The following is a 72089-nucleotide window of genomic DNA, read 5'->3' on the forward strand; positions in this document are numbered from 1 at the left end:
ATTCTTTATTCCCCAGTTTCCAGTGAAAGGCAGGAAGCCGGAAAGCTAACAGAGGACAGAAAGCTGAGGAATTATCTTTCAAAAGTGCAAGGATCTCACACACACATTGAGTGTTTCCACGCCTTCTGCAGATACCCAGTTATTGAACATGCTCGTGCTTCGACCTGACCTGGTGTGAAGATTTACAGTTACCAGGGGATTTAAACCTCCCTTACTGTGCTGCTCAGTGTATATTGGTATTGATGTTTTCACTTGCGCTTTGAGCGGGAGGAAAATTCTGCATTTTGTCACAAGGTCCCTCGGAGCAGTTTACATCGTCCTGAAGAGCATTAAACACACAAGTGCGCGCGCACATACACAAAGAAACACACCCGCACACAAGCACACCAGAGAGGAAACTCCTCACACCTCACTTGGTCTGTGAATTTGACCAGAATCCATGTAAGATATGGCAAGGCACCAGAGAGGGAAACAAGTAAAGCACACAGGAGCATGCAGTCATAAGAGAAGAGTAAGAGTAAGGGTTATTACCGACTATTTCCTACATCGCTACCCATTTGCTCCTAATCTCTCTCAAGGTGTGAAGCTGCACACCTTTTTGATTCCGAGGCGAGAGTGCTACCGGCCTAGCCAAATTATTAGCCCAAATTAGTCTAACATCACAAGAGGCAGCAGAGGTGAATGGAAGCAGAATGAGCGAGCGGTGGTGCTGGTGACCCAGTTAACACCCTGTGCAGACTCGCGGCTTGATGGATGCGCTGTTGAACCGTCGAGAGCTGCACTGGTGGTGATAAGAGGTGACACTCGTGCTCTCTTGCTGTGAACTGGCTATCCATCAGCCGTAATGTGATTTGTAATGGAAGAGCTATCAGTCTTGTACGGGCCTGAGGTGATTCACATCAAGACCCATCGCGATGCATTCTGTGACTCCGCTTTCACCTTTCAGAGAAACCTTACTGATTAAAAAAAGTTCTGTAAGTGTGTGTGTTTGGGGGAGGGTGTGTGTGGGAGGTTGGAATTTCCTATTGCTCTTTGACTCCTATTGCTATTGCACTCACCTTGTCAAGCCTCTGATTAGAGGTGGGCTCTTGGCTGTGCCTGGGTGCAGCATGTCAGCTATCAGATACGATTAGATCAAAATGGTCTGAATGACCTAACTCCATTGACCCAGATGCGTGTCACTGCGCCGTGGGTAATCAAATGGATTGCCATCATCTCCAACCCCGACCCCCTGCGCAGATTGTATATGGAATACTTAATGAGGCGATGAAGTGGCAGATTGTTCAAATGACCTTTACTCATCTCGAAGCCACAAAGCCCTCTCAGAATGTGATTCTTTGCTAATGTCTTGCTCTTGCTCCCAGCGCTCCAGGATGGCTTTCGGAGTATTTATTACATTTATTATTCTATTTATCGCCAACCGCAGCCTGGATGTGAACCAAGCTTGAAACCAAACATGTTCGTTGAGGGGGTTGAAGCTTTCTTTGTCCGTTTCCACTCGATCTTCCACCTGCTCCCCCACACCCAACACGTTTGTTCCTGGATAATATTTCCGAGCTTATTTGTACACATTTGCCTCGTGTTTTATATGTAAATCTGACATTTATCTAGCACCGTTTGTTTAACCTTGACTGACGTGCCTTGTGTGTACGTGCCCGGACTGCTAATTCACTATTTTGACAGAAAGGCAGCTGACGTGCTCCAAACCCGGGGCAGTTCGTTGAAACCGTTCCATGTGACGCGACGGTGCAGCAAATAGCATTTATTTAACGCCCTTCACGCAGGGTAGCATCTCAACAACAACAGCAAATGACATTTGTATAGGGCCTCTCATGTTGGGAGGACATCCCAAGGCACTGGGCTGTCAGGGATTTCGACCTGAGCGCTGGGGGTTGGGATCAGGAGGGGTGGAGGGCAGGGGGGTAAGGGGAGGAGGATGATCGAAGGCGCGGTCGAAGAGGAGGGTCTTGAAACTCTTTATGGCAACACCCAGGAAGCAACTCAGGGTAGTGAGTGACTCTTGGTGCAACATTGTGGTTTGTCGGTGATAGTGAAAATTTCAATGGAGCTCAATAATAAAATAATAATCCCGCATTGGACATAGCACCATATCACATCATCAAGACACCTCAAAGTTCCCAACAGAATTTTACTGTAACATGCTTCGGGACTCCACACGTTAAAAAAAAAACACAAAGTGTTTCATTCCACAGCCCTTGATGTCCGTCAAACTTGGCGAGCGCAGAATTTGTCGAAAAACAAATATATATATATAGAATACATAGATATAAATAGGTATGAAACAAAAATGTTAGACTTCCAGCCAATGCGTGTCCCTAGTTTAAGAAACAACACCAAGGGGGACAGGTTGCGAAGCAGACTCCGGGCCAATTCTGTCAACCCGAGAGCGCGTCCTCCGAGACAGATAGGCTGGGATTTGTCACACGTCTGGCTCACTGATGGAGCAAATGCTGTGATGGGCAAAACCTGTGTCGTTCCAGCCTTCCAGCAGCAGCGACCTTTGCGAATTCATCCTCCGTATTAATTTTTAATAAATAGTCAATTTCTACCCCGTGCACTTTGGAGCTCAATCTCAAGCTGAGTTAAACCAGGTCAGGGGAAAATTTTCGGACTTGAAACCGCGGAATTGTTTTCAACAAAAGTGCCGAGATGTTGTCTCCCCACCCCACACGTCCCCAGGTGGCGGGGAAATCAGGGGAGGGGGGCAAAGATTTGTAAGATAATGAGTGTCTTTGCTCGCCCCACCATCGGCGATCAGGCCTTCAGCCTCTCTGCCCCCACCCTTTGGAACCCCATCCCACAGTCCCTTCACCTCGTCCCTCCCTTGACTTCTTCAAGGCCCGTCTCAAGAACTTTCTCTTCGGTCAACCTCCTACCCCCACCCTCCCTGCTCACCTAATTAACACAAGAAGACAATGTGCCGCTTTGAAGCAATGAAGTGAATGAACAATGTTATCAGGCGGATGGTTGGGACCTTGGCTTTAACGTCTCAATCAAAGGCTGTGCACCTCCAACGGCGCAGTGCACCTCAAGCACTGCATTGGTGCGACAGATTATGCCTACGAGCTCAAAGTGCTGACACGGGGCTTGAGCTCACAACCTTCAGGCTCAGAATGCTAACCGACTGAGCCGCCTTTCCTTTATTAGTTATCCTGCACCCTGTTTGCTAATAGACAATTCAGCGTCAAACTTCGGATTTTGTGGTTCGCAATTCAGGAGGAATGAAAAGCACAAATGCTGGGAATTTCTGATAAAACAGAAAAGTCAGTCAGTACAACAATAACTTGCATTTATAACGCACCCCTCACACAGGGTAGAGCGCCACAGTGCTTGACAGTGGCAGAGCACGAAACTGAACGGGGAGGAGGTGACCGTAGGCACGGTCGAAGAGAAAGGTCCTTCAGGTAATACCTGAAAATGGGGAAGGAAGGGGGCAAGGTGGAGGGATAGAGGAGGAGAAATCCAGAGTTTCGGGGCGTAGTTGCTGAAACTGCGGTGATCAATGGTGGAACGGAGGGCACGAGGGACAAACAGGAGGCTGGAGCCAGTTGAGTAGAGGCAGCAGGTAGTGGGTTGGGGAGCGAGCAGGTCAGAGAGGTAGGGAGGGATTGAAAACAAGTGTGAGGATCTTAATAAGTAGGAACCCGATTGTTAAGTCGATTGGCGGATCGCGTTTCCGGGGATAATAATTCCTTAAAAAAAATGTGTTCACTGAATCCACGACTGTTTGTGGGACGCTGCTGTGTACAATTGGCTGCCGCATTTCGCCCACAAATATACGGTCAATTCACTTTACAGTATATTCTGTGAAGCGCTTTGAGGCGTCTGGAAGGCCTGAAAAGGCGCTATATCAAATGCAAGGATTATTATTATTATACATGAGCCATACAGCCACCCAAGAGAATAGACCGAGTCATAGAGAATCATTTCCACCATTGAAGCTCAAGGGATCACAGTGCAGCGCACAAAACACAAGACCCACCACCAAGAGACAGGGCACTTTGCAACGATGCGTGAAAGATTATTATGCATTTCCAGGGAAGCAATTTTTTTCTTAGAAAGGGAAAACGGACGGGTAGTATTGATTGTGAAATATTGATCTGGAGCTTCTACATTCATAGCCTTTTAAGATGTGGAGTCCATAACAATTAAGCGAGACAGACAAATGGGGATCAGGTGCAGATAACGTGGAAACATCAAGGCAAATTACATTGGAGAAAGAAATGAACTATTGGGCCGTGTTACAGACCACGGGGTCAGGAAGAGGGATTAAACCTCGCCAATCCTTTTATGGTCCACTTTTAACCATTCCCCTAATTCCTGACTCCCCATAGAACACATAGTCACTACACTTTACAGTATACCCAATGAAGCGCTTTGAAATATTTTCCAATTTGAAAGATGCTGTATTAAATGCACAGATTATTACTATTATTACTGTTACAGATATTTTTGATTTAGACTAAATTGATTTAAAATTCAAGAATTATGTAGAGTCCTGTGGTGTAGTGGTTAGCGTGTTCGCCTCGCAAGTGAGAAGACACGGGTTCGATTCCCGGGCAGGGCGAAACCTTAGGTGTTTCCTTACTCCACACGCCTCTGTGTACCCAGCACTAAGTAGGAACCCGGGTGTTAGTTGATTGGCAGATTGCTTTCGGTAATAATCCCTGCAACAAAAAATATTTGGTCACTTAATCCATGACTGTTTTGTGGGACAATTCACTTTCCAATATATTTCTGTGAAGTGCTTTGAGATGTCTCAATGACGTGATAAGTCAATGTCAAATGTCAAATGCAAGAATTATTATTATTAATATCAAGATTGCGCAACCTAAAATTTTAAGACCAGAGAGTCTCAAAGGCTAGAACTAAGCGGAATTCGGGATCTCTGGTAACACCTTCCTGAAGCCAATGAACCCAAGCATCAGAGCTTGCCCATCAGTCTTGACAAACATCTGCCTGAGGGATTGCTAAAGGCAGGGATTAAATGTACCTTTCATTCAAGATTACCTGCATCAAAATCCCCCTCAGGCCTCCGTATTATAGCAGCAATGTTAATTTCCTACACTGAGATTTGCAGAATGGCTGCGTAGGACTAAATTGTATGCCGTTCACTTTGTCCCAAGGCCTTTATTTCCCTGAGATCTGATCAGCCCGTGACTATCTAACACAAGCAGCGAGCTCAGATCGTAATTTACTATTAATTCCTCACTGGGATCCGACCAGGCTTCTTAACGCCAAAGCCAATCTTCTCGAACATCCATCATCGTCTCACACAGCTTCTCGCTCACTGGAGATGAATTCCCACTCACACCTCAAGCCCTCGCGCTTTTTATGAGTTAACGCTTTTGTTGGTGTAGGGGATTGATCCGGATTCAATTCGGTATTCGAACCACGACATACCAAAACATTTCACTTGGGGGGTGTTTTCGGTTTAACTTCAAATCCGACCTGAGCTTCCTGCTGTGGTGATAATAATAATAATAATAATTCTTGCATTTGATATAGCGCCTTATCACATCGTTGCGACGTCTCAACACACTTCACAGAATATGTGTAAAGTGATTTGACTGTATATTTTATAATTATGTATTTATTTATCTGCTTTCTTCTTTATTTTCTTGCTTGCTTATTTATTTTTTGCAGGGATTAAGACCCTGCTCGGGAATCAAACCCGAGTCCTCTCGATTGCGAGGCAAACATTCTAGACGATACGCCTCAGGAATCCGTGCGTCTCACCTACGCATGCCAGCGGACATTGGAGTGCTGGGTAGTTAAACAATTATCGATGAGTTTTGACCACCAAATAATTGGCAGAAGTGAAGATTTGTGCTTCGTGGAAGGAGTGGGGATTCGAAGCATAAATTGACCTTTTTTCTTTCCAAATATTCAACAACAACAACAACAACAACTTGCCTTTATATAGCGTCTCTCGCGCAGGGTAGGGTCCCAGAGCATGTTGGACGAGTTTTTAGCACGTGTTTTTGGGAAGGATTATTATTATTATTATTGATTGACAGTCTTCTAGGTTTATGCATTAACAAGAGGACAGTGAGATGGGCTCGTTCTGAAGAAATAAATCTTTTCCCTTTTGAAAAAAAATGAAAATTAGAACGATATTGATGGCTTTGTTTGTTAGACGAATTGAGAACCATGGGGAGAAATTCCACATGGGGCTGGATATAGTATATTTAACGACGTCCCACCAGAGGATCACGTTCAAGATCCTCGAACTTGCCTTTAGAGCCCTCCACGGTCTACCTCTGCAACCTCTTAAACTTTTACCAACCTGTCCGCTGCCTCAGCTTAGCGAGGACCTGGCCTGCTCCACTTCTCCTATCCTGCCCATTCCACCATTTGCGGTCGAGCCTTCAGCATTTTGCCCCTGCCCTCTGGAACCCCATCCTGGAGCCCCCTCCATCTCGCACCCTCCCTTGCTTCCTTCAAGGCCCGTCTCAAGACCTTCCTCTTCGCTCGTGCCTTCAGTCATTCTTCCACCCCCACCCCTCTTGCCCTCCCACCCCTCTTGATTCCAACCCCTAGCTCGGGTGTAAGCACTTCACTGTCCAGCACCTTGGGACGTCCTCCCGATATGAAAGACGCGTTATAAAAGCAATTTTTGTTGTTGTTTTAGCATTTTAGAGCCTGCGCAATTTGGTCAAATCTTCAACTTAACTTGGAATCCGATTTCTTTAAAGAATTTACAGAAAAAACAGGTTCGGAGTTTAGACTGAATTCAACAAACAATTCAAAACTGATGAGGAAATCTTAAACCTGGGTAGAATTTCTCTGCATTTCTTTTCAATGAGTCCCAGTCGCTGCTGTTTTAGTTTGCAATCAGGATAATGACTCTAAATTTGTCTCGTTTGATAATGCGTTCAATGTGATAATTGCATTCTGAAGCTCCGCACAATTCATCCATTATGTATAAGGTTCAATTTCCCGTTTCTGCGCCCTATGCTTTGCTGGTGAATCTCTGTGGTTTGAGTAACGATTTAGCACAAAAGATAGATACACTGTGAATTCAGCACCAAGCTGATAGTTTCAGGAACAGCGGGATTTGAATGCACTCAGTATAATAACGAAATAACAGCACTTGCCTTTAATTGAGCCCCTCATCACGTCGCAACATCTAAAAGTGCATCGCAGAGTTTATGTGAAGTTGCAAAGTACAGTGACTGTGTATTTCCAGGCGAACGTAGCTGTCAAGTTGCACATAGTAATGTCCCACAAACAGCCATGAGGTGAAATGACCTCAAATTTTTGGCCGGGAGGATTGTTGGCCGGGATACTGAGAGAAACTACCCTCTCAATTCCAAATAGTGCCATGGGCCCTCAACCTTCTGATGCAAGAGTGCTGCCACCTGAGCCAGGCTGACACCACTATAACTAATAATAATATTATTAACAATCCTTGCATTTGATATGTGCCTCGTCACATCTTCCGAGACGTCTCAAGGCGCTTCGCAGGATATACCGTCAAGTGTAGTGGCTGTGTAATTGTGTGGGAGAAACGCGGCAGCCAATTGCGCACGGCACTGCCCCACAAGCGGTTGTGGATTGTGTGACCACATTTTTTTTTAAGGGATTATTACCCCCAGAAAGCGATCCGCCAATTGACTAACAAATAGAGTTGCTGCTTACCGCAATAACAATAACGACTTAGCGCCCTTCACATGGGGTAGCGTTCTGGAGCGCTTGAAGACTGCTAGGTAAACAGAGGCGTGTGGAGTGAGGAAATTTGTCTAAATTATGTAAATGCACATTATGACTGGACTAAGAGGGTTTTATTTACCAGTTATTTACAAGTCTGGCTTTGGCTGCTCCATTTACACTTAAATCCAATCTTGTGTTGTATAGTATTAATCCAATATTAATTTTTCTATCTTAATCCACTCTTTGTTTTTATGTCCCTTTCCGTCTTCACTTTCACTCCTCCATTATCTCTCTTTTTTCTTTCTTACTCCGCCCTGTGTTTTTTCATCTGCACGTTGTAAACATTACAAACCTTGGGCAAATTTCCTTACGCCACACGCCTCTGTTTACCTAGCAGTGAGTAGGAACCCAGTTGTCAGTCGATTGGAAGATCGCTTTTCCCGGGTGTAATAATCCCTCCCAAAAAAAAATGTGGTCACTCAATCCACGACTGTTTGTGGGTCACCGCTGTGAGCAATTGGCTGCCGTGTTTCTCCCACAAAATATACAGTCAATAAACACGTTATAGTATAGTCTGTGAAGCGCTTCGAGATGGTTCAATGATGCGATAAGATGCTATATCAAGTGCAAGGATTATTATTATTATTTCCCCTCCACTGAGACGCCAACCCACGCCTGCTCCTCGGGAACTGGGTAGATATCTTGTGGGGAACCCTCATTGTTGCCCTCTGGAGATTTGCGGTAGATCACGATCTCGGCGTTGGAGAAGCAGAAGGCAGAGACTTGGCGGGACATCTGCAACCGGAGGTCTCTCTCTTGTTGTCGCTTTTCTTCCTGCTTCTGTTTCGTGTTACTTCAGAGCGCAGACCGGGGCAAACCACCTTCACAGTACAGGGCTTCAAGTCAATGAGCATTTGCAGTTAACCCCAATCTGTAAGATCCCATTCCACAATCTGAAAGGAGAAAGGAGTTCCTCCTGGTGTCCTGGCCAACAGCCCTTCGTGTAAACTGATCCTTCGCTTCACGGCTGATCGAGGAACCTTTGGTGTTTGCAAAATGGCAGCTGTGTTTGCCTACAAGCACACAGTTACTACACTTAGCAGTATATCCCTGTGGAGCGCTTTAACGCATTTTGAAGCTACATCTACTACATCGGTTTCAAGAATAATGTTCCCAGCAGATGGGAGGCAGATAGCATCCATCAAAGGAGCTTTAGTGGGTAATAGTATTTTTATAAATAGTGCAAATTATGTTTTTGGTGCTAAAGTGCTGCAATTTATAGCCGTTGGTTGCAATGCAAATGATTTCTCGTTACATTAAGCAGAAGCTCAATTTCCTCTGAGTTTGTGCATCTGTGGGCAAAGTCATTCAATGTACAAGAAGCAGAAGGATTCAGTAATGTGCTTGAATAGGCTGGTTCTCCTAAGTGGTCGCGGGAGGGCTGCCAATTCTGCCAATGCATATTAACAGAGAAATGTAAATTACATTATAATGGTATTAATGATATTCTAATGAATGTGCATGTAACAATATATCTCTCCCCTTCACCCTCCCCGCCCATCCGCCTAACTTCCCACACACACAAAGGTGAGGAAAGACAGGCTGGCAAGAAGCACAATGATTGGCAGCTGTCAATCAGACCATCTGGGTCGCTTTGAGGTATCACAGCTGTTTGGGAGGTATAATGGGGGACAAAGGCTTTGGGTGTAATGTCTCCTTTACGTTGAGCCAAATGGTTGACCAAGTTTACTAGCGGTTGGTTGATCAAGCCTCCAGGAACAATCACAAATGCACAGCTACTGTTTCAGTGGAGCGTAATAAAGCTGGAAGTTTTCCCAATGTTTCTGCCTCACGTTGTCACCCTGGCTCACATTTCTGAGTCAGGTGTGGGTTTAAGCCAGAACAATGTACTCCTCTCTCTCCTCTCTCTCTCGAGGCTAACACTTCAGTGTGGTGTTGGGGCTACACTGCACTATCGGTGGTGACGTACTTCTAATGAGCCAATCCCACAAATAAAACTAGGCATCCACTTTGTGACTATTTGCGGGACCTTGCAGTGTGAAAATTGGCTGCTGCCTTCGCCTACAAAATACACAGTCACTGCACTTAGCAGGTTTAAAAAACTGTGAAGTTCCTTGATACATCCTCCTGACATGAAATGACATCAAGTGCAGGGATAAAATGAACACGTTAAAAAGAGTCTTGTAGCAAATTGGTTAGAGAGCTCATCTCGCAAGCGAGAGGACCCAGGTTCGATTCCCAGGTGGGGTGAAACCTTAGGCAAGTTTCCTTACTCCACATGCCTCGGTTTACGCAGCAGCAAGTTGGAACCCAATTGTTAGTCGATTGGCAGATTGCTTTCCGGGGTAATAATCCCTAAGAAAAAATAATAATGATTTAGTCACTCAATCCACAACTGTTTGTGGGACACTGCTGGTTTGCCTGAAAAATATACAGTCAATTCACTTGACAGTATATTCTATGAAGCACTTTCAAACGTCTTGAAGACGTGATAAGGTGCTATATCAAATGCAAGGATTATTATTATTAGGACTCACTTGGCTGCAATGTATCACTATCATAAATGTTTCCTGAATTGAGACAGGTATACTGTTATCCTGTGTTTTGTTATAACACGATGTAGATCCATTGCTATTCAGCATCGTAACCAAACACCCCACTGGTGCCTGCTGTTTGTATGTGCTGGTTTATGTTTATTCCTACCAATTTTAGCTGGGTCTAGGAAGTTAGACACACAACTATAGAGCTGTTATTAGTGGATAGCATTAAAAAAATTGCACTATTCATTATGGACAGTATATAGCGACATAATTATGAAAAAAATACACCTCAAGGCATGTGTACAGACATGAATATGTAAATTGAGATTAACATAAACGAATAAGATGAATGCAAATTAAGTTTCCTTAACACGAAAAGGAGAACGAACTGAACAAATAAAGTGTATGTCAGTGTTTCGGAAACCCATGTGTAAGGCCAAGACGCTCAGTGTCACAACAGCAGCGCTAACAACTCAGATTTCAAATGCTCTGATATCTCCTTTCACATTGGAGATTGTCTCAAAATGCTGCCCAAGTGTCTCACCAGAGCGAGTGCATGGCTGTGGAGGAAGGGGAAAGAAAAGTGAGATCGATCATGTGAAAATCATGAAGCACCATCAAGATTGTGGAGTCCTGTGGTGTATAATAATACTATTCCTTGCATTTGATAAGAGTGCCTTATCACATCATTGAGATGTTTGTGGAGTCCTTTAGCTCAGCGGTTAGAGCACTCGAGCGAGAGGATTTGGGTTTGTATCCCGGGCAGGGTGAAACACTGGGCAAGTTTCCTTACTCCACACGCCTCTGTTTACCCAGCAATAAGTAGGAACCCGGTTGTTAGACAATTGAGGGATCGCTTTTCCTACAGTAACAATCCCTTCAAAAAGAAAAAAAAATTTGGTCATTTCAATCCACGACTGTTTGTGGGACACCATTGCGTATAATTGGCTGCCACGTTTCGCCCACAAAATATACAGTCAAGTCACTTTACTGTACATTCTGTATAATAGTTATAATAATAATCCTTACATTTGATATAATGCCTTATCACGTCTTCAAGACATCTCGAAGTGCTTCACAGTGTGAATTGACTGTGTATTTTATGGATGAAACACATATGCTACGAGCATAAGCCTTACACAGTCTACTCTGGCCGGCAAATACAATGCTAAAGCCCAATTTTTGGCAGATGCAAAACTTGTTGACGTGTTTTTTTTCCTGTACCGCATGTGCGCTGACTCAACCAAACAGAACAGACCAGAGTTGTCTACAACACCATCAGCAAAGTCTTCTGAACATCTTGATTGACAGATTCACAGTTCACCCTGAAGTGTTAGTCCCCTGTAAATCTATCTATAAATTTTAAATGCCTTTTACGGTTCTTGTCCAACAATTGAAGCGGACAACTAACTGGTTTTAAAGCTGAACGAGGACATGATTTACTCCGAGTACTGCCGTCTTTCGTTTGGCTCAGAGCTGTTTCAAACAAATGCAATATCAGACTCAAATGCTTCCTAGTCTTTCATTCAAACGATATTCCAAGTCAGAAAGGATTCCTTATCAGCCGAGGTTTGCAGTTTTCTTTTCGCCACATGTGCTGGAGGCGACAGGAGACTTTTGTGGGCAGGTGGCTGCATTCTATTAGACCATCGAAAGTAAATTTAAAGTGTGTGGTTTGTTGCGTGAATTGGATACGCAGCCCATACACAATAGGATTCGCCCATCAGTCATCCAACACTGCCAACAGTGAACATAATAAGAATATAATAATAAGAAGAATCCTTGCGTTTGATATGGTGACTTATCACGCCGTTGGGATGTCTCAAAGCGCTTCACAGAATGCACTGTAAAGTGAATTGACTGTCTATTTTGTGAGATCCGGATGATTTGCTTTGCATATCACAACCTGATGAACGTTTTGTGGTCCACGGTTCCGTGGTTTGTCGGCAGTTACGGATGGGTCAGTATTTTTCCCTGGCATCTCTTCCTTTGCCTTCATATTGATTCGGGTATTTGGAGGGAATATTACCCCCAGAAAGTGATCCGCCGAGCAGGTTCCTATTTACTGCTAAGGTAAACAAAGGCGTGTGGAGTAAAAAAAACATGCCTGAGGTTTTGCCCGGGAATCGAACTCCGCTCCTCTCGCTTTCAAGGCAAGCAGGTTAACCACTACACTATGGGACTCAGGGAATGGGGGAAATTAACATTAACAAGGGTACTAAAACAACAGGCAATATTTATGTAGCACCACACAGAGAAAGGACATGAAACCGAGCGCTTCACGGAGAACAGAATTAATTAGAAAAGAGGTGAACGTTGTCACGGTGGCGAAACCGGCAGCTAATTTCAAACTGAGCATGGGACGTAAACAATTGTACGTGGCTAAAATCTTCTAAAATAACCTACAAAATACCCGTGTCCGCCTCCTGTGCCAACCTTTGCTGAGTGTCGTCACATTGCTGGAACCACACGAGTCAACTGCTTTGTGGTTCCTTTCCAGCGAGAACCGGACCTTTGCAAATTGGATTCAGACAAGGGTGGATTAATGTTGTTTTAAACAACACTGCGCTTGACTTAAATCAAACTGTCCGATTTGTTTAACTCCCCACACCGTCAGCAGTGCCGCTGTGTAAAAAGCCATGCCCGAGTTACAAGCTACTCGTGCGCAACGTTCCACGATCGGGGTTGCGCTGCCTCCGAACGCAGGTCCTCTCGCTGGCGAGGCGAGTGCTCTAACCTCTGAGCCGCGGGACTCCACTATATCGAGTGCAAGGATTGCTATCATCATTATCATGACAGCCTACGTTCTTCCATTCTTCCTTAAACGCCGCGATCAAGAAAAGATACCTCAGCTCTCGATCTGCCGCCTCCATTTCTGTTCCGCGGATTGAGTCGGACTACAGTGAGCGAGGAAAATTCTGGTCAAGTGGGTGACCTGACCTTTGTACCAGTTGGTAGCACTTACGGGCTGTCCGAGTGACTGCTTCTCGAATGCTGACGCCCAGATTCCCAGTGGTTGGGGCAAAATGGAAATTGTGGCGACTGAATTTCCTTCCGGCTTCCTGCTCTGGAGCTGTCAGTCATTGAATAGCTCAATGATGTGCTATTATCGCACATTGCCCCTTGCAATCCTGCCCCCGCCCTTTGGAACTGCATCCCACACTCCCATCGCCTCGCTCCCTCCCTCGCTCACCTCCTTCAAGGCAAGTCTCAAGACCCTCCTCTTCGACCTTGCCTTCGGCCACCCTCTAACTATTCCTGCCCTCCACCCTCCCTGATCTCAACCCCCATCTGGGGTCCAAATCCCTGACTGCTCAGCGGCTTGGGACATGCTCCCGACCTGAAAGGCGCTGTAACACACGTAATTTTGCATTGTATTGTGAAAAGGCTTGTGGTATTTATTCAGATCTCACTTTGGATCACAGTAAGCGCACAGTCAAAGTGTATTAAAGAGGCTATCCCATTCCTGGTATTATAATTCAGACATCACGCCATGCTATGACTTCAGGTGATCTCAACCTTGTGTTCAAACGCATGTATCAAAGGTGCACTGTGGAATTCAGATTACTTGTGGCTCTTAACCCTTTACTCTCAGCACAGGAGCTTGCAGGGTCACAGCCCGCCCCACCCCCCTCCCCCATTTGAATTTGCAAACTCTTAACTAACCGTAGAAATTACAGTGTACAAGGAAGCCATTCATCCCATGAAGCCCACAAAATATACAGTCAATTCACTTTACGGTATATTCTACGAAGCACTTTGTGAAGCACTTTTGACTACAGGACTCCACAAACATCTCAATGAATTGATAAGGCCCTATATCAAATGCAAGGATTATTATTATTATTATTAATTATTATTATATTATTGTGCTGGTGACAACTTCACCCTGGAGCTAACTGGAGCTAAGAGAAGGGAGTTTCTCTCTGCCGGTGTCCTGGCCAACAATCTCCCAAATAAAAAAACTGGCCATTTGTTTCATCCCCATTTGTGGGATATTGTTGTGAGCACATCAGCTGATGCAGTCGCTTACAGAACACACAGTCACTTTACATCTGTGATAGGCCTGAAGCTGTAAGGATGAGTATTGTTAATCCCAATTCTTTGCTCTTTCCCGATATTCTTTGGGAGGCATTACTGCTGGGAATTGAATACTTCCCATTGGAAACATGCCCAGTAAGTACATTGTGTTTAATAAAAATTGCACTTAGTTTGTTTTAATTATTTTTACATGTAGCCGTATTTTATTTCATTTTATTGCAGCTGTAAAATAAATCAATTCCCCCAATGCACCGCTTCACTCGTGCTTGCTGAGGGAGTTACACCGAGCTAATCATTGGATATTTAATCCTAGCAATAATAAACCGAACGACAGTGAACATTAATTAATTTGCTTTCTTAATGATTTAATGCTTCCTGATGAATTGTGTTTGACAGGCTGCTGTTCGCTGTTTATAATTTTCAGAAAAACGTAGCGTTCGAAAAGGGTTAATTCTCCCGAAGCACAGACAGTAATTAAGGCGCGGGGACATTGCTTTAGCGGGCGGCGTTGTCACGTCTTCAGAAGAACTTCACGAACTCACATCAAAGTGAAATAAATTCTCTCATTACAGCCTAATTAATCTCTAACCACTGCCGCTCTCTGCAGAAAGCACGAGTAAGTGTTCGCAACTGTACTCGGGCTGCAAATTGACTCTCAGTTTGGAGAGCGCTGCAGAACTGTGCTGTCAAGCTATGACCATCTATTACCCCCCACCACCCCCCACCCCCCCCACATCCTCCCCAGGCTCCACTGGCTCCCCATCACCCAGAGGGTATAGTTCAAAATCTTCGTCCTCGCTTCCAAACCCTCCACAGCTTTGCTCTTCCCTACCTCTTTGACCTGCTAACTCCAGGTTAACCTGTCCGCTCCCTCCGCTCAGCGGGCTCCAGCCTGCTTCATGTCCCACCACCCCCCCCCCCGCCACCCGCTCAGAATGTCAAGTGGGTAAACATGCCGAGAAACAACAACAGCAACTTGCAATTATATACGTGACGTCCTGTAATGTAGTGCTTAGAGCACTCGCCTCGCAAGCGAGAGGACCCGGGTTGGATTCCTGGGCGGGGCAAAAGGTTGGGCAAGTTCCCTTACTCCACGCGCACGACTCTGTTTACAACCCGGTTGTTTGTCGAATGGTGGATCGCTTTCCCCGGATCGGGGGGGGTAATAAACCCTTCGAAAAAAATAATAATAATTGGGTCGCTCGATCCACCGCTGTTTGCGGGACCTCCACAGTGATTGAGAATGTGGCTGCAATGATCCTTTACAGTGTTGCACATTCCTATTTCGGGCATCATCGCACGGTATAATAAACACACATTGGGCCCCAACTCTTAAATATTGCATAAAGCGAAGCACAAACAGCCAAAACCCATTGCACTCGGCTGCAGAATGAACGGACGGAGACTGTGGTTTCCGTGGCAACAAGTCCTCGCGGAAAAAAAAAATAATAATTCTTGTGAGGGGAGGGGGTGGGGGGGGGGGGGAAGGAGGAGGAAAAAAAAAAAACTCCTGAGAAGGAGGCTTAATGGAAAATTTCCAAAGTAATTTAGTCACTTACTGCTGAGCAGGCTTGAAGAAACAAAACATTAAGAATCTTTCTAGCCTGTTCTATTGGTACTGTATCACCAAGACAACAGATTACTCCTTCGCTATCATCTCCCTTCTGTCTGTCATTCTATTAAATCCACTGGAACCATTGCGGTTAAGACAAGACATGAAGGGCTCTTTTTGCGTTCACATTTCAAGAAGCAACACCGATCGGCGGGAGCTTCGGGTATTTTTATTTTCGGTCGCTGAGCTGCATTTCTAACCGAAGGATAAATCATCCCACGGAACACAAAGACCCAAAGGTTACAATAAGAATAAAAATAATAAGAAGAATCCTTGCACGTGATGTAGGGCCGAGGAGTCCTGTAGCTCAGTGGTTGGAGCACTGGCCTCGCAAGCGAGAGATCTGGGTTGTATCCCAGCAGGGCACGAAACCTTGGGCAAGTTTCCTTATTCCACACGCCTGATAATAATCCCTCACCAAAAAAATCGGTCACTTCAATCCATGACTGTCCGTGGGACGCTGCTGTCCGCAATTGGCTGCCGCGTTTCGCCCACAAATATACGGTCAATTCACTTTACAGTATATTCTGTGAAGCGCTTTGAGACGTCGCGAAGACATGATAAGGCGCTATATCAAATGCAATGATTATTATTATTATTATTACATTGTTGAGACATCTTCACTGAATATTCTGTAAAGTGGATCGACTGTATTTGTGGGCGGATTATTACCCCAATTGTGTTATATTACTAATATTATTATTACAATGTCAGATTCACAGATTGTTTGAATTCCAGAAAACTAAATCTGATTTATAGTCATTTATTTCTTATATTATCTCCAAACAAAGCAAACTGAATTATCATTAGGGGCGAATTTATGCGCGTGTGTGTGTGTGTGTTCGTGCGTGCATGCATGTATGTATATATGTATGTATTTATTTCTTTATTGTGAATGACAGCTCGTGGTTATGAGCAATAAACATCCATCATCCGGGTCGTGAGTGAGGCATAAACATCAAGGTTCTGTGTTTATTCACGTTGTTTACTTCCCTGTAAAACGCTCGGACGTTAAAGAATTCTTGGGTATTTTACTGCCTAAAGATTTACAGGCAAGAAAATGACTATTAAGCATAGAAATGTATCAACATGGCATGTGAGGAATGTGGGGAAAGCACAATTTGCAGCAAAAAGTGACGTCAGTTATGAAGCGAGAGATAAAAACTGCCACAGTGGGAGAAACAGGAGTAAATAGATGACAATGAGTTTGATTCGCTGTAACGATGCTCTGTTAAGACTGGATCCCAAACAAGACCAACGCTTTGAGTGTTGGTGGCATACAATTCTGTACGCTGACTGACGGTGAGTGGAAGAGAGGAGGAACAATTGTGGATGTGAGCACTACTCCGCTCAGCTCCCGGCCTGAGTCCTCCCAAACAGGCCTATTGGAGCTGCAGGGTCTCACAGTACAGAGGAGACAAAATCATAGACACATAGAGACTCACAGCGCAGCAGGAGACCTTCGGCCATTCATCGAGACTGCACCGGCTCTCGCATCAAGCTGTTCATTCATTCCAACGCGGTAAAAAAAATTGGTCCCTCAATCCACGACTGTTTGTAGGACGCTGCTGTGCACTTTTGGCCGCTGCGTTTCGCCCACAAAATATACAGATATACAGTCAATACAGTTTACAGTATATTCTGTGAAGCGCTTTGAGACTTTATAAGGTGCAATATCGCATGCAAGATTATTATTATTGCTACAGCAGTGGATTTACAGCAGTTCTGTAGAAAATCGCATTCACTGCAATATTTTTCTGGTTGCAGATCAGTAAGGTCCTGGACAGAGTTCAACAAGGGAGGGAGAGGCGGTGGAAACACAGGTTTTAAAACAAATCAAAATCAGGTACAGTCGAATCCTGAAACCTCAGTGGCTTGCTTATGTTGGCATATCAAGGTCTAATTTCAAACAAGCCTGACATGCAAAGCATTTGCCTGCAGCAATTACAGATAATATTTACCAGCTGAAGGCACTTTTATTTGCCATAATTCATAATTTTTTTCCGTATAATAGAACGTTTATCTTGACAGAAATTTGCAGAACCCTTCCTGCCTCTGGTATTAATATTGAACCACCTGACCTCTCTCTTTTATTATGCCCCATGGAGATGAGTTGCCGCACTGCTAATTCATCTTGCAAGTCCAACACCGATGTTAAACAAGGAGCCTATCCTGGGAAGAAGTGGCCAATTCATCCGTAAACCGACAAAACCTTTGTAACTGGCATTAGCGTACATTTTTCCTTTCAAGAAATGTAGATTAATGTACTGCTGCCACTAACGTTGTTGTAATTTACTGCCTTTTTTGTTCATCACTGGAGTGTTGCAACTGCTACTTAACTGAAGCCTGTTTTATAGGCAATTCTCATCTAAATGCCTTAGCCTCGGAACTATAATGAGCTCCTCTGAACGCTGTTAAATCAAAGATTTTTAATATCGTTTTGCTCCTTTAAAGTCATTTCTGTGAGCGCTGCTGTAAACTTGCGGCTGCCATAAAGAGATTAGAGCTTCCAAACAATTATACAGTTTACGATTCAAAAACAATGCAAATTCTCGGAGAAAATCAAGGACTCTCAAATGCAAATCGAGTCGAGATTAAAGCTGTCTTTCTTCTGTGACTGCTTTGCGAAATGCGTCTTGAAAAAAAAACCTGAAACGGCCTATTGAAATCATTTCCTATGTTACTGTCCATCACCAAAACAGGCTGCTTTGCCAACTAATCTGCACTGCTGTTTGTACATCACATAAGCCTCCATCCCTCCTCATCCCTTCTCTCTATTCCCGCGTATGAGAGAGGGGTAAACCCTATCACTGTTTGTTATGTTACAACCTGTGTGTAAAGGGACGTATTGTTTCTTGTGTGTGACTTGGTAATGAGGTGCCACAAGCAAAGGAGCTAACAAGAACGACAACAACTTGCATTTATACAGCGCCCTCACACAGCGTAGAGTCCCAGAGCGCTTGACAGTGGTGGAGCACGAGACACCAAGCCTGGAGGAAGGGGAGGTGATCGCAGGCACAGTTGAAGAGGAAGGTCTTCAGACGCGGACTGAAGACGGGGAAGGAAGGGGCATAGCGGAGGGATAGAGAAAGAGTGTTCCAGGGTTTCAGGGCGTAGTGGCTGAGAGTGTGGCCACCAATGGTGGAACGGAGGGCACAAGGGATATGCAGAAAGCCAGAGTCAGTCAGGCTTGTCTGGAGTTCCAGCCCTAAGTGAGAATTGGGCACCAGTCACAGGCTGATGAACACCAGTGTAAAACTGGGAGCTAGAGAGAAGCAAGGGGGGGCAGTACGCCAGGCAGCAAGGCCAACGACCACAGGTTTAGGTTTGTGAAGCACAATTCTAGGTCAGGGAGATGGTAATTACCAGCCCCAACAGGTTACTAGGAAGGGTAGAGGAGGCCAGGACGCTGGATTCATTCAAGAAATGGCTTGATGCCACAACGGGAAGCTGGTAAGGTGTGTATTCTGGAAGGATGAAATCGAAAGGGCCTTCTGCATCCACACCTCTCTTGTGATCTCTCTTGTTAGTTGTGATGGTCTCCAGACTTCTCCTCCGTTACCTAGTGAGTTTAGTCCCAGGATCTAAAGCGGAGCTAAACTTTGTGCTTAGAGCAGAGGTGCTCTTTATGGCCGCCTGAGAAGTGCTCCACGGCTTTTTTTGGCCCATCAATGAAAGGTTGGTAAGGTATTTGAAAACAGCATGACTGAAATTCCCCTCGCTGTGTGGCCTAAGAGTATGTAACCAAAAGAAGCCAAGAATAAAACATTTCCACCTTGTTTCACTAGACGTTGCATTCCAAGACCCTAAAATAATCCCAAATTCCTTCCTGAACATGTTTCCTGTTTTTTTTTCCATTCAACAACCCGCTCATTTGAGGAGATGTCATTTCTAACACCAAATAGGCCTTCCAGTAAATACCAGGAAATCTGGCCAAGACTAAATAAGCTCCTATAATAAGAGGTTAATAATGTTTTACTTAGATTAGGGAAGTTCCCTGTATATGGTAAAATATGTTACGAAATGAACACACTGGGTGGGAGGTCTGGGAACACATGACAGCAAATGCACTCGTTGCCCGTTTACATCTCTCAAGCATGAAGGGACATTCCATCGCCGGTAACCGTTCTCCTATTCAGTCAGCCTTATTTTAACCTGGTTAGTATATATTTTGCGGGGAAGATTCCCAATAATAACAATAGTAATAATCCTTGCATTTGATAACACGCCTTCGAGATGTCTCAAGGCCCTTCACAGAATATACTGCAAAGTGAATTGACTGTATATTTTGTGGGCGAAACGCAGCAGACAACTGCATACAGCAGCGTCCCACACGCAGTCGTGGATTGAGTGACTAATTTATTATTTTTTTTAAGGAATCATTACCCCCGGAAAAGCAATCAACCAAACTACCAACTACCGGATTCCTACTTACTATATAAAGTAAATAAAATAGGAGACAGACCCCAATCCCACAATTAATTCTATGTTAGTCCAAAGCAAAACCTATGTCTGAAATTGAACATTGATTTCCAAAGTCTGGATTAGCTGGAAGTTTTGCCATTTACTTTCAAGGCCACGGCATCATTTCCTACTTCCCGAGGAGGTTCAATAAATAGGAAGTTACTAGAGGAAGGAGTCATTGACATCAGGGCAAAACTCTTCGTACTGATGTCCCCTTTATATCTTAGACCCAGGTTGAATTTCTAACCAATAGGTAGTGTAAACCATGTCTTACACCTTTTACAAGCCAGAAGAATATTGATTTCTTCGTAACATAGGAATTTCTAGACGGAAAAAGACCACGGTCCATCGAGACCTCCTTCTACCATCCTGGTAGTCCCATACTACACTAATGGGGATGTTGATAGCAATTAATTCTGTATGGATTAATCTACCATCACAGTGGAACGCTTTGGGAAACTTAGATCCAACGTTGCCTAGCTCTTTCAAGCCATACCACACTTGTCATGTCTCAAACTACTCGTACTCCAAAATATTATTTTCGAAAAGAAATCGACCTAATTTGCATTTGAATGAATTGACACAATCAGCTTCCACCTGCTTTGCTCGTGGTGTCTGACCTATTTTCACCAGACCCCACGTGTGATGCTCCTCACTGGCGCCTGAAACAAATCCTGAATGTTGGGCAGCTCCACTCTCGGAAGAATTGAATCATTGGTGTCTCGCTGCCCAAGGTGTCTTACAAGGTACAATTGTAGCAGCGCGTTTCAAAGGCTCTGATTCTTTTCTCATTCCCAATCTTCAAGGCTGCTCCTCGCTGAGGAACTGGATTATACTAGCTGGTGCTGAGTAAGTCTGGTATGCAGCATTGGACTTGGACTTCGAGAACATTAAGGTGGTTGGCATGTCACACGCTGTCCTGTAAAGGTCCTCCCACTACACTGAAGGCAGATGTCCATCAAATAGCCGATGAGGAAACTCTGAGGCTTGAGGTGACAGCCGCTGGTAGGTGTTACCTGGAGTCCGAGTTCGTGAACACACGTTCGTACATTCAGCATCTGGAATCCACCTTGATTAAACTCTGCACCTCCAACTGGTGGAACCATCGCTCAATGGGAAGGGATGTGTGCCTGAGCTGTGGACAGGAAGATGGTGGCAATTCTCTAACACGTTTCATGCTGAGCTGTGTTGCTGTTACGTACCTAGCGAGGGCTCAAACCCACACTTGTCGGATGTCAAACAATAAACTAATGACTATCCTCCTTAAATGCAAGACACAACACTCCTTCAAGTAAACCCAAGCTCCTTCAATTCCTGAATATAACTCTGCCTTTACCAATGTCCTCTGGGAGAGTGCACGTTACCCTTATTCACATGTACTCAGTGACACCAGTTTATTTGCCAGGTTAGATTGAATCCAGTTGGACAAATCAGAAAAAAATATATTCAGCCCCAGTTTATTTACTTTAATCTAGGCATATTGACCAACTCTGACATTTCCCAACGTGCAATGTTTAAGACGTAGCCACAAAGCATATTGGATAACATAAGGAGAAAATATTTGACAACAGAATCTGTTGATTTCTTTAGTCATTATTTCCCATGAATTCCCAATACCCCAGCAGAGATGTTTTAACTCTTAGACTGCGGGTAGATATCCAGAGACTCCGGTCTCTGTGGGTCAAACCGCTGCCTGAGTGCACTGTCATGTTTTCCCAGCAGTGTGTGGTATTCCGTAGCGTATGTTTAGCTTGACCAGCTCTTTAATAATGACATGAACCGACTCACTTTAATGACCGCTTTGTTTAGAGCAATATAAACTGGCCAGTAGGAGCTTGCCATTACAACAACTGCAAATTATATTTGTACAGTGGCTTTCACGTCAGGAGGATGTCTCAAGGCGCTGAGTAATCTTAATTTAACGTCAGGATTTTCTTTAAAGACTTTTTTGACCCGAATCGGATTTACCGGTTGAACAATGCATTCCAGTGTTGTTGCAAAATGTCGCAAGAAATAAAAGGGTGATTGCGCAATTCCACATGCTTCTCCATAGTTGGTTCCTGGAAGGAATGAGGCATTAAATTTAACAACCAAATACTTTCCTCTTAGTCATTGTGTGAAAATTCTGGGAAATTTTGAAGAGAGTAAACAAAAGCTGTCTTATTATATATACAGCGACAGGATTAAAGACAAGGCACCCACACTGTCACAAATCCAATGCTGAACTTATTCCGTGCAAAAATTCTTGAATCGACTGAATAATTTAAATTCTTCTGAAGTTGAAATTGCTTACAATAATACTAAAATAATAAATAATGATAATTTTTTTGCATTTGATGCAGCGCCTTATCACATCGTTGAGACGTCTCAAAGCGCTTCACAGAATGTACTGTAAAATGGATTAACTGTGTATTTTGTGGGCAAAACGCGGTAGACAATTGCGCACAGCAGTGTCCCACAAACAGCCGTGGATGGATTGAGTGATAGTTGATAGTTGGTAAGGGTTTAAAGCAATAATAATAATCCTTGCACTTCATATAGCGCTTTTCACTTCAAAGCGCTTCACGGAATATACTGTACAAGTGAATTGCCAGTATGTTTGTGGGCGAAACGTGGCAACCAATTGAGCACAGCATTGCCCCACAAACAGTCGTGGATTGAGTGACCAAGTTATTATTTTCTTTTAAGGGTTATTACCCCGGAAGAGCGACCCGCCAATCGACTAACAGCCGGGTTCCTACTTACTGCTGGATAAAGCGTGCGGAGTAAGGAAAGTTGCCCTGCCGGGAATCGAACCCAGGTCTTTTGCTCCGAAGTGCTCTAACCACTGAGCTACGGGATGAGGTGGGAAAGCCTTTATTCTTACCACCGGTTTTGCTTATGAAGAAAACGCAGATGGAATAACGCTAACACCGCGCTGCCAGTTTGAAACATCGTTTAACCACTCTTCTCAGACCCCACTTGGAAGCCGATTTTCCTTGCAGTCCTCGAAAAGCCGGATTTAAAAACCTTCCAGAATTCTGCGCGACCGTATACGCATTAAGACGCAGACCAAGGCGAGGTGGAACTGCGGATTCCTCATTGAGGCCTGTCAGAGTGGCATCTGCTGTTGCTAAGCCTTTGAAATAATCTTCCGTTCGAAATGTGCTGATCTCACAGCTCGTCTGTCTGTCAATTTAATGCTGAGGCACCACTGCCCTCAGCAGGAATTTTCCTTACTTCAATCATGTTTCCACCCCTCCACTATTCCCCAACACAGACCCACACCACACACATATACCACACACACACACACACACAACCAGGATATATTACATATAGAAAACTATATTTTTTTGCGAGATGCCATCTCCGTATCTAATTACAAGGGTTATTTTTTTTCCCATCATGAATCAAACTATATTTTTCTTTCACAAGTAGCAGGAGGTAGTTTTAAATAATCGTTTCCAGGCATCCGAAAAAAAACATTGCATCCTCTTCCTCAAAGGCTGTTTGAGTGCCTTAGTGGTGCCTATTTGGAAGAATCTTCTATTAAAAAGGAACCTGATAGTTAAACACAAATTGCGAGTATTATTAACACTATTATTATTAACATTATTATTGTAAATATCTAATAACACAAACTGCAAATGCAAGTTACCCCGCATGAAGGGTGGTATATAAAAGCAACTTCTTGTTGTTTATTTGCACGTTACAACGCATCAATTTTTTAGTTTAAAAAAATCCTCAGACTTTTTACATATTTCATAGGACAGTTTTAATGCAATTATATTCACTTCACGTTGTGCGTGGTATTTGAGCACTGAATGATGCTATATAAAGCATAGTTTTAAGTGCAGCAGAAATCTCAAAGGTATACACATCTTATCAATATTTAATAGTCTAGATATTTGCTTTTGATCCTAACATAAATATATTGTGCTTATCATTATTTCATTCAAGGAGCAATGAAAAAACACATGAATATACACCTATAAATATATAAATATATACTCGGATTTATGTGTAAAATTGCACAGAAAAAAACAGGTTTGCTTTCAATAAATGTGATGGAATGGAATGTGAGCTGCAGAAAAGTACTGTATAAGATTGCAATCTCAACACATATACTAAAAAATAAATTGGATATGTTGTGTCCGATCGTACTTTTATCATTGTCCGCCTATAAATACTCAGACGCTACACTTTGGAGTAAAGTGATGTGAAGTGCTTTTCGATGTTTTCCCGACAGGATAAGATGCTATATTAAATGCAGAAATTATTCTTATTATTTTTAGTTTAAGCAAACCAGAGGAAATAGATCAACAAGTGCATTTTCATTGCTTCCACCCTAAAGTCAGCATATATCAATGGTAATAGCCCTCGCAGTATCCAAGTCATTATTCCTGGTTGTTATACATCAGCAACAGATAAAATACAGCAAGAGACAGATAAGTCATGGTTCACTGCATTATTGTGAATCCCCAAAGATTTCACATGGAATAATGACTTGTTGACTATAAATTAAAGACACGAGTGTTGTTCTGGGATGATTTCAGCACAGTATGCGTTGATAGAGTTAGTGAATTATACATCAAAGAATCTAAACCAACTAAGCACACACGTTCCTGGCTGGAATTCCAACTTCGATCTTCCCAATTTTTATAACTTATTACGAGTTCTGTTTCTCCCAGCTTCTCTCTCCTCGCAGAACGGTTAGGATCACATAAAATATACAAAATATACTTTACAGTATATTCTGTGAAGCCCTTTGCGATGTCCGAATGAGGTAATAAGGCGCTATATCAAATGCAAGGATTATTATTATTATTATTATTATCACATAAGGTTGAGTTGTGTTTATGGGTCAAAAAACTAAGTAATGAAGAACTTTGATGTCAGAGGTGCAACATCCAAATCTAATGTAGGAAGGAAAAAGTCTGAAGGATGTTACTGTGCAGAATATCTAATCTAGTTTTCTTAATGGTTTTCTAGGATGGTGTGATACGGACAGGCATCCCATGTTCAAAATCCTTGTTCAAAACCCTTGTTCAAAACAACAGTGTGCCTCCGTGACCCAGGGAGAGGAGGGGGAAAGATAAGATCGGCCAAGGTTCCCATTCTATCAGTATCCAGTTACCCTCGCTGCAAAATTGAGTACGTGGGGAAAATAGATGAAAATAGGATCAAGCTCAGTCATTGGGCTCTTCTGATATCAGACAGCACTCACTGAATTTGCTCCCGTTCGAAAAAAACACTGGATGCTATACTACGCACAACTTTCAAGTGACATATTTGTAAGATATTAATGCCGAAATACCAGATATACTGCATAAAACCTGATCTTGCCATGCATGCCAAGCACGGATCATAGAGGAGCTGGACAGAATTTCTACGCCGTCTGCTGAAGCGATGCAAGTTTGATTATACAGCGGTTTTACTCCTCTCCAGGAAGCTGGGCAAACAAATGCATAATTGTCAATTATCTACACAACTCGGCTTGTTTTCAAAGGCCGGCTCCTCTGCTAATCTAGGAAATTTGCAGTTTATCCTACGCCGTAGCGATACAGCAGTTGACGTAGAAATACTGCAGACACAAATTATGTCGGGAGTGAATGGGAGTGAAACAGTCAGCATTTCCGCAGTGTACTATTTCACTCGTCGATTCAGAGCTTATAAAGACAATGACTTTGCTTTGACAATAATCACTTCCGAAGTTGCCTGATGTGGGACAAGGCGTTGAAAAAATACCAAGTACCATTCCGTGTAGGAAACACTGCTGCGTTATTTTGTAGCACATGCTGCCACCTGGTGTAAAACCTTTGCGAAGCGACAGGCTTGTGGTAATCTCCGTTCCATTCATACAATAATAATAATCCTTGCACTTGATATAGCGCTTTTCACGTCGGGAGGACGTCCCAAAGCGCTTCACAGAACACACAGTAAAGTGAATTGACTGTATATTTGTCGGCGAACGCGGCAGCCAATTGCGCACAGCAATGTCCCACAAACAGTCGTAGATTGAAAATGATCAATTTATTATTGTTTTGGGGTTTTGGAGGGATTATTATTAGGCTCTGTGTGGAGTAAGGAAACTTGCCCAGGTTTCGCCCTCTGCCTGGAATTGAACTCAGGTCTCTCGCTCGCAAAGCGAGTGCTCTAACCACTGAGCTACAGGACTCCAACTTTTCCATTAAGAAAAAAAACATGATTCACTGGGAGGGGAGTCAGTGAGTCTGTGAGTTGGATACCCAGGCAAGAATGAGCACACCAACAACAACAACTTGCACTTATACAGAGGGAGAGATTTCCGGAGTTTCTGGGCGTAGTAGCTGAAGCCACTGCCAATTGAATTGAATTGAATTGCGCAGCATTTGAATGAAAGACCACAATACCTTGGAGACAGGTCGAGAAGACGTTCAAAGACTGAGTGGAAAATTAATCACGGACTCATCAGACAAAAGCAAAACATAAAACAATGGGAACAGGTAGGAGATCAATAGAAAAAGGCAGAAGCTTTAAGCAATCACAATAACCCCTGCATTTAATATAGAGTCTGATCCATGTTGTCAAAACATCTCAAAACTCTTCACTGAATTTTACTGTAAAGGGTATTAATCACGTGCATTTAGAAAGCTTAGGTTTTTGCTAATATTGATTGCATAACACAACACTGAGAACACTAAGTGTCACCCATTCAGTATGTATGAGCGGGGAGGAAAATGTTGCAGTGAATCCTGTCAAGCGATTAAAGACAACTCGATGATATGGAAAGGCACTATTTGAAATGCAAAGCTTATTATTATTATTAGGGTGATATTGACCATGCACTTAAATCATGATTTTACTCATTAGTTAAAGTCAACCTTAAAATAAAAAATGTGTATGTGAGGTGAGACGTGGTAAAAACCCACAAAATAAACAGTTAATCCACTTTACAATATAATCTCTGAAGCGCTTTGAGGTGTCTCAAACGCACACTAAATAGGAGCTTGTATCTGGAAACTGCATTAAATAATAAACCTTATAATAGTAAGCCTTGCAATCTTTATCACATCTTTGAGACGCCTCAAAGCGCTTCACAGAATATACTGCAAAGTGAATTGACTGTATATTTTGTGGACGAAACACGGCAGTCAGGCTCCACCACTGTTAAGCGCTCTGAAATTCTACCCTGCAAGTTGTTGGTGGTGGTGTTGCTCTTGTATGCACATCGTAAGTTATCCCAGTTATGCATCTCCATCTCCAAAGCAACAGAGGATAAATGTATAAGATCTGGAACCAATCTTTTTTTTAATGTAAAAAATGTTCGCATAAATATCTTTAAAAAAATCATTCAAAGATGGTTAGGCTACACTTGATAACTTTTACAAAATAGTAAGCTGGTTGGAAAATATTAGAAATTAATTTGTGTCTTCAGTCACAATGGTTTGCTCATTAATGCAGAACAAGAGGCCTCGCTGGTCTTCAAGGTGAATTTAAACCGTTATTGAATGGACGGAAACTGCTAAAATATGCAGTAGCCCTAAAAGGAGCACTGTGGTTTGATCTATACTGCCCGGGCAGGTCAGACAGCTACATAAAGTATTCAGAAGATTCCGGTATCTAAAGTAGGTTTGTTTCTGGATAATGAATGAATGTGGACAGTTATGGGAAGTGTCACAGACTTCGAACTGACTCCACATGAGACCAAAGTGTCTATTCCAGCTTAAAACAGCCACTCAAAAGGTAGAAATGCCTGGAATCCATCCAATCTCCACCACGGGTATATGATCCTGGCAGTACTTCTTAATGTCTTCTGACCAAGTCTGTAAAAATATTATGACAGCCCCCAAATCTCTGCAACGTGAGTTCAGTTGCTCAACTCCCAGCTAATCGCTGCACGTCTTAAAGCTCAAGGTGAAGACAAATACTTGCTGAGGGGTATAGTTCTGTATGCCACATCTAGTTTTGTTTTCAAAGTGTTTTGCTGGTTCGATCAATGTTTCTAATGTTACTATTGTTTCTTCGAAGCACTGAGGGATTTGATGGACATTTTCTTTGTTTTGGTTTTGGTTTCCAACACCCGTGCTATGTAGGCATCTTGCTGCTTCTGGATTTCAAACTCATTCGTTTGTTTCCTGCAATACAGAGCGAGAAATCAGTACCTTTACAGCGGAAGAATGATTTCCAAGCGCAGTAAATTAGAATCCACCTGCACACACTCACCTCAAAGCTTCTTTCTGTTTCGAAAGTAGGTGACAAAGGTCTTTAATCTGATTATCTTTGGTAGTCAATATATCCTCTTGTTTTTCCATCTGATTTTCGATTGCTAAAAGGAAAATATATACTGTATAGTTGGTTTGAAATAAAAAATCTGTTTAAGAAGCTAACTTCAACAGGGAGTTTCCCTGAAGTCATTCGCTTTGTGGCTGTTTGTGGGACAATGCTGTGATCAGATTGGTTGCCGCGTTTACCTACAAATACAGTCACTACACATTACAATAAAAACGCCAGACGTAAGTCACTATATAAAATAAGTGGGTTTTTTTTTAAAAACTTCGCAGAAACTGGAATGGAGGATTCCAGTTTTACCAAAGAATGGCTCTAATCATAACAAAAATGCATCCAACAATGAAAATCACAAAATCATGTTAAACTAATTCATAAAGTGAAACGTTAACATGGCAGCCCTCGGCTGATCATTGACAACTGGAATGCTAATGGATATATTTTTAAAATCCAATTCAATTTGCAGAAGATGAAACTTTTTAAACCTACAGTAAGTACTGTACTGTTGTATTGTACTGAAACACAAGTTTCGGTGTGACTCACCACTGCATTTAGTTATTAACTTGTCGTTTTTCGTGGACTCCTTCAATGCCTTGTTTTTAATGCTTTCCAAGCTTTGTAAGGAAAAAAAGAAAACCGCAGATATGTTTACAATGGGATACGATAAAGAAAACAGCTCTGAAACAAGGCCTTATTCACTAAATTAGGCTAAAGCTCGTCAGTGCTTGTAGGATATTAAATTATGTCAAGTAAAGGCCATGTTACGTTCCTCCCAAAGTGCCTTGAAAGCTGAGTAAAATAATGAATTGCAATGGATCAGAAACTAGAACCCTGCAATCCAGAAATGTATTTACATGGAAGGAAAAAAATCAAGCAAGTGTCAAAGATAACATTTGTTAAATAACATGATTCAATTGTTTTCAGTGACCCTGAAACATAGTTAATGGGGGTGGGGGGGGCAAGGCGGAAGAGGAGAAATGAGCATCTTTTGCAGTTCTCATCTCTATTCAGGTTGCTACTGGAGAATATACCTGTGCGGTCATTAAATGAAGACACGGTAAGACCAGGTACAGCGCATTAAGTTAAAATCCTACACAAATTCTATAAATTCCAAATGGTAAACCAAACGTTCAAGGAGCACAAATAAAAACGTACGCTTGTTCGAACGCCTTCTTTTCCCTTTCCAGTTGCTTCATTAGAACCTCTATTTCGCCGAGTGCAAATTGCAGCTTTTCAGACTCCTTTGAGAGTGAAGCTTTAGTTTTAGAATGCTCAAGTTTTTCATCCTGTAAAGGAATTTCAGAGTTAAAGGAGTGGGGAACAAAACTACACTCTGTTGAATGTTGTTCGAAGTTTGCAATACAAATGAGGAAACTAATCCTTTGCGCATTGTACTAATCTGACAATATGAATTTCTAATAGATACTGGAAATTCTGATGTTAAGTAGTGACATACTCGCTCCTCTGGAAAAGGATAACTAGCTTAATGTAGGATTTGTGTTGCGCAATTCATTCCAGTAACCAGAGATGTGTCACCCAACCGCTGGGAATGCCACTCTTGACGCAATCAATTTCAAAGCAGAGAGTCCGCAGGCCAACAGCAATTCAGACAAAATTCCTCAGTGACAAATGCCTTATTAACAACGAAAACAACAACAACTTGCATTCATATAGCACCCCTCAGGCAGGGCAGTGTCCCAAAGCCCTTGAGATTCCCAGGAATCTCATTGAGAAATACCCCAATATTCTTTAAATTAAACAAAAACGAAGCATTTCAGGAAAAATACTTACCACCTGCAAACGAGAAAATTCTCAACCCTGGTGCAAGACATATAAGAAGAAGGTACCGTTTTCCTAACCAATTTCTACAGCAGCTGTAAGGTCCTCACCTCTAACTCTTTCACAAGATCTTCAAATTCCATTCTGCCGACTGAGTCCTTTTCATGCTGTCTTATCTAAAAGTACAATGCACGGGAATTAATTCGAAATCCCCAAAGAGCTCTTTATTGACATTAGCAATTTTGTCGAACGATGAGCAGAGTTGGAACCGCGCTGACGAAACCACGAACGCGGGCAAAATCATAAAGGCATTTCACGGCACCTCACAGAGAAGGAAAGGAGCGCAGAGACGCCTCAAGTCTTCACCAAACACAACTCGCACCACGTCGTGGTTTTTGCAAACTATGCCGATTCGGGACGACGGTTTACGCGGCATGTTTCGGGTCAGGGAGCGTGCCTCAGAGCGCTTTCGCGCAACGGATTAAGAAGTCCCCTCGGATGGGGGAAAACGGTTGAAAGCTCGGTGGAAGAGACGGGTCTTAAAGAGATTGGTTTGCGGGTGGAACAGGACCATTCCAAAACAAGGAGACCGGACCCCTGGAGAACAACAACAACAACAACAAGATTCCATTTATAAAGCGCCTTTCACGTCAGGAGGACGTCCCAAGGCGCTGCACAGTTGGGTCATGACCCGAGCAGGGGGGAAATGGTCAGGGTGAGGGAGGGGAGGGAGGAGCGAGGAGGGGGGAAATGGTCAGGGTGAGGGGAGGGGAGGGAGGGAGCGAGGAGGGGGGAAATGGTCAGGGTGAGGGGAGGGAGGGAGCGAGAAGGGGGAAGAGAGTTGAGAGGGGAGCTGAAGGCTGAAGGTCAAAGAGAAAGGTCTTGAGACCGGCCTTGAAGGAGGAAAGGGAGGAGGCGGCGAAGGCACTGGGGGATGGAGTTCCAGAGCCTCGGGGCTGAGAGGCTGAAGGCCCGACCACCGATGGTAGGGCGGTTGGGGCGGGGGATGTGGAGCAGACCAGAGCCAGAGGAACGGAGGGTACGGGCAGGTAGGTAGGGGGATAGTAGGTTGGAGAGGTAGGAGGGAGCGAGGCCGGGAATGGCCTTGTAGGTGAGGATGAGGATCTTGAAATCAATCCTCTGGGGGATGGGGAGCCAGTGGAGGCGAGCGAGGGTGGGAGTGATGTGGTCCCGAAGCCTGGTGCGGGACAGTACACGAGCTGCAGAGTTCTGAATGAATGAGAACATATATAGATATATATATATACATAATATATACGCACACGTCACCCAATGTCGCTTGCCCAGCAACACAGAGACTGTACTTGATTTACAGCAAAGCACTAAAAATACATATAGTGCACAAAACAATATAGGAACAGGAGGAGGCCGTTCAGCCCTTCGAGCCTGTTCCGCCATTTAATTGGGACGTGGGCTGATTGATCTGTCCCTCAACTAGTCCTTTCAATTCCAATTACCCTTGGATTTGACGTGGCGCCTTGTCACGTCTTCAAGACGTCTCAAAGCGCTTTATCAATCAATCGATCGAATCGATCGATCAATCGATCGATCCATCAATCGAATCGATCGATCGATCAATCGATCGCAACGGGGGCTGCGGTGAGGGAGGGGGACTCGGGCTCGGCGGCGGGAGGGAAGCCGCCCTCCGGCTCTCACCCCCCCCCCCCCATCCCCCGTCTCTCGTCACCTGGATCTCCAGCTTGTGGACCATCCGCTGCTGCGCCAACACGATGTCCCGCAGCTGCCCGTGAACCACCAGGTGAGTCTCCGCTTCTCCGCCCTCCATCGTCCGGCCTCCCGGGTCAGCTTTACCCCCACCGCGACCCCCCCGCCCCGCGACCCCCCGCCCCGCGACCCTCGCCCCAGCCCAGAGAAACTCAACCCCCCCCCCCACCCCCCACCAAACACTACACAAAGTAGCCCCAATCGTTACGCGTCACCTCCTGTGGGGTAACGACAGCGGCACTTTAGTAAAAGTTTAGTGTTTATTCTTATTAATCCTTTTGAAACTGTGTAAGAAATGGTCTCCAAAGGATGAGGGGGTCTCCAAAGGATGAGGGGAGTGGAGGGGGGGGGGGAGAGAGGGGGAGAGTGAGGGGGAGAGTTTGCGGAGTTTTTATAAAGAAGGCTTTTTGGGGCCGTTTTTAAATTAATTTTTTTCGGGTTTTATTTTCCCCCAAAAAAATATATATATATAAATAAATATATGTATATTTTTTGATTTGAGAAAAAAGTTCAGCAAAAGCCTGTAATTAATATTGGGAGTCAGGACCGTCCCCTCCCTCCCTCCCTCCCTCCCTGCCCTGGGCCCTGACCCTCCTCTTCCTCCTCTTCCTCCTCCTCGACGTAAGGCAACGCAGGCTTTGTTTTGCTGGGAGCAACGCTAGGCCGCGTTGCCAGGCGCCGGCTCTGGGCGGGGCTAAGGCGCGTTGCTAAGCGCTGAGGCGGGAATGGGCGGGTCGCTCGGCAGCGCGAGGGGGCGGGGCGAGCCCCGTTGCTAGGCGCTGGGCGGGACCGTTGCCACAGAGACCGTTGCCATGGCTGGAGGATGGGACGGGACGGGACGGGGAGGAGGAGGAGGAGGCGGCGGCGCGCGGCGACGGCTGTGAGAAGGAAGGCCTGGCGCGCGCTGGTTTGCCCCCGCCGGGCCCGAGACGCGGTGACGCGATGCGACGCGCGGCGTGGCGTCGCGCGGACGGAGTGACGTCGATCGGTCTGGCGACGAGGAACGCGGGAGAGGGGCCGTGGAGGAGCTGTGGCGCCGGCGACAGAGTGAGTGAGGGAGTGAGAGGGAGGGAGTGGGGGGGGAGGGACGCTGGGAGAGGGAGGGAGGGAAGGGGGGAAGAGACACGTCAGCGGGATCATATTATTACAGGGCTTTATGTATACCCTCCCCCCCCGGCTCCAAGCAGAGCCTCGGCCTGTCAGTCCCGGCGGAGCCTCGGCCTCTTGTTGACAAACAGTCCCCCCCCCATCAACCCCCCCCCCCCTCCCTCCTTCCTTCCTTCCTTCATTGCGGTGTTCAATGGTTTTGCAAATCAATGTCATTGGGACTCCCCATCTCTGTATCCGCCCCCTCTAACCCCCTCACTCCCCCACACCCTCTCCCCTCACTCCCCCCACCCTCTCCCTTCTCTCCCCCCACACCCTCTCCCCCACAGCCTCTCCCCCCTCACTCCCCCACACCCTCTTCCCCTCCTCCCCCCACCCTCTTCCCCCTCTCCCCCCCTACCCTCTCCCCCACACCCTCTCCCCTCACTCCCCCCACCCTCTCCTCCACACCCTCTCCCCTCACTTCCCCTCCCCTCACTCCCCCCACCCTCTCCCCCCCCCCCACCCTCTTCCCTTCTCTCCCCCCTACCCTTTCCCCCACAGCCTCTCCCCCCTCACTCCCCCACCCTCTCCCCTCACTCCCTCTCCCCCCCACTCTCTCCCCTCACTCCCCCCACCTTCTCCCCTCACTCCCTCTCCCCCCCACCCTCTTCCCCCCTCTCCCCCCTACCCTTTCCCCCACAGCCTCTCCCCCCTCACTCCCCCACACCCTCTCCCCCACCCTCTTCCCTTCTCTCCCCCCCCACCCTCTCCCCCCCCTGTGATGTAGTCGATTCCCAGGTTGCATGTTGTTCCGCAGTGATCTTCATCTGGGACCTGACACTGACATTTCCCTTTATGACTTTATAGCAATAATAATAATAATTATAATTAATCCTTGCGTGTGTTACGGCGCCTTATCGTGTCTTCGGGGCGGCTCGAAGCGCTTCGCGCAGAATATACTGTGAAGTGAATCGACGGCGGCGGCAATAATTATTATTATTATTATTACTTGCCGCTCGATAACCAGAGGCGAGTGGGGTCAGGAAACTTGCCCCACGTTTTGCCCCCGACTTATTGCAAAATCTGAGTTACGTCAAACCTGCTTAGAATATAAACTCTTGAACGGGACTTGGGCAGGTGTACGACTTGGGTGATTGTATGATTTATACAGATCAGACTTTTGCGAGGTTCATTGTAATTGTCTTTATTAATAATAATAATAATAATCCTTGATTTGATGTCGCGCCTTATCACTTTGTTGCGATGTCTCAAAGCGCTTCACATCATATACTGTAAAGTGGAGTGACTGTAGTTCAAATGCCCCACAAACAGCCATGTAAGTGAGTGAGTGAGTGACCAATTTTATTTGGGGGACTGTTGGCCGAGATACCGGGAGAAACTCCCTTCTCTTTTTGAATAGTGCCATAGGATCTTTACGGTCTACCTGAACAGGCAGACTTTGTTTAACGTCTCATCTGAAGGATGCCACCTGTGATAATGCAACGCTTTTTATACCCTTGCTCCGCTCTACTTCTGCGACCTCCTATCCCCCTACCATCCTGTTCGCTCCCTCCTCTCGGCGGGCGTCTCCCACCTCGTTCGCCCCACTATTGGCGGGCGGGCCTTCCGCCACTCTACTCCCACCCTCTGGAGCTCCATCCCACAGTCCCTCCGCCTCGCCTCCTCCCTTGTCTCCTTCAAGACCCACCTCAAGACCCTCCTCTTCAACCATGCTTTCGATCACCCTGCTCCCCCCCACCCTACACCTTCCCTGATCCCGACCCCCAGCTCAGGTCCGAAACTCTGTCTGTCCAGCATCCTCCCGACGTGAAAGGCGCGATACAAATATAATTTGGTTGTTGTCGTGGCTTACAAACAAACTTCTGTTAAGTGTTTACAAAACACTTTAAAGCACTGGCTTGTATGCCAGTTAATAATAATAATAATAATCTTTGCATTTGATACAGCACCTTATCATTCCTACGAGACATGTCAAAGTGCTTTACAGAATAACTGTGAAGTGTAGTGACTGCATATTTTATGGGCGAAACTTGGCAGCCAATTACATACAGCAGTGTCCCACAAACAGTTGTGGATTGAGTGACCAATTTTTTTTTTTTAAGCAATTATTACCCCTGGAAAGCGATCCACCGATCGACTAATAACCGGGTTCCTAGTTACTGCTAGATAAACAGACGTGTGGAGTAAGGAAACTTGCCCAATATTTCGCCCAGTTTACAAAAGTATTAACTCTTAAGACTCTACCAACACATAAATGGATGTGTTAAAGGATTTTTCCGATTGGAAATTGCACCCAAGCTACCAAACTCTGTTTCGGTTTTAAAACAATGATAACACCTTTAAATGAAGCCCTATTTAAAGAGTATCTCCTGACTGACTAACCTTCGTCATTTACTTCATTGTTGTTTGTGAACATTGTTGTGTGCAAAATTGGTTGTCTCGTTCCGAATTGACAAAGCTACAAACTTTGAAAAGCTAAAGTTTGCTAAATATGCTAAAGAAACTCGCTTTGCTCAGATTTTATCTAAAGTTTCTGATATGTGTAATCAAATTCCTGTTGCTCATTTTGTATTTCTCTTCTTTAGCCTGGACGATTGAGGCAGAAACGTCACAAGATGGCCAATGTGAGTTTTGATCTATTTTGTTGCTTTACTGGGTCTTATGGCACGAACAGCGTGTGACGAGGGGTGACATTCCTAAACAAAAATACTTTTTGTGTGATTTTATCATAGTTATATTTAAATTAAGACCTAGAAACCAATTCAAATGTGCCATAAATAAATAGCGTACGCTTATCCTGTCACTACTATGACTTAAGACCATTGGGTCTAAAATCATTTATGTAAACATTGTGTAAAATGTTCCTGAGCGTACTTTGCGCTTAGGGTAATGGTGTCCCGGTTTTGTATCTTAGCTGAATGCCCCTCCAAAAAGCTGAATTATGTTTAGACCTCCCCCCAAAAAAGAACAATGGCGAAAAGTCTGTACATCAGCACATAGTATTCTCATTATGAGATATACCAGCCAATTGTTAAGTCAGTTGAATTAGCCAAGGCTTGTCTGTTCAGTATCCGGAAGATCTCAGACTGTTGAAAGTCATTGGGCTTCTGGAAAGCTGTCACATTTAATGTGAGCACCAGTTTATATGGCCTATAATTGTTAGGGAATTTTTATTTCAGTTAATCTGTTGTTTGACTACATTTGAATAACTGGTTCAAAAATATCTGGTACTCCTTACCCGTGAGTGAATGAGATTGAGATCCTGTTTTGACGAGAATGCTCCTTTCTGTGTGGGGGGGAATAATACAAGTCTCGTCCTTTATTGTTTTCGGAACCAGTTTATTGTTATGTATTGTAGATTTAGCGTTTGTGTAAGCATGTAAAATGAGCAAGTTCAGTACATTCAGAGATAACCGTCTTGCCTTAATGAGAAACAGTTGTGGCAGAAAAATAAGTGGTACAGACTCTCAACCGAGCAATATCATTGATACTCAGAGAATGGTGAATAGTAATGCAGTGATTGTATTTGAGTACATAGAACTCTGAAATGTGGATATGCAATTGTAGTGTGAAAGTATAGTAAAATGCAGATGCCTACTTGCATTGCCGTGCGAATACAATTGATGACTGCATTCACTTGAGTGACTTTTTCTAGTCCGTCTCCAAATAACTACTATTGATACATTAGATAACTATTGCTAATGTTGACACTGGTACCCACCTCAGAGCTCAGTTCTCTATCAGCCGGTCTAATGCCAAAATAATGAGACTTTAGACCTTAAGGACATGTCAAGGAAAACAAAGTTCAAAAATAGACGTGAAGATATTTTTTAAATGGATTGCTTTCAAGAACAGTATCCTGAGGAGATGAAGCATTCCTCCCACTCCCCGAACACCTTCATTAAAATGGTTTTCACTGTTTTCTATGTGCCAGAAGAGTTCCAACTTGTAAGAAACACTCACTTTCCTTTTTTTCTAAAAAAATCACAACAGAGTCCTGGGGGTAAATCCGCAAGGGTGAAGCTCTACTCTTGAGTGGACAGAACCTTGTGAACATCACCAAACACAACATATTTGTTCTTATTCTCATACAGCCTATTTGGCAAAAGTGTGTAGTTATTTATTAAGCTTCATATTTTCAAACGTTTGGGGATTTATTCATAATTGATTTCGCCTTATTCTTCCCAAATAGTTTTCCTTCCATTTGCATTGACTCTGCCGGCTAGAACCATAAATATTTTACTTTACTGGAGTTTTTCTTCCACCCTTTAACAGTAATTTTCATTGTATTCTGTCATGCTTTCCTCATTGACATCTATATTTTGTTTCTGCTTTAATTGGTGCTTTTACTACTGCGTACTTCTCCATTTTCCCCTTTTCTCCTTGTACTCTTTTGCTTCCTTCCTCCCATCCCCAGGCTCATGCCTAGGAGAGCTGATTAATCCACATGGTATGAGAAATACTTTGACCCTGTGAGCAATCTGTGCTTCGACTTTCTTTGCACAATTGGGGGACACCAGGGGGACTTCACCACAAAGCATAAATGGAGCACAGGAAGGTTTGCATTACTACCAAAAATTCCCATGTTGTTTTATGTACAGTATTTATGTCCGAGGTGAATTGTCATCTTTATAGATTAGGGCATTCGATTACCTTTTAGCCATTGTCTTTACTCAATAAGAAATATTGTTTGAGTTTATTTTAAGAAAGAGTTCTTCTTTTTAACAATTTTTTTTTAGCTGTTGCTTTTAATTATCTGTTCTGTTGTTAAAGGTGCTCCGTAGCAGAGCCAGGCTAGTGACGTATCTACCAGGGATTCATATATTGGTCAGGAGGATCGCCAGCGCGAGAACATTTTCCACAGCAGGCTCTTCTGGATCCGACGAGTCCTATGTTCCCATGATACCACCCGATCAAGGTAAAGAGTCCCAAGTTATTTCGTACTGAAACATTCAAGGAAATTCATGGGAGGACTGTTGTTACGGATTTTTGATTGTTTAAACTGGAAGTAATAACACCAGGCTTTGGACTTTGGTGTAAAACTGGAATAATACAGTGGATCCACATTATAAAGTAGTGGTTGAGAGGGTGGGAGGTAAATAAAATCCCGACCCGCCTTATAACACAGCACGATCGTCAGTCACTGCTTCCAATTCTTGAAGCCGTTGATCACGTGACTGGTGACGCCATGACACATGGGCGCAGAAGGCCGGTCACTCCGTACTAAAGTGACGTCAGTGGTGACCTTCTGATCTGGAAATTGTCTGGTTTTTTTGAACACACTGGAAGCCAATTTCCCACCTTATAATGCAACATGTTATACTGGTACTGTTGTATTTATTATTAGCGACTTCTGATAACCAGCTAAACACTAAATGCATCAGGCTGACTATTATAATTGGAATTGTGCATTTTGGGGGTTCCTCCACATCAATGTTAAAATATTGTATCTCATTGCACTGACTTTAATTTGGTATCTGCAGGTCTTCGGACTGTATGGCCCGATGAAAAGATGGGGCCATTTGGGCCTCAGGACAAGAGGTTTCAGCTGCCGGGTAACGTCGGGTTTGATTGCCATTTAAATGGCACCAGTTTTCAGAAGAGGAACCCACTGCACAAAACCCTCCCAGATGTTCTAGGAGCCCCGTTATCCAGTGAGAAGCACGAGTTCATTCTTGCACAATTTGTTAACGAATTTCAGGCAAGAAACCAATTTCACATTAGATTTTAGCTGTTAACTTTTCATGCGATATCATTCAATTCTTATTTATTCATATCTTATTTGCTACATTTGCATGAAGCAGTTAATATCGACGTGTATCAGAAAATGAAGCAACAACAATAATAATTATTATTAACATCGGTTTAAATTCTCTGATAAAATAGATCACAGGTATTACATAAACATGTCTTAATTGGATTTTAATTTTCATAATTGTATTATTTTCTATTATTTTTCTACTGTCAAATGTTGTTGAAGTCTTATTAGATCAAGTACAGTATTGTGCAAATGTGATGCTGATCATTCGTGCAAATGTTTAAGATCGGTGATATTGGAATGACGCATGGAAAATATACTTTTAATATTTCAGAGAATTAACAAAATAAAAGTTTATATATCAGCCAACAAATTAAGAAACCATTAAATTAATTAATTTTTTTATACTTATCAAAGAGAATACTAACAAAAGGTTGGAAATTATTGTTAATCAGGGTTAATTTTATTAATCGAGCTGCAGTATAATGCTAATTTAGATGGGAGTATTTGTTACAGGGGACAAATAACAGTATATCTCGGAAGCTTAAGGAGAATAAGAGTTCAGTTTTGGGAAGAATGTTTACTAAGAAATAGCTGTTGATGGCTGACAGGAAATAGGAGTAGGAAAATGCCATTTGCCCATTGAGTTCACTGCCACCAAAGAACCAACCGAAATAATAATCCTTACATTTGATATAGCCCCTTATCACAACCTCGAGACGTCTCAAAGCCCTTCACAGAGTGTACTGTAAAGTGAATTGACTATATTTTGTGAGCAAAACGCAGCAGACAATTGCGCATAGTAGCGTCCCCACAAACAGTCGTGGGTTGAGTGACCAAATTATTATTTTTTTTTATGGCACATCGTGTCTGTGCCGCATATCAATCCACGGTCCATATCTGCAGATAACCCCTAATCAACCTCCAGCCTTATCCCGTGCTTCTGTATCTGTTCAATTTTCTTTTGAATGGAGATAATATACAAACCAGATCCTTGTTGCATTTTGTGATTTGGGTAATTTCCCTCCATATTTCTACAACAATTGATGAGGTGTGTATTTGTAACAAGGCTGACGTGAACCTTATTAGAGTTATAGCGTTGTCTTTTCAATAGAGTAACAATGGTATACAGGTTGTTTATTGTGATCACATTAGCAATTGTAGGAGAATAAAACTCTCCCTTTGATTTCAGGGAAATGAAGTTGAACTTCAACCACAGCAAATAACCAATGCGGAAACTTACTTTGAGAATGCAGTTGTGGAGTGTGCAATACAGACCTGCCCAGAACTGCTACGTAAAGGTCTGTCTCAATCACCCATTTTGAATTTAAAATAAAACTTTTTGTAAAAATGATTAATTCTAAGAAAATATATCCTTAGCTTTAAAGTTTTTTCATGTCTAATAGCCTACTAGAGACTGGCTTTGTAGAATAGTGAGTTAAATGTGCATTTTAGAAACCTTTAGCATTGAGGGAACATTGATTTCAGTTTTGAGATGTTTCTTGCAACAATCTATTCAGCTCACCTCAAAGCCCTAACGAGTAGGATCATTGTTATTGATCCAATTTGTCTTGACTTCTTGTGCTTTTAACACCTTTCCCAAGTTTTTAAGTATCTCCCTTTTACACAACTCAGTTAATTTTGCCTCTCCAGCCTTCTGGGGCAGAAAACTCTACATAGTAACTGATGTGAATACAGTGACAACATGTTAGAATTGGTTAGTATTGCTTTGACGTGAAAAGACTTGATTTGTTCAATGTTCTTCTCAGATTTTCAATCGATGTTTCCTGAGGCTCCAGTAGCTGGACTCACGGTGCTCACTGTTACCCAAAGGACCATCAATGATATGACTGTGTGGAGTGAGGACGTAGAAGAAGAACGAGAAGTACTACTGGAGAAAGTAAGAAGTAATAGAATTGAAACGTGACAGCTTTTTTTAATCGAGAACCTCAGTGAACCATCAAGTCCCATAATGTAATAAATCACCAAGTTTGGAAAAAATAGCAGGATAAAGAAAAAATGGTTGGATAGGACTAAAGTTGTGGTTTAAAAGCCAGTATTTTTTTTAGGACGAGGAAATGAGTTCTAGTCTTCATGTCCTTAGAAAATGAATTTGTTTAGGAAACCACGTATTGAGGTTTGATTGCAACGCAGTAAAGGTTTATTTGACAAAAGTATGGTTGTGATGTATGCCAATATAAGAAGTTTTGGAGGAGCAAGAAGGTAGGGTTTGGGAAAACTTGGGCTTTATAAACAAGTTGTTGAACGGAAAATAAATTTGTTCGGCACAAAAGAGAGAACCGAACTTCTGAAAGGATGCTTTCTAATGGCAAAGGTGTGAGAATTCCATTTGAGATCAGATGAAATAGTGATGATACTAATAGAAGATTAAGTGTGGAGTCGTTGAAAGACATGATAGCTGTTTTTTTTGAATAAAATATCATTGTGAAATTGAACAAGTAAAATTCTCATTGCCCTGAACAAAGTGTGTCGAGAAGCACTGATTTAGCCAGTGTGCTCTTTATAAGAGCGTACTGACCACTACACAGGAATTGCAAGCTGAAAGAGGTTCACAACAGTATTAACAACTGTGGATGGATGAGGCCAGAATATCTTGGTAATGGGTCATTTAATGGCTGCCTCTTATATTTTAATTTATAAGCTGGAGCTGAACTTTTCCGACACTTCTTTATGGTAATGTTCAAGAAATTTAGTACCAAAATATGAGGATGCATTAAATAGCTCGGGTTGTTTCTAATGTTTCGCATTACTCATTGTAAGCGATACCTTTCAACAATAGTTATTTTTCTATTAACGTGTTACCTTCCTCAAACCAGTTTTTAGCAGATCGATTAAACTTAATGAATTGCAGAATTATATGAGAGATGCAAGCTATATATTTCGCCAACAAAGTGCAGTCAATCTACTTTACGTTATATTTTGTGAAGCGCTTTGAGACGTCTCAGCAACATGACAAAGGGCTATAAGACAATGCAAGGATTATTATTATTATTTTATTATTCGGCTGATATTCTTAAATATCAGTGACAATGTAAAACTGCAGAAATAAGATGTTGTACTCAATTGATTCAGTTTATCTTCTGTCCGACAGTAGATGGCGATGTTGTTGTAGGCAAACGTCTCTTGACTATTCTATGGTTACGAACGTTCGTCACCTGAAATACTGCAGTTGTATTATATTATATTACTTGACAATTCAGTGAATATATATTCAGCAAAAGTTGAAGAATAGCAAAGAGGAACATTGCCCTGAAATCCATTCCTATAAAGAAAAATAGCTGGGAACATTTAGTTCTAAGTAGTATTTATGTTAAAATGGGTTTCATAATTCTTTTAGCCTTGGTTGAAGACGCTCATTAAATTTGGTTTTCTAGTGCTTAATGCATTCTTTATGATGTAAAATTCATCAGATGGTTTAGTTGATTAAGGTATTAACTGGTTCAGATATGCTTCCCTACAGAATATAACCTAATAATTCTCAAACATGGTGAAGGAGCGAATACAGCAATGCATCTTTTTGACCAGAGTTAAATGACTTCTTCTGCTTTTAATTTCCTGAATGTGAAAAAAAAATGAAATGTATTCAGTTATTCAATACAAATGTTTCAAATAACCGCTTCAAAGTCATGTAAACCAAATCTCTCTTCTGAGTTAAGTTGAGGTCCTTCATCCCAACGTTATAGAATTTTTGCACTCCTTGCCCCCTCTATGCCCATCTCCAGATCATACCTACAGACTTGCCTCTTCAACCATGTTTATGGTCACCTCCCCTTCCTATATGGCTTTGTGTCAAATTACACCGTTGTTCAGTGCTCCAAGACGCTACCCCGTGTGAGGGGCACTCGGTAAATGCAAGTTGTTGTTGTTTATGCATGCTGTGTACATGATAATCTCTGTGCTGTATAAAGGAGCAAAAGGAACGTAGGTACAGGAAAGACATCTGTTAAAAGCATTTCTTTCCAATGGTCTGTGAACCATTTAAATTTCCTCAACAGAAAAAACAGTCCACTGAAAATACTGTTTTCTTCTCTTTTCTGCTGCCCCCAAAACTTCTTTTGAATTATTTTTTTCATCTTGTTTTACCATCTGGACCATCGATCTCTGTTTTGTAACAGACTACAATATGTTATAGTAACCAAAATTGAGGCTTTCTTTGTCGAATTATACAATGGTTTGTTTTGAGGACTAGTCATTATTGGAATTAAATGATCGATTTGAGTCTTTTACAAAAGAAGCAGCGGAGAGGTTAGAAGCAAGTTCTTCATTCCGAGGCTTGTGGTTTGGAATTTATTATTGTGATGGTTGAGACTGGATCAATAGAGTTATTCAAAAGGGAACAGAATAAAGATTCAAGCAGTAAAATGTTGAGGAGGAAAGAGCTGGAAATCTGGGATTGATAATAAATGGTAGCAGAACAGTGGATAATGATGAGGGTTCTGTATCGTCTTGTGTAAATCTTCCCCAAAGATCAGGGAAAGTGCAACAACCAAATCTAGTCTTTCCAATACATGTACATGTTGGTGTTGTGGAATCTGTTACAAAACCGCAGGTCTGCTTCTTTCACAGTAAGGTATAAAAGTGACATCGCACTAAGCTTAAATGAAGCCAAGCGCTCGTCTGGTACATGTTCTGATCAGAGCTAGTCCGCTGATATTATCATCTCCAAACAGAACCAGTGATTGCATTGAACATCTCATATTGAAAAATATATCGCCAAGTTAGATGTTACATAGAATTACATAGACTATACAGCGCAGAAACAGGCTATTCGGCCCAACTGGTCTACACAGGTGTTTATGCTCCACATGAGCTTCCTTCCCTTCCTCAATCAGTCTATCAACATAACCTTCTAATCCTGTCTCCCTCATTTACTTATCTAGCTTCCCCTTAAATGCATCCATGCTATTCGCCTTAACTATTCCTTGTGGTATCAAGTTCCACATTCCCACCACTATCTGGGTGAAGAAGTTTCTTCTGACGTCCCTATTTGATTTATTGGTGACTATTTTATATTGATGGCCCCTGGTTTTGGTCTCCATCACAAGTGGAAACATCTTCCCTATGTCTACCCTATCAAAACCTTTCATAATTTTAAAGACCTCTATTAGGTCACCCCTCGCCCTTCTCTTTTCAAAAGAAAAGCATGTTCAGCTTTTCCTGATAGGTATAACCTTGCAGTTCCGGTATCATACTTGTAAATCTCCTTTGCACCTTCTCCAGTGCCTCTGCTTCTTTTCTATAATATGGGAGTTAGAACTGTACACAGTACTCCCAAGTGTGGTATTATCAAGGTTCGATATACGTTCAGCATAACTTCCCTGCTTTTCATTTCTCTCCCTTTAGAAATGTACAAAAACACTGGCTGCAGAGAACTTCCCGCAGAATGGTTCAGATCTGGAATGTAAATCCATATTTGACACTAATTTGTACTCCAGCACAGTCTGTATTTTATAATAATAAGCCTTGCATTTGATATAGTGCCTTATCACATAGTTGAGACGTCTCAAAGCGCTTCACGGAATATACTGTAAAGTGAATTGACTGTATATTTAGTGGGCAAAACGTGGCAGCCATTTGTGCACAGCAGCATTCCACAAACAGTCGTGGATTGAGTCACCCAACATTTTTTTTGTAAAGGATTATTTCTGATTGTTGATTCCCGGCAGCATGAATGCTGTAGGGAATGAGATACGTTTTGTAGCTCGTTCTTGCGGATTTCAAATGTGCTCTGTTAGAAAAATGTTAACCGCAACAGTTTTTATAAGAATAGCTGAGCCCCAGACAAACCTTTTAGTGATTAAAAGCTCCCGATCTATCCCTACAATTTTTTTTAATCATAAATGCACGTCTAGTGAGCTTTACCAGTTGATCACTTTGCCTTGTTATGTGCAGTCTTCTTGGGTTTTCTTTCCCCCTTGACTTATTATGGCTGCTTTGAAAATGAAATCTGATCCAACATCAACAAGGTAATTTTTTTTTGCAGCTTGCTTCCAAAACTAATGTTTTTTACAATATTTTTTAATTTAGGGTAATAAAGGTTAGGGATAACATGAAACCGCTTATCCTGTTTGCTTAACCCTCCCTTAAGTACAGACAGTTCAGTGCCTCCAATGGCCCCCGGAGCATTGACGTTCAGTGTACAACAGGGCAAATTATAAGCAAGGAAGAGAGGGATGGCTGTTCGGAAAAGTGCCATTTTTACAGCTATTCTAGTTACTATCCTGTGTAACTTTATTGTAAGTGATGTGGAGCTCATCCGCACCAGCAAGGTCCCACGAGTTGTCATACTACTCCTTGTATTTGCTGCAGCGCCTTATCACGTCTTCGAGACATCTCAAAGCCCTTTGCAGAATGTAGTGTAAAGTGAATTGACTGTATATTTTTGTGAGAGAAACACGGCAGCCAATTGCGCGCAGCAGTCACGAGGTAAATTATCAATTCATCTTGATTGTTGGCCTCAACGTGGAGAAAAACTTCCTTCTCTTTTCCAATAATGTGTTAGGGTTTTTAATGTGTCATCTGAAGGATAGCGCCTCCACACTCCCCCAACACGACACCTCAGCCTTTGACAATGAGTTCATGGAGTGGTCTGTAAGATAAAGTAGGTGAAGTAACAGCTTTGTAATGTTATGCCTTAAATGAAAAAGGCTGCAGAAACACATCATTGCAGCGTAAAAGCTATCAACTTCAATCACAGTAGAAAACTTCTTTGAAACTTATCGTGTGTATTTGTATCCTGAAAATGCTGGGCCCAGTAGAAACCGGTAGAAGTTAATAATATTTATAATAAGCTTACAGTACAGTTAAGAGCTCAGCCCATGTAATATTTTGAACTGCTGTTGATTTCTGAGCAATTTTCTGTTTGCATCCAATAGAAAGTGGGTCAGATATACACACAGTGCAGTATCTATGTTTCTCGGTATTTCTCGGGTAAGTCTGCCTTGAATCTGATCAGACTTGACCTTGTAGAAACCATTTGAATTGAGCAGTTATCAGTCACAAGCTGTGCGTGTGGGAGAGATGAAAAATCACGGTGTGAACCGTGGTCAGTCCAGTACAAGACACTTGGCAGGTCCTATTGATTTGCCATTGGTAAATCAGCTGTAACTTATCACAGGAGTTTATGCTCTGACCTGCACGTCTCTCTATAGAATGCAATGTCCAATCTGGATTTGCAGCTGCATCCTAAATTCACACAGTGCAAACACTGCAGACTTTGCCTGTCCTTGAATAGTGCCCCTTATCCATTCCGGCTTCAAATGTAAGTGGACTTAAATCTGACAAGTGAACTTAATTTTCTTTTGATGTTCTGTACTGGGGAATAATCCAAATGCCATTAATACCGTATTACTGCACAGTTATCCAGGCTGTCTTTTTCTCGCCTTAGCTCTTATTTGGGGTGTTTTCTAATACTGGAGTGTTTTACTGTGTTTTCAATTTTTTTTCGATCAATGCAGCCAGTGGTGTCTAAGGTCCAGAAGTTAAATCTCAGATATTCGGATATGAATTGTGACTGTGAAACATGATTTAGACGAACACAAGATTATTCGTTTTGTTGTCTATGGATGAAATTAATTTCAAGCAGGCATGTTACCGATATTATTTGAACATATCAGTGTATTTGAACCATTCTTTTTGTTCAGCGCTGGTTCACTGAGCAAAGAATGACCTGATTATCTCAGATTATGTATTCTCCCCGAGTGGTCAGAACAGTTTTAGAGATGTGCTGGGTGAAGCATGAATCCTCAACATTCTGCCCCCGTGGTTTATTTTGAACAGCATGTGATTCTAATTCCCTTGAGAATGAACTTTGCTCAAACTAATCTTCTGCTAATGCCCTGTGTCAACTTGTTTATAAATTTGGGGGGAGGAGTGGGGGAAGGGAGGTCACATTAACGCCAAGTTTAAATTTAGGTTTATTTTCCATTTACAGCAAGAACAACTTTTACTTATATAGTGCCCTTCCTACAGAAAAAGTTTTAAACGCACCACTCAACAACTTACATTTCTGTATACCTTACACGTCACTCGTGGCTCACTGCCTGTTTACTGTAGTGCTTTGAGCTCAAATTGACAAAATTGCTGTATTTCGAACTGTCTTAATTTTGAACTAAGTGTTTTATTTTAATTATTTGTTTTACAGTTTATTAATGGTGCCAAGGAGATCTGCTATGCCCTGCGCTCAGAGGGCTACTGGGCTGACTTCATTGATCCTTCCTCAGGTGTCGCCGTAAGTGTCCTTGAATTCATGGAGTTGTTTATATTAGAAAAGCAGAACTTTCTTGTTAACAGGGACAGCAATCCTGCTTTAGCATTTCTGTTTCCCAGCAAACTCCTTTTTCTCACATCAGGGATGTGTTTTAATTTTCTCGCATTGGTCACTCAAATATATAAGGCTAAGATCTGAAAGGACTGAATAAATCCCACCACTACGATAGCCGTAAATACTATCAGGTCTTTGCTTGCGTGAAGAGAATTTTATCAGGTCCGAGGGTCTTTGAGGGATGGATGGAAAGGTATTAAGCAGACAACGAACACTGTATGTAACATCAACCAAAAAAAGTTGAGTCTGTTCTGCAGAATCTTGTCAACAACTACTTACGGCTGTTGTGTTTCCTACACCTCAAACCTGTTCAGTTTTAAGTAAGCTTCAACGAAAGGTCTAAAGGCTTGCGTGACATTAAGGTGAGCTGTTTTCAGCCATGCAACACTATAATACGGTTTACACTAATATAGTACCTTTAGCACTGTCTCACAGTGTTTGAGAATGCTGACTGGGCACCTGAGCTGAGAGTGGGGAGTGGAAAGATGATTCCTTCTTTCGAGCTGAAGTACTTTTTTGAATTATGTTTCTTTCGTATTTAAAGAATTAGCAAATTGATTCGCTAACCCAGTCAATTGACATCTCCCTTTGACCTCTCTCTCTCTCTCTCTCCATGTTGAGTTGTACTAATGTGACAGATGCAATAATGAGAATATCATGCCTGTGACTGTACAACACATTTTCCTGGGAATTGAGGTTCGAAGTGATTGTGCATTTGCAATCTTTTTAGACATTCAAAATGGCAGCCCGGTAGGGGAATGGTACCCCGCTTGTATTTCCAAGACGGGATTCCCTCGTCAATTAGACCCACAACTTTGTCTGCTTGATTTCAATGAATGTGCCGCTCAACCTACCCATAGATAGGTCAATGGCCCTCCTTTTATATGCATGTCACCGTCAATGTATTCTAGTGCTGTGGTGACAAGTTGGAGTCTCCATCAGTGAACCATGGATTAATATGCTCTGGAGAATAGCCCAGTCGGAGAGGATTGCGTGTAACTTTCTCGTGGAGCAATGAAGGTTTCAAAGAGTGTGTCACTTTTAATTTGCTGTGTACCAAAATCAGGACTTTGCTCGGTTAATTACCGATATATATGGGTATGAGGTGGGAACTTTCTTTGTGCTGAGGTGGGAACTTTCTTTCGAGATTCCTCTGAGCCTTTAGATTGTTTTCACGTATCATAATGTTAGGTTTTCTTCCTTAAAATTTACGGTTGAGGTATTGCCTTATCATATCCGAACTTCTTGAAGCTCTTCACACACAAAACAGCAAAATTGTTTTGCAGCAATGCCATGTCTTGCACCCACCGATGAGATAAATGAGAACTAATCTGATGTTTGCTAATGTTTCTCTGATATGATTTACTTCTTTTATCACACCATATCCATTCGCAACAACCATTGTGAGTGGATTTTAAGTCGTACCACTAGACTTACTAGAGAATTCCAGCATTTACGTGAATCTTTTCTGTCGTTTGTAATGCTCTTTTGTTGCCAAGACTGCCTATACCTCAATTGGCCACTTTTATCTGCCATTGATTACGTATGGCCAGTTGGCCAACATATTGGACAACTCTAAACTAAAAGCTATCGGAAAGATTTCTCTTTGTTGTCTGAAATGTCGGAGAAAAAAATATCGCCTTATTCAGGGATGCGTTTCATGTGTTTCAATATTTTTCTTTTCTTTCAGTATTTCGGATCCTACACAAATAAGACACTCTTTGAAACAGATGAACGCTACCAGCACTTGGGCTTTTGCATTGAGGATCTTGGCTGCTGTAAAGTTATTCAACACATGCTTTGGGGAGCCCACGCATTTGTGGGAAGTCTCTTCACAGATGCACCTACAGATTGCCTCATAATTAAAAAGCTACAAGGGGATGAAAAGCTGCCTTGATTTCAGCCTCTGTATTTTGCACTCGCCTGGAAGACTGAAAGCAAAGAACTCTATTGATGTGTTCTGGTTATTCACACGTGTAGTTTTAAAAAAGAGAGAGAGACGGTTGCTACAACATCATTAGCAGTGATATTTATTTTAGTTTAAACTTATTGATGCTGGAAAAAGGTTATGATCAGAAAAAAAGCCTCGAGGTGAACAATAACCTATTTATATATTCTATTGAAAGGAATTGGGAATGAAGTATCTGATCAGTAGACGCCCCAAGATAATTTTGGAAGGGTTCTTTGATGGCAGTTGACTCTTAATTTGTCGTTTGGTGCTGCTCCCAGTGAGGCAGCTGTCTGTATCTTTTGAAGAGATAATAAAATGCTTTTTCTAAAATTCACCTGTAATAGTTCAATTGATCATTTGTAATGTATTAAATATAGCTAAACTTGGGCTTCTTAAAAAAAAGGTTTTGCAGCTTATTTAACAAATTGCCCATGTTACTGAAGAACTCAAGAGAGTTCAAAATACAGAAAGAATCAAGCTTTCGTAAAATACAATCAATTGTTAACTGTAACTAAACTGTGCACGCACAATTGTTTAGACATATAATCAAGCCTAGTTAAAAAGCGTACGGAAATCTGCCTCAGGTTGGAATTTAATTGCAATGTTTCAATTCAGTTTAATTTAATCAGAATCTCTTGATTATCATCTTAAAAGATAACCCTAACCAAAGCTTAACGTTTCTCTGAAAGCTGTCCAGATCCAGTTGCATTGCATAGTTATGCAGGATTAGCCCAGCAAATCTATAATCTGCCAATTGATTGCTGTCATACTACCACATTGAATCCTGCCTGCACATCAACAACAACAACAAAATTAAATTTGTAAACCACCTTTCACGTCGGGAGGACGTCACAAGGCACATTGTTCATTTGGAGAAAATGTACATTCGAACACTGAAGCAAGAAAAGAAACACTAGTGGGAAAAATGTGGAATAAATGTTCAGTGTTGCTTGTTACTGTCAACTGAATATGATATATCATTCCTGCACATTCCACTTGTTGCATTTTATGCTGAACATTCATCCTCTGTTCCTTCTCCCTGCCTCAGTCCCTTTTTATCTTTAAATCCCACCTTAAAACTTACCTCTTCACCGGTGCCTATGGTCACCTCTCCTTTCTCGCTTGGTGTCCAACCCTGCCATTGCCCAATGCTCCCAGACTATCCTGCGGGAAGAATGCACTATAAATGTTGTTGGTTTTCCCACCTTTATGATCCCAAAATGGGGTTGAACCAACTGACTGAAAGACAAGTATTATTGCTGAGTGCTAGATAGGCTATTTTTTACAATTGAATGTCACGTTGAAGGTTAGCTATCCGATACATCTTTATCCGCATGTTCTAGATCCAATTTCTTCTTCTTAGGTGAAACACTGGTTGTTTGGATTTAATTCAGATCTATGCATTCTATTGTATGACCAATCATAAGAGCAATGGGTGTGGGGGGGGAGGGGGTTTCAAATGATTTGGTTCCTATCAACCAGTTAACAGTCCAGCTGCTTCAATGATCTCAAACACTGGCATCTACAAAATTGGATTGTGTAATGAGTTAGCATGGTGTTGGCTTACCTCTGGGATCCAAGCCTTAATGTAACGGAGACAGATGGCATCTAAGTCTGCTCCTGCTGTTGAGTATCCTAATTGGATCTGGGTTCTGGCAGTTCTGACCCACTTGCTTTTGTGAGCATTAATCTACAGCACAATAGCGGCCGTACATCAGCCCTAACTAATCAAGATCAAGACAACGGAGGTTGGCTGCTGTGGGAAATTAAATATACAGATGCACGGAGGGAGGAGAAATGGCATACGCTGCCAGAATTAAAGCATTTGTTTAGGATACAGTAGCTGGAAAATCTTAAAAGATAGTCCTGGTCTGCTATATTCACAACCACACTCTTTCATTTTTCAACGTACGTGCATTGGGCTTGAAAAGGAGCTTGATTGGTAGAAAAATAATAATCCTTGCATTTGATATAGCGCTATTCACGTCTTCTAGATGTCTCAAAGAGCTTCACAGAATATACTGTAAAGGGAATTGATCGTATATTTGTGGGCGAAACACAGCAGTCAAATTTACACGCAGTGTCCCACAAGCAGTCGTGGATTGAAGTGACCAAATTATTATTTCTTTCGAGGGATTATTATCTCCGGAAAAGCGATCTGCCAATCGACTAACCACCGGGTTCCTTTTTAATGCTGGGTAAACAGGCGTGTGGAGTGAGGAAACTCGCCCAACAAAATATTTGGTCGGCCGGGCGTCTGACACTTGAGGAGAACCATCATCATACTTAAGAATAGCCATACCAGACATTTATGCCACCTGCACATGGGAATGTCCGTGTGTTTGGCGTGGAATACTTAACATTATGCATGAATTGGATTAATGTGACCAAGGTCGTTAATAATAATGTATATATAGGGAGCAGACAAAGAGAAAGCACAGGAAATGGCCGAATCTAAACATCTAGGAATTTAAACAGCTGTGACCTTTTATTTATAAACATTTGTACAAACGGTCTATGGGCTGTCACTCACAGGCACTTTATTGCATTAGCCATTAGCTCACTTAAGAAATAGTTAGACAAGTGAGTCATTACAGAAGGGATTAGAGGATTACTGGGACAGACATAGATTGAAGTAAAACAAAATAAAGCAAGATGTCAAGTGAAAATGATTCGGGATTGAGAATGGATGCCCTATGGGTTGAGCAACGACTGGCCGGTCAGAACATGTTAAGAGTTTTCGTTCCCTATTCTGTTATACTCCATCTGCCTTTTTCAATTGGCTACAAATCTCTTTCCAAATTATGTTTTGTTGTTCACTTGGACAGATATCATCCTGGTTCAATTGGTAGCATTCCCGCCTCTAGATTTTTTGAGGACTTTGAACTCAGATAGTCCAGGCCGACACTCCAATCGAGTGCTGGAGGAACGCGGTATTGTTGGTGGTAACCTCCTTTGGTGAGACATTAAACAGTCTACTTGTTTGAGTGAGTGTTAAAAATCGCATGGCACTAGGAGTTTCTCCTGGTGTCCTGGTCAGTATTCCCCCGGATAAAATTGACCATTCACTTCTTCGCTGCTTGTGGGACGTTGCTGCGTGCGAATCGTCTGCCTGGAAATACAGTCACACCCTTTCAAATAAAATAAAATCCCCTGATTTTGAATTCACGGTGGAAACCGATTCAGTAACAACTTTCCAAAAGGGAATTGGATAGGTATTGAAGAGGAAATTTTTCCAAGGATATGCGGAAAGACCAGGGGAGTGGGATTGATTGGACAGCTCTTCCAAAGAAGCCGGCACAGGCACGATGGGCCGAATGGCCTCCTTCTGTAATATTCGATGATTCTATGATAAGTGCTTTGAGATGTCGTCATGACATGAAAGGCAATATATCAGTTGTCAGGCTTAATAGTAACAGCCGTAGTTTTTGATCAGAAACAGTCACTACAGGTTGTCAGTCGTGCAGTGTTTTCATGGTTTACAGGACCATGCGTGATACAGAATTACCGCATGCTCCAGCAGAGTGCGAGTCGTGAAGAGTGGGTTAGAGACAGCTCTGGTGACCGCTGCACGGTGGTTTCAATGGTCGGGGCTGTTGCCCCGCAGCAGATGCTGTTCATAATGGCCTTAATCCCTTAATTACTTTCTGCTGCGTCCACACTGCACTTTGACGTTACCCCTTTGGAATCTGCTGTGATTGGGAGAAATCTGACAAAAGAAATTCCACGGTGCTGAAATGGTGGAAGAAAAGTGGGGCCGAGTCAACGAAAACAGCGGCGATTTAGATCGCCTGATAGCAATCGCAAACCATTGCATCAATTACCTACACAGCGGATTCTCAATTAGTTAAGTACTGAAGCTCTTGCATCCACACACTTTCTCTAGTCGTCACCATTATGAAGGGGAACTTTGTTAAACCGTCCTGCACTTTCGTGACGCACTCTATAGAGAGTGAGTCTATAGCTCGGTTTTAATTAATAGCAAGACTCAAAACGGATGCTAATGACTTGATCGCCCACAGAATATACAGTCGATCCGCTTTACAGTATATCCTGTGAGGCGCTTTGAGACATCTCGGCGACGTGATGGGGCGCCAATATCAAATGCAAGGATTATCGATATTATTGTTGTACCTGATCAAATGAGTTATTCACTTCATGGCTGCTTGGGGGACATTCCAGGTCATTTTGCAGCAAGGAAACCAGCCAACGCCCCTGAGGTGAGCCACACGGCAGCACACTCGTGTAGTGAAACCGGTCATCCTGAACTAGTTATAGTTATAGGCACCAACCGTGGGGGCTCCATTAATTCAACGGACTAATTTCGTATCCCCCGGTTTGATATATTTTGGCACTTGTACAAGCTCTGCTATCAGATTGCACTGGGAGCTGTTACTGTTAACATGACAAGTTACGTTGACTTCAAAGCATCACTGACACTTCTCAAAAAAAACTAGTGGTTCGGGCAGTTAATCTCTGCGGGGTTAAAAAAAACAGACGCTTTGCGTACCAATTTTGATGGCGTGTGCGCTAACACGCGCCCCAGGTTAGCCCACATAAAAACTGCGTTGAAAGTTACAGGGGGGAGTTTCTTGACCATTTATTAAATGAGATAATCTATCGGGAGTGAAAACACTGACTTTAGTTTCGAAAAATATGTTTTTCCCCAGCCTGCGAAAAATGTACCTTTAAAATGGCAGAAATTCTTTTAAAAGTGAATTGGATACATCCTTGAAACAAATATGACGAAATGATAATAATAATAATAATAATAATAATAATAATAATCCTTGAGTTAGAAAAAGTGCCTTTCATGTCGTGAGGACGTCTCAAAAGCACTTCACGGGATTTTAAATAAGAAATACACAGTATTGGTATATTCTGTGAGGGGCTTTGAGACGTCTCAATGACGTGATAAGGCGCTGTATCAAATGCAAGGAGTATTATTATTGTTTTACTGTAGTGTAGTGACTGTACATTGTTGAAGTGAACGCCTTAAAAATATACTACATTGTAGGTTTCCACAGTACTGTACAGTATTTCGAAATGTCAAACTAACCTTTAAACGACACCACTGCATTAGCATTTTAAACAGACATCGATGGAGCATTCCCTTGGGAGCATGTCACGAATATTCAGCTAATTACCTGGGTTTCCTATTGCGGATACTGCTTGTCTGGGGGGAAAAAATTGAAGCTCGAGATCTGCTGAAATTTAATTTGTACTTGTGCATGCGCTCTGCTATTCAAAAAGGAATAAGCCTCAGCCAAAAACAACACCGCTTCAAGGGCTGAGTGATCGCACGACAAACAGGCAACAATGGAGGTGTACACATCACAAAACAGTAGAGTTAATAGGTCTAACAATAATATAATCATAATTACTATAATGAATATATTATGATATAATAATTATGATTATTATAGATTTATAATATATTGTTGATGTTATTACAACAATTCATATAATTATTATTGTTATTATAATGTCACTGTAGTTATGTTAGGATGTTATACTGTTATTATTATAATAATGATGAGCGCACACTGGAGAAATTATGGTGGAGCATAAAAGACACTTCAGAAGCTCGGACATTACTGTGTCGAAAGATAAGCACGGAGAGAAAAAATGAGCAAAATCAAACGGTGCAAGTTATGGGCACGTCAATGGGTTGTTCATGAACAAGGGCAATGCCACACATCAGGTTTTTGAGCTCGTCCTTTTTATTAAGCAAGTCGTCTGGCATATTTTTCTCTAATCCCATTCCCCTGCACTGTCCCAGATTAGCCATGATTTAATAATAATAATAATCCTTGCATTTGATATCGCGCCTTATCACGTCTTCAAGACGTCTCAAAGCGCTTCACAGGTTATCCTGTAAAGCAAATTGACTGTGTATTTTGTGGGCGAAACGCGGCAGCCAATTGCGCACAGCAGCGTCCCCACAGACAGTCGTGGATTGAAGTGACCAAATCATTATTATTGTTTCTTAACATACGACATACTTATTCCGTAAACGTCAAAGAGGGGACAGGACAGATAGATGACCACCAGAGAATATCGAATTACTGAGTTTCTTTTTAAAAATGTTCCCGTAACACGATTCATTACACCTAAATACCGTATATATTAAGATCTATCTATGTATAATAATTTTAAATAAACGTGACGTTATACACAATATTTCTAACCTAGATTGAAGTCCCTGACAACAGCTGTGTAAGTAGTGATTACGGTTGAGATTATAGCTGACAGCAGACCCTGACGGCTAAGACTTGAGAGATCCGGTCGAGATAATAGAATGGCGGAGTAGGCTTGAGGGGCTGAATGGGTATCTCCTGTTACGATGTTCCTATGCACTTTCTCCATTCGCTTTAATGTTATTTTTCCTCAAGTGTTGTTTTAATGGACAGCCTGTGACAGAACAAGTTACATCGGGGAATAGAGAGCAAATCAATCATTGGTGATTAGAGCAGATATCTCGACTGGTGGAGAGCTCCTAACCAGCTCAGCGCCCTCCACGTTTAGGAAAAGGTTATAGCTCCTGACTCCTACCCACGAACTTCTGTGTATGTGAGCGACAGGTCAGGACAGGAACGGGTTCCACTCTGATGCCACATCTAACACTCCCTGTCCAGGTTCACGCCTGAAGAACTTACCACTTGGTTGGGGGAACCCAAAGGGTGTCCAGCAACATGACCTCCCCTCTCCACACACACACACACACATATATATATACACACAGACTCACACGCACACATACATATACACACACACACACACGGTAAATATGACCCCACGTAGATGGGAAAACTGAGTCAAACGTCTTGAGCAGGGAGGAGGAAAATTGACGGAATAAGTTGGCCAACAAATCCAAAATGACAGCTACTCCCTTCCTGAATCACTTTCCTTTTTTGTTACAGGGGAGGAAGTGGCCCCGTGGATTTGTTCTGCAGGATTTAAGACCACTTCCCGTTTGATGCCTGTCCAGGGTTTTTGTCAGGGAAACTGTACTGTGCTGTACTGTAAAAACACCGCAGGAAATCAATTGTAATTCGCCAATCACTGTAAACCCAACAGAATCTGCGATGCATGTTATAATAATATATAATAATCCTTGCATTTGATATAGCGGCTTTCAGTCAAGAGGACATCTCAAAGCGCTTCACAGGATTTACTGTAAAATGTAGTGACTGTGTATTGTTAGTAATAATCCTTTGAGCGCCTTTCATGTCATGAGGACGTCGCAAAGCCCCTCAGAGGATACCCTGTAAAGTGGCATAAAGGTGGATTTTGTGGACTAAAATTAGAGTACGTCTAAATCCAGGTGGAATTTTTCTTTACGAGTGGATTCAGGAGGGATTTAAACCCCATCACCTGTAGCAAAAAAATAGCATTGCCGTTGCTGCTAACCCACGCCAAGGGTTCGTTCACTGGAAAGCAATGCCATGGTAACACATTCACCCACACTTTTAAACTCACACACAAGCACCACTGCTACTAATCAAATCTGACATGATTGGGAGAACTTCCCTTTATACTAATAGTCCTGGACTCCACTGGGAAAACATGAGAGGCTATGACTATTAATCCTGGGCGGGGCAAAACCTTTGGCAAGTTTCCCTACTCCATACGCCTCTGTTTACCAAGCAGCGAGTAGGAACTCGGTTGTTAGTCAATTGGCAGATCGCTTTTCCGGGGGCAATAATAATCCCTACCCTCCAAAAAAATGTCTGGTCCCTCAATCCACGACTGTCTGTGGGACACTGCTGTACGCAATTGTCTTCCGCTTTTCGCCCACAAATTACAGGATTAATCCACTTTACAATATATTCTGCGAAGCGCTTTGAGACGTCTCAACGGCGTGGTGCAAACGCTACATCCAATGGAAGGATTATTATTATCATTATAAATCGAGAGCGCCAGAGCAGTTTAAATCGCAGCGCAGCTTTGATGGATGGATACATCGCGCGGCACTCTGCGTGGCGGGTGCGGGTTTGCTTCGGAGAATCGTGTGAGATCACCGAGTGGAAGGAGTCGGCAGAGCCAGGGCTTGTTTTGCAAACACGAGATTACAATCTGTTACACAAACCTATTAACCGAGACCAATATAACAAAGCTCTGGTTTACACTTGTTTTGTTTCAATGAATAGCACTTCACTTTGAAGGGACATGAACAGACATGTGTGGGTGGATGTGTGTGAGAGAGAGAGAGAAAGAACCATTCTGTCCTGGATAATTAGAACAGTAAAAATTCTTGCACTTTGATACAAAACCTTTCAATCAGGAGGTTGTCTCCGAGCACTTCACTTCACGGAATATACTTTAAAGTGTAGTTTCTGTGTACTTTGTAAGTGGGACAGGCAGCCAATTTCCTCACAGCAACGTCCCACAAATAGCTGTGAAGTGAGCAACCAATTTTATCTGGGGGATTGCTGGCCAGGACACCGGGACATTGATTGCCACAGGATCTTTAACGTCCACCTGAACAGGCACAGCCTCAGTTTACCACCTCATACACAGCCTGGTACCTCCACCCAACGCAATGCACCCTGAGCATTGTATTGTGAGTGTCGGCGTAAAGTAATTGAGTCCTGATGTAGGGCTTCAACCCACAACCCCTTCTGATAAGAGTGCAAAAATCTATTCGCCTCAGTCTTCAACATGTGAATGGATCCGCCATCCACAGCCTTTTGGGGGAGAGAGGGTTCCAGATTTCCACTACCTTTTGTGTGAAAAAATGCTTCTCGATTTCACTCCTAAATGGCCTGGCTCTAATTTTAAGATTATGCCCTTTTCTTCTAGATTCCTCCCATCAAAGTAAATAGTTTCAGAAGCGCTCAATGCCACGGCTGAACCCAGCTCAGTGCCATTCACAAGTTATTATAGATTATAGAGATTATAGTTCTGTGCTCACTGATTTATTGCTCCAGGTTAGCTGTTACCTAACCTTGAAACAGTTTGTTACGGCTATTTGTGGGACATTGCAATTAGCTTTGTTACTTTATCTATAAAGTTGCAGATCTTTTCGAGATTATTCTCAAGAGTTTCCTCTTTGATCATGTTGTCGGCCACACTCACACCCCTTTATCCTCCACCCAACTGGATTCTAGGCCCCAGATCTGGTGCAAGCCCTTAACTGTCCAGCGCCTTGGGATGTCCTCCCGACGTGAAAGGCGCCATATAAATGTAATTTTGTTGTTGTTATTAAGCAATAAAAAAGGCAAGGCCCAGGGAGGATGTTCACATCCTAGCAATAATAATCCTTGCATTTGACATAGCGCTCTATCACATCGTTGAGACGTCTCAAAGCGCTTCTCAGAAGATACTGTAAAGTGAATTGACTGTATATTTTGTGGGCAAAACGCAGCAACCAATTGCGCACAGCAGCGTCCCACAAACAGTCGTGGATTGAGTTACCATTCTTGGGGTAGAGAAGGAGCATATTGAGATTCTGGGAGGAAAAGTAAACTTACAGAACTCTTTGTGAAACATGTTCTTAGGTACGAACAGAAATAATAATAATAATAATAATAATCCTTGCATTTGATGTAGAACCTTATCACATCTTCGAGATGCCTCAAAGCAGACAGTCCTTGGTCTTTTCTGTACAAGTTAGACTAAAAGCTGGTGTATAATTCACTTGTCTGCTCTCATCGAGTCTAATAATAGGCAAAGGTATTTATAGGGTTCTATAGTGCAGCACGTTAACAGATGGATTAGTTTTACTGACTATAATTACAACCATGCTGGAGAGGATCACTTAGAGTAAATAGTAAGCTTCAGCAGAGCTAACAGTTCTGTTTTACAATGATAGAGCTAATGAGCCCTGTAATTATAAGGTGCTGTCTGATTTACTGTATGTCTCTCCTCTCTTCTACACCTCAAGATCTTCCTCTTTGACTGTGCTTTCGTTCATATCTCCCCCCACCGACCACCACCCCCATCGCTCTCGCCCCCTCCTCCCCCTCGGTCTCCACTCCCCAGCTCACCCTGGGCTGTCCAGGGTTTTGGGACCTTCTTCTGCCAAGAAAAGCATTGTATACAGTGGAACTCTGTGGGAGTCTCATAGCGGTTTGGATAGAGCACTCGCCTCGCAAGCAAGAGGACCACCTTGAGACATCTTCTCAAGACAGAAGAGCCCTGGCTTGTCTAATCATTGTTCGTAGCTCATTCCTTGAACATTGGGGATCATCCTCATTGCTCTCCCCTGCGCTGCCTCTGGGATCTGGGTAGGCCCCTTATGTCATGTAGCCCAAGATTGAATGCAGTCGTTGGACAGAACAGAATAGTGATCTATTACAGTACATGATATCAGGAATTGTATCTCACCTGATGACCTGATATCCTGCTTTCATATCCACAATGGTGACAGTTAGAAGCACTGTGGATATCAGGCTCTCTACCGTATACATAAGAAGTATGATAATAACATAAGAACATAATGAAAGAAGACCAAGCTCCATCCAGTTCACCTTCCACCATCCTGGCAGTCGTACGTCATGTCCCAAACCGTATGCTGTATCCCGAGGTGTTATCGCCTAACAGAAATCTATCTAATTTATTTAATTAGCTGGTTTATTTAAATATAACGTTGATTGAGTTATCAGTGAATAACTGCTATGCCACGCTTCTATTAGCATTTGAGGAGAAAGCAAGGTAATTTGCGGAGGTGAGCGAACCCATATTGACTCAAACATCAGTATGCAATAAGTTGCACACTCTGCTGGATTCTGAATTCAGGTCCTTAAGAGAGCCAGTAATTACATAAATTACATAAAACTCATTATCCGTGAACAGACAAAAAGCTTTTAAGCGAATCGTTAGGCGGAAATTTGATACTTGGATTATCTGGGCTTGTACTCTTGTGTCTGATCCTTCTAGATTTCTTACTTTTGGTATCTTAATTCTAACCTGTTTCGTACCCTCCGCACCTCGCTAAAGAGCGGGTCAGTCAAAGCAGCCCTGTTCGTCATGAGCTTCACAAGCAGGGAAACAAAGAGAAAGAATGGCCAAATCTTTTCCTTGCCCTCACTTAGGTGACCCCTGTCATACGTTTTCTGACCGAAGCCCTTTATGTTTCATCCACTGTTGTACACATGAATGCCGCAGAACAGACAGACCCTTGGTGTCACACCAGGGTCAATGCAATTGCGAGCCAAGAGAGGTCCCGTTCAACAGCTGCCATCTTGATTTCAGGCCTATTACACTTCATTAGCAAATGAGGTGTCATTCCAGCCAAGCTGACGTCAACAAGCCAATAAAGTTCCAAAATACAACATATAATATTAGACTGGTGCAAGTGACCCTTCTTCAGACTGGCCTTGGAGAATCCTGGTGTAGTGGTTAGAGCCCTCGCCTCACAAGCGAGAGGACCCGGGTTCAAACCCGGGCAGCGATGAACCTTAGGCAAGTTTCTTTACCATCCTGTCAAAGGGTCATAGCTCATGAACGATAGAAGATCTTATCAAAGCTACGCTAACCGAGTTATTGCAACGTAGCCATGCTGTTCTTAGTTCTTCTGTTTCATTTAATCGGCCTTCTTTCTTTTGTCTGGCATTTTTACTCATACTTGAAAGGCTTCGTGTTCACTGAGGCCTCTTTATCTTGTTCTCGCCATTTGGGTTCGTCCGAGTACATGAGTGCAGCGTGCATGCATACGTATGTGCTCTGCAACGCACGATGCCACCGCGCCACTGGGAGTTGGCGCACCCCACCAGGTGTAACTGCAGCGCAAAACGCATAACTGTCGTACATGTGTGATGAGCTTGTTTAGGTCATAGCTCATCAATGTTAGGAGATCCCCAAAAAAATATGCCTATGACACTCCCGAATGCAAGACCTTTCTGGTGATGTATAAATCATGTCTCTACGTCAATCGGCTATTGAGATCTTGGCTGACACACAGACAGACATTGTCGCTTTATTAGTATAGACAGAAGAAGAAGATAATGTCCACCTTCAGTGCTGAGAATTTCTACATTCCCATTAGTTTGCTCTGCAGGTGTCTAATTATCCTTCTGTGACAAGGAATCTTGAAAGGATTTCAGTGAAAATATAAATGACCAAGTCTCTTTTTTTTCTTTTAAAAACAAAGCCTACAGGGGCCAGAAATGACACAAAAGCTGTGAAATATCTCACAGCCCTTCAACAAAGCAACAGTGGGCAACAGTAGAATAATAAAAACAATGAAAATAAAATGCAAATCCGTCTGTAACACTGTAGCTTTACTTCCTTACTGTAGAAAGCCTCTGAAAAGGTCATAGAGACAGAGGCTAAGCTTAGCGTTAATGTACATATCTTTTTAAAGGACATCTTGCTCAGGAATTGATTCCTTGCCATCGAGTGCTTCACGAGAGCAATTTGCTAATGGGAATCTTTTATGCAATGTAGAATTGTTCCCTTCAGAAGAGACTTTCAACGTGTAAAGTAAAGGCTGCGATGATTTTATTCAAAGATTTGTAATACAGTAACGTCCAGAACTTGAAGAGGAAGAATAATCCTTTGTGGTTGAGACGTCTCAAAGCGCTTCACAGAATACACTGTGAAGTGAATTGACTGTATATTTTGTGGGCGAAATGTGGCAGCCAATTGCGCACAGCAGTGTCCCACAAACAGGCGTGGATTGACCGACTACATTTTTCATTTTTAAGGGATTATTAACCCCGGAAAAATGATCCGCCAATCCACTAACAACCGAGTTCCTGCTTACTGCTAGGTAAACAGAGGCGCGTGGAGTAAGAGAACTTACCTAAGGTTTCACTCTGCCCGGGATTGGAACCAGAGGCCCTGCGAGGCGAGTGCTCTAACCAAAATGCTACAGGACTCCCTCAGAAAATTCACTCTATGTATAAACCATGTCTAACTGCAGTATCTCTTCATTTCAAAGTGCTGCCCCCACTGCACTTCAACCACAATCTAGCTTTTGAACTAGACTATTGAGGGAAGAAAGGCTTATTAGCAGATAAGCTTCCCTGTAAGCACATCACTCAGATAGTGATATTTGAGACAAAAGGTTTAGGGAACAGAGGCTATGATGTAGGGAACTGATGAAACCATCAGTCATTAGCACAATTACTGCAGGAGTAGGAGACACAGTAGGAAATCCAGCCAGCCAGCCAGCCTGGCTCATCGGCAGGACTTGGAGGGACAGACCAGTCGCTGAATTCAGGATTCATCACTCGGCTCCTGTTAATCCTTAAGCTCTTATGAGTAGGGTGGTCCCTGCTGGTTAAGCAGCGGGAAGCTTGTCGGACAATGTTCCCAACAGCACGTTGCTTGGATTTAGCTGGTTAAACTCCAGCAGTACCCCAGCACACACTCTGGGGTCCCCGAGTCTTGGCCCTTGCCAACCTGCTCCTAATAATTTCCGGGGGTTGGTTAGGAAGGGTGCGTCTCTCCAGAGAGAGAGAGAGAGAGTGCGCATCACACAATCACAGGCTTGTACTATGAAGTGCAGTGACTGTGTATTTGTAGGTGAATGAGGCAGTGTTTTTGTGCACAGCACCGCCCCACAAACATGAAGTGATTGATCAAGTTTACTTGGGGGATGGTTGGTCAGAACACCGAACAAAACATGAGATGTGACCCTGGTTTAATGCCAACTCCGCAGGACGGTACCTCCTACAGTGCATTTCACCCCAACGCTGCATTGAATTATTATCGTCATCTCAGCTTATCTTGCCCAGAACAAGAGAACTAGATCCTGCGATTCAACGGGGAGGGGGTAAATTCAGAACAAATCTGCTTCGTATGGAATAGGCTCCTTAGGGAGATTTTGGCGCTAGAAAGTGTCGATTCTTTGAAGAACAAATGAGATAGATTTCTGTTAGGAAGTAGCATCTCGAGATACAGTACATGGTTCGGGAAATGACATGTACAAGCGACTACAGGATGGTGGGAGGCGAACTGAATGCCCCTCGGGCTTCTTTCGTCCAGCAAGTTCTTTCATTCTTGTGTCCCCATCTCAAAGCGCTTCACGAGATTCACCGTAAAGCGTAGTGGACGTGTGTTTGTAGGCAAACGCAGCAGCCAATTTGAGCTGGTCCAAACTGCCAGGCGGTGAGTGACCAATTTTATCTGGATGACTGTTGGGCCAGGGGCACACTGTGAGAAAACCACAGTGAGAGATTTACACTAAGTATTCAACGAGAGGCGTAGGAAATGCTGTAACAACAGCACGTTGTGCTGCTGCGTGTTTGGCAAAAAGAGGATGAAAGGGAAAGCTAAACCGGCGGCTGATATATTTTCCTCTGGTTATTAGATATCCCGACTGCTGGAAGTTATGAAAGCTTTGTGCTAATCTTTGAGCTCCATGCGTGACAGCAGTGAGTAATGGGAGCGGGTTAACCTGTAATATTCCTGACAGTATTGATTGACGATCAAACCAGTGCATTTTAATTTCTACCACCGGGCTATTGTCCTTGAGGCCTTTTCATAATGGATACAGTTCAAAGGTGTCAGTTAATACTCAAGCCATCTTTAACCTTCAGTACATGGCTGAGATGTGAGATCATCACTGATGTGTAATATAGCGATGCAGTTTTTTTTTAACGTGAGAAAATTGTGATCTCACTGATTCCTCTGTCGGTCGTTCACACTATTTCTCTGGGTGTGTAACACACATAAGGAATTTGCAACAAGCTCTGTTGAATGCAATACAATAATAATAATAATAATTATTAATAATAGTTATTATTATTATTATAATAATCCTTGCATTTGACACAGCGCCTTATCACATCACTGAGACTCTCAAAGCACTTCGCAGAATACACTGCGATGGAATATATCTGCCACCCAGCTCCAGATTTATAGCAGTAAAATAAAAACAATAATAATAATCCTTACATTTGGTATAGCCCCTTTCACATCGGTAGGATTTCTCAAAGAGCTTCACAGGCCGTACTGTTAAGTGAAGTGAGTGAAATATTGTGGGCAAATGTAGTAGCTAGTTTACACGCAGCAATATCCTATTAACAGTTGTGAAGTAAACAATATAGTCTGTTTACTTGGCCTTTCAGAACCTCCAGAATTTGGCAAATTCTTCGATACACTCTTCAATTTGCACCCCATTTTCTGGGAATTCTTTTACATAACTCTGGCTTCAAAGTTAAAACAGAATTCAAGAACGTGGCGATATTTGGACACTCTGAAATGCCAAGAAAGTGGAGTAAATGTAGATGTAGGTGGACGTTTTAATTCCTCCCTCCCATGTGTTCAAAATTATAATAATAATCCTTGCCTTTGATATAATAACTATAATGTTGAAATGCCTCAAAGCGATTCGCAGGTAATTGCAGTGAAGTGTGGCAATTATGTGTTTGTAGGCAATTGTGGTTTGGTGTAATGTGGTATATGTCAAGTCCTGTAGCTCAGTGGTTAAAGCACTCGCACCGCAAGCGAGAGGACCTGGGTTTGATTCCCGGGCAGGGTGAAACATTGGGCAAGTTCCCTTACTCCACACGCCTCTGTTTACCGAGCAGTAAGTAGGAACCTGGTCATTATTAGCGGATCGCTTTCCCAGGGGTAATAATCGCTTAAAAAAATATATATTTTTCTAATTTAATTTGGTCACTCACATGACTATGGCTTTTCCACGACACTTCAACAACTTTTCTGAGAGTTCGGTGGATCTATTACAGTGACATTTCTTTACACTGCTCCCTGACTCCGACATCACAGCTGAATGCTCCTAAATTGACTGTTTGCGGGACACTGCTGTGCGCAATTGGCTGTCGTGTTTCGCAAAATATACAGTCAATGCACTTTACAGTATATTTTGTGAAGCACTGTGAGAAGCCTCGAAGCTGTGATAACACGCTATATCAAATGCAAGGATTATTATTATCATTATAATATTCATACCCACATTCTACGATCAAAGTAACCAGGTTAAACGGTGTGTTCAATAACACTGGTTTCCCCCAGCCCAGCCCAGCCCAGCCCAGCCCAGCCCAGCCCAGCCCAGCCCACTGAATAACGGTGATAGCTAAAATTGAATGAGAATATTGTGGATGTCGAAAGTCTTCAAGTGGCTTTGCGGTGACTGTGATTGCACTCGAGTAACCAGGAGGCTGAAACTTTCTCATTCGACACGGTGTCACCCTGGTTGGAATGAATCGGGTACAGAGCCTTGCATTATTGTGGAGTCCTGTAGCTCAGTGGTTAGAGCACTCGCTTTGCGAGCGAGAGACCTGAGTTCAATTCCAGGCAGAGGGCGAAACCTTGGGCAAGTTTCCTTACTCCACACAGAGCCTAATAATAATCCCTCCAAAACAAAACAATAATAAATTGATCATTTTCAATCTACGACTGTTTGTGGGACATTGCTGTGTGCCATTGGCTGCCGCGTTCGCCAACAAATATACAGTCAATTCACTTTACAGTGTGTTCTGTGAAGCGCTTTGGGACGTCCTCCTGACGTGAAAAGCGCTATATCAAATGCAAGGATTATTATTATTATTATTATTACTGCAGTTATCCTGCAGTTTGCATCAACTTGGGTCCCACTGTGTGACAGAACCAGCCTGCATAGTCAACCCGCAGCAAAACATAGTTAGTCACAGGGGGAACGAGCATTTGCTTTGGCGATGTTTGCAATGCAAACACTGAGCCTGATTGTCAACACCACAAGCCTCAAGGGGAAGTGCTTGAACTGCCAAGTGATGAGTGCTTTAGTGGAGGATCTATGAGTGTTAGATAAACAGCTCTGGATCAGAGCGTGGTAGATACATCAGGCAGCTCAATCACAGCGGCTTGCAATCATCAGGCTCCCCTCCAAAGTGGTTGTGGCCTTAAAGAAAAGCAAGGGCATGTCAAAATAATAAGAATCCGCGGTTGAGCTTTGTTCAATAGTAATTCTTTGGGTTAGAACTGTTTGCCGTTAAATAAACAGCAGAAAGCAGTGTTTACCAGCTGGTTACACGCTGTGAGGCTATCGAATTCTTACAATGCAATGAATTAAGCACAGGATTCTTTTTGCGATCTGATGAAATTGACCTGAAATGAATTTCAAGTATCTCTGTTTTTGTATTGTATTTTATTACCATTTAAATCTATTTAAACCTTGTCATGTCCCTTACCAAAGATGCCTCTTGATCCTTGCACTCAATATACAGTGTCCTGGACAGCAATCTCCCACCCGCCCCACCCCCATTCCCTGGGAAAAATTGGTCATTCGGATTCGAGGTAACTGGCAAAAGAACCAGAGGGGAGATGAGGAGAATTTGGTTTACAAGCGAGTTGTTACGGTCTGGAATCCACTGGTGGAAACAGATTCAACCACACCTTTCAAAAGGGAATTGGATAGGTATTTGAAGAGGAAATATTTGCAAGGATATTGGGAAAGAGTGGGACTGATTGCCGAGCTCTTCCAAAGAGCTGGCACAGGCGCAATGGGCCAAATGGCCTCCTTCTGTGCTGTGATATTCTATGATTCTATAGACTTCCCTCTCTTTTCGAATAGTGCCATGGGATCTTTAACTTCCACCTGAACAGGCAGACGGGACCTGGGTTTAACATCTCATCTGAAGTACGACACCTCCGACAATGCCAACCATCCCACCCCACGCGCCCCAGCAGTGCACTGAAGTGTTATCTTAGACTATGTGATTCCAAGTCCACAACCCTCTGACTCACCTGGAGAGTCCTACCACTGAGCCAGATTGACACACAATGACTTCCTTGAGCAAATGTGGAGGATTTGTCTGGAATAAACTAAATAATAATAAATAATCCTTGTGTTTGATGCCGTAAAATATAGTGACCGCGTATTTTGTAAGCGAATGCAGCAACCAGAGATATCTTGCAACCCTTTGACTGACGTGTGACTTACTGGTATCGAGTCCATTCTATGATCGGAATTGATGGCGTTCTCGCTAAAATGAAATAACTTTGCGGTAAGTTCAGTGCGTATTTTCATGCAATGCTCTCAAGCTAATTCTCCCTCGTCGTGGGATTGTATTAAACCTCTCTATAAAAAGAAGAGAGGAGCAGCGTTGTTTTAGCAAAGGAACATTGTGTTTGATCTTAAGTAAACAAGCTGTGGACATCAAAGCGAACCGATCAAAGGGCTCTCTTCAGTCTTTGTTTATCGTTATTATATAAGCGAAGCATCAGAGGTTTGTCTCATAGCAAGTCAGAAATATTTTCTTTATGAGATCTGAATTCTTAAGTTTTGGAGAAAACAACAACATTCACAACATACACATTTGTACGTCGCCTTTCTTTCACGTCGGGTGGACGTCCCACGGTCAAGGATTTGCACCCGAGCTGGGAGTTGGGATCAGGAGTGCGGGGAAGATGGGGCTAGGAGGGTGGCCAAAGGCGCGGTCTAAATGGAAGGTCTTGAGACGAGCCTTGAAGGGGAGGCAAGGGAGGGGATGAGGCGAAGGGACTGTGGGAGGAGTTCCAAAGGGTGGGAGCAGAAAGGCTGAAGGCCTGACCGCCGATGGTGGAGTGGGCTGGGTGGGAGACTTGGAGCAGGTGTGTGCTGCCGAGGGGAGGGAGCGGACAGGCCAGTAGTGGGGTTGCAGGACGCAGAGATAGGGAGGCCGTGGAGCAAACCTCTTTAGAGAGCGCCTCATCATGGACTCACTTAATGCGTGTTTGTGGGACGTTGCTGTGTGCATATTGGCTGCATTCACCTAGAAAATAATCATTACGGTTCACAGTAGAGGGAGTGGAGGCATGGGGTCCTTAACTGATTGAATTGTCCTTGCTTTTCCAAGACATTTCAACAAAGTTTCTGAGAGTTCATTGAATCTATTAGTGACATTTCTTTATCCTATTCCCTGACTCCTATATCACAGCTGAATATGCTCCTAAATTGAATTTCCCAGTGAACCTTGTACTTAATGTTCGAGTATTATTCTGACCCAGAGACAAAGGCGCTATCAAAGGAGCCAAGCGAACAACTATTTGCAGGCAACACTTTTCTTTTTAACCAGTTCAATCGATTAATTTCACTTTGCAAAGTCAGCATCGATGGCACTTTGGAAAGAAAACGAAGAATATACCTCGCAATTTGATACAGTGCCTTTCACATCGGGAGAATTCCTTCAAAGCACTTCACTGCATAACTCTGTAAAGTGCTGTGACTGTATATTTTGTACACAGTTTGGTCACTCAATCCACAACCGTTTGTGGGACACTACTGTGTCCAAATGGCTGTCGCGTTTCGTCCATGAAATACAAGGTCAATCCACTTTACATTATATTCTGTGAAGCGCTTTGAGGCGTCTCAATGACGTGATAAGGCGCTATACCAACTGCAAGGATGATTATCATTATTACCACTTGTAGGCGAACAAATAAGAAAATCAACTTGTGTCAAGTTACACGACTTAAGGTAAAAAGAGACCATTTATGTCCGCTTCTGCAGAAAGGATTGGGTGTCTCTCCTGAAGTTCCCAGATCCCTTGATGAGAAAAGATTAGACCAGTTTTAGAGAGGGTCTTAAGTATGTGATCTTGGAGTTTATGAAACGGGGATCTGTGTGAGATAATGGGAATCCTAATTCCTTAATCCAAAGCCAGTTCGGAGAGTCATTCACCTTTAAAAGTCTTGGCTAACCAGCACTCTGCTCTGTGCTAGCCCTGAGCAGCAGTCAATTTATTGCTCTGCGAGTACTTCCAGCTCCTTTAAGCCATCTCAAAACACGAGCAGCCTGCAGCCCGGCAGAGATACGATTACAAAGAAGACTCTATTTCTCTCAGATAATGTCTAAGCTTCATGCAGGGTAAGGAATACTTTCGGATTTTGTAGCAAAACTAATTGTAGGACACCTATCCTGGCTCGGGTCAATATTCTAAACTATGAACAAGTAGGAAATGAACTAAAGAAAATACCAACGTGAGATCCCTGCCAAATCCCAAGCAGAATTTCTCCGCTCTTTAGATTAGCCAAGTCCACCTATTAAAGCTGATTACTTTGCTTTAATCATTAATCCCTTCCAGCTCTTTTTGTTGAAGCCCGGGGTAATTTTTCCTCACGTTTTAATGAGATTTTTGGCAGTAAAGTGAGTGAAATCAATGTGTCAATGTTTTTTTTACATCCTGGGGTCTAATTTACGGTCTAAGTTAAGAGATTCCCTTGAATATAAATTACCCCAAAGTGCTGGTGTGTGCTGCATTGGGACTGTAGGTCAGGGTGAGACCGTGGAGGGATCTCGAGGTGAGAATGAGCGTCTTGAATTCAAAAATTTGATCCAAATAGCTCACAAAACAAACAGCTTCAGAGGATCCACCAATAAATCTGCTCCACATCCAACAACTGGAGCTGTTTAAAATATTAAAGGGATTCGTTAGGGTAACTACAGAGAAACAAATTCCTTTGGTGGGGAATCCAGAACAAGGGGGCATCATCTTAAAATTAGAGCCAGGCCATTTAGGAATGAAATCAGGAGGCATTTATTCCCGCAAAGGGTAATGGAAGTCTGGAACTCCCTCCCCGAAAAGGTTGTGGAATCTGGATCCATTTCACCTTTTCAAGACTGAGGTGGATAGATATTTGTTAGGTCAGGGTATCAAGGGACATGGGGCTAAGGTGGATAATTGGAGTTGAGGTACAGATCAGCCGTGATCTAATAGAATGGCAGAACAGGCTTGAGGGGCTGAATGGCTTCCTCCTGTTCCTATGTTTCCTATGCTGTTTGATCCAGGTGCAGGTGAAATGCGATGCTTGACACAGCCCGTCACAAGGTTCAAAAGGAGTCAAAACTGAATCAGTGACTTGTTCGAAAACGGCACTTGAGAGCATCACCCAAATCACTCCAGACATCAAAAGATTCCTAGTGACTGTGCTGGCAATTGTGGGAATCTTCTGCCTGGAAATAGTGAGCTTCAGAAAGATTCAGTCCTTCTGACAATCTCTCACTTTGCTTAATCTCCTAATGGACCTTAATGCCCTCTAACATGACACGGTTATGATGAAAATTATTACGTATTGTTCAAAGCTTTTCTCAGACAGTGATTAATAGTGAAAAAATAAGTCTGAAGTCTTGACTGAACATTGTGGAGTCCTGTAGCTCAGTGGTTAGAGCACTCGCTTTGCAAGTGAGAGACCTGAGTTCAATTCCAGGCGAAACCTTGGGCAAGTTTCCTTACTCCACACAGAGCCTAATAATAATCCCTTCAAAACCCAAAACAATAATAAATTGGTCATTTTCAATCTACGACTGTTTGTGGGACATTGCTGTGCGCAATTGGCTGCCGCGTTCGCCCACAAATATACAATCAATTCACTTTACAGTGTGTTCTGTGAAGCGCTTTGGGACGTCGGGAGCCCTTTGGGACTCAGCTCTGAATCAAAAGATTGTTGGACACTGAATTGGTACCCTGACACTCCACCACAACGCTGGGGGTGTGTTGCACTTTTTGAGGCAATGTCCTTTGTTTGGGACCCCAAACTCAGGTCCTGTCTATTTGTTCGATAAGTTGTTAAAAGATCCCATGGCACTATTTAAAAAGAGAAGGGAGATTCTCCTGGTGTCCTGGCCAACAATCCCCCAAATAAAATTGAGCATTCACTTCACATTTGATCGTGGGACCTTGCTTTGCGCAAATTGTCTGCTGCATTTGCCTGCAAAATGCATAGACACTACACTTTACAGTAAATCCTTTCAAGCTCTTTGAGGTGCTCTCCTGATGTGAATGTGCGTTATATTAAATGCAAGGATTATTCTTATTATATTCCGCAAGGCGCAAAATTAGCTGCTGCGCTTGCGAACAGAAAGCGGGTTCACTTCACTTCTAATTAACCTTCTAATTAACCTCGTTCTGCAAAGTGCTTTGAGACATGAAAGGGGCTGTTTAATGTGAGCTATTGTCTGCTTAGTGCCCCATTGGAATGACTGACTGTAGCAAAAGCGCAGTGCTTCGGAAATCTGAAATAACACGTTCAGATTTTTATAATAATAATAATCCTTGCATTTGATGCAACGCCCTTCACATCGGGAGGACGTCTCAAAGAGCTACACATGATATACTGTAAAGTGTAGTCACTGTTTATATTGTAGGCTCTGTATATTGTTATACTTTTATACTGGGCCTATTCTTATACGTAATGAAATTCAGTGGTGACCTATAATTTTGTGTCTGTTCTCTTTGAGCGCCTTATTCTCTTTTGATCTATCAGAAACCTGGGAGTTGGCTGAGGAATTTGAATTCCGTCTGATCATTAAAATTTAGATATATTTTGGAGATATGTTGTTTGTGCTCATTAACACCAGTAATCCCAAGCGCTGGAGAAATGGAGCATTTTCCCCGCCCGGGAATTGAAGGTTATATTAAATAACCAAAGGTTTTGCCCCGCCCGGGAATTGAAGCCGGGTCCTCTCGCTTACGAGGTGAGGGCTCTAACCAATACTCCACAGCCATCCCTTGAATTGGAGTCAAACTCTTCAGTGTGGCGCGGTGATATCGTTCACATTCCTTCCCGAAGAGGTAACAAGTAATGTTTATGTTAAGAACAGATAGCTCTATTACAGGCTTGGACATCAGGTCTCACCCACTGCCATGAAATGCACAGCTGTCTCATTGTTGATGTGTGAAAGGCGGTGTGTGAAACTTCAGGCCTTTAATCCTATCAGATATTGCTTCAAGGACTCGGAGTAATTAGACTGTGAGAAGATCTTAAGTACTGTAGTCCTCAAATAAAAGATTTAATTTCCAAAACAACTGCCAGACACCCACAATTTATGATTAATCAACATAGTTTGGGTTTACTGCCAAAAGTATCAAATTCATTGTGTTTGCATCAAGCCACTATGCCCGATAATAAATACACTGCAATAA

At 42.8% G+C, this 72089-nt stretch overlaps 2 protein-coding genes across 4 annotated transcripts; one reads left to right on the forward strand and one right to left on the reverse strand.

Annotated features, from left to right (window-relative positions):
* Positions 1 to 27511: 27511 nt before the first annotated feature.
* Positions 27512 to 32244, reverse strand: LOC103180457 (spermatogenesis-associated protein 24). Of its 2 annotated transcripts, none has more exons than XM_042336413.1 (6): positions 32093 to 32244; positions 30495 to 30560; positions 29761 to 29891; positions 29149 to 29219; positions 28543 to 28645; positions 27512 to 28454 (listed from the first exon to the last, which is right to left on the reverse strand). In XM_042336413.1, exons 1-6 carry the CDS (start codon positions 32189 to 32191, stop codon positions 28331 to 28333), a joined length of 594 nt encoding a protein of 197 aa, XP_042192347.1. In that variant the 5' UTR covers positions 32192 to 32244; the 3' UTR covers positions 27512 to 28330. The 2 variants fall into 2 exon arrangements, with proteins under 2 accessions (XP_042192347.1, XP_042192346.1); XM_042336412.1 differs by lacking the exon at positions 32093 to 32244 and adding an exon at positions 30707 to 30892.
* Positions 32245 to 33057: 813 nt separating this feature from the next.
* On the forward strand, positions 33058 to 49627 carry mmadhcb (metabolism of cobalamin associated Db). 2 transcript variants are annotated; one of them, XM_042336508.1, is made up of 8 exons: positions 33058 to 33177; positions 35826 to 35864; positions 38014 to 38158; positions 38724 to 38941; positions 40191 to 40299; positions 40768 to 40898; positions 47163 to 47249; positions 49033 to 49627. In XM_042336508.1, the coding sequence occupies exons 1-8, from the start codon at positions 33073 to 33075 to the stop codon at positions 49237 to 49239; spliced, it is 1041 nt and encodes a 346-aa protein (XP_042192442.1). In that variant the 5' UTR covers positions 33058 to 33072; the 3' UTR covers positions 49240 to 49627. The 2 variants fall into 2 exon arrangements, with proteins under 2 accessions (XP_042192442.1, XP_042192443.1); XM_042336509.1 differs by lacking the exons at positions 33058 to 33177; positions 35826 to 35864 and adding an exon at positions 37729 to 37798.
* The last annotated feature ends 22462 nt before the right edge of the window (positions 49628 to 72089 follow it).

Source organism: Callorhinchus milii, unplaced genomic scaffold, assembly GCF_018977255.1.
Source record: "Callorhinchus milii isolate IMCB2004 unplaced genomic scaffold, IMCB_Cmil_1.0 Scaffold6, whole genome shotgun sequence".
Classification (NCBI taxonomy): Eukaryota; Metazoa; Chordata; class Chondrichthyes; order Chimaeriformes; family Callorhinchidae; genus Callorhinchus; species Callorhinchus milii.

What these genes read in the sequence shown, in the direction of transcription:
- LOC103180457 (XM_042336412.1), bottom strand. Translation starts at nt 30,820, where the DNA reads ATGCCGCGTAAACCGTCGTCCCGAATCGGCATAGTTTGCAAAAACCAC. An exon ending in ATCTTGTGAAAGAGTTAGAG is followed by an intron (nt 29,892 to 30,494) that starts GTGAGGACCTTA and finishes ATTCCTTTACAG; the next exon opens with GATGAAAAACTTGAGCATTC. An exon ending in AAACAGAAAGAAGCTTTGAG is followed by an intron (nt 28,455 to 28,542) that starts GTGAGTGTGTGC and finishes TCTGTATTGCAG; the next exon opens with GAAACAAACGAATGAGTTTG.
- mmadhcb (XM_042336508.1), top strand. Translation starts at nt 33,073, where the DNA reads ATGCGACGCGCGGCGTGGCGTCGCGCGGACGGAGTGACGTCGATCGGT. An exon ending in CATGATACCACCCGATCAAG is followed by an intron (nt 38,159 to 38,723) that starts GTAAAGAGTCCC and finishes TGGTATCTGCAG; the next exon opens with GTCTTCGGACTGTATGGCCC. An exon ending in GAGAAGTACTACTGGAGAAA is followed by an intron (nt 40,899 to 47,162) that starts GTAAGAAGTAAT and finishes TTTGTTTTACAG; the next exon opens with TTTATTAATGGTGCCAAGGA.